General features: G+C 43.8%; 1 protein-coding gene across 3 annotated transcripts; it reads right to left on the bottom strand.

The window, feature by feature from the left end:
• Window positions 1–32799: 32799 nt before the first annotated feature.
• On the bottom strand, window positions 32800–58530 carry CDC42EP3 (CDC42 effector protein 3). 3 transcript variants are annotated; one of them, XM_060168845.1, is made up of 2 exons: window positions 58338–58530; window positions 32800–37202 (listed from the first exon to the last, which is right to left on the bottom strand). In XM_060168845.1, the coding sequence occupies exon 2, from the start codon at window positions 36964–36966 to the stop codon at window positions 36202–36204; it is 765 nt and encodes a 254-aa protein (XP_060024828.1). In that variant the 5' UTR covers window positions 36967–37202; window positions 58338–58530; the 3' UTR covers window positions 32800–36201. The 3 variants fall into 3 exon arrangements, with proteins under 3 accessions (XP_060024828.1, XP_060024826.1, XP_060024827.1); XM_060168843.1 differs by lacking the exon at window positions 58338–58530 and adding an exon at window positions 57634–57938; XM_060168844.1 differs by lacking the exon at window positions 58338–58530 and adding an exon at window positions 57672–57938.
• Window positions 58531–72089: the final 13559 nt, after the last annotated feature.

Raw genomic sequence — 72089 nt, 5'->3', positions numbered from 1 at the left:
CTGCTGAAAGAACCCATTATGGCACCCCTCCCTTTTACAAACTGGATTTTCCTCAGAGCCTCTTTACTTTTCATGAATTTCAGAGACATTCCCTATAAGTAATGCGCTCTCTTTCTCCATCACACAGTACTACTTCACAGAACCTAACCTCCATTTATAGCAGGGATATCACTTCCCTGGTCTCTTCAAGCAGAGAGGCCCAGCTCTAGTCTGTTTCAGGGTAAGACTTCTGTAGGGCAGCAGGTGCACACGGACTGGATCCTCCTTCTTTCCTGTGGGAGGAGCTTGGCTGTTCTACCACTTCTGCCCCCTCATGCTCCTCTCCACAGGAGGCAGGGGGACTTATTTGATTGGAGAACTTGGGAGCAACCCCTGAGAATGAGGGGCTCAGCTGCCTCCAATCCCCTTTAGCTTTGGGACCTGCCAGCCTCAGAGACCATGCTTCTCTGCCCCTCGGCTCCTCTGTGCTGGGGTTTACTAGGGCAGACTCCTTCATGGGACACTTGAGGGCTGTCCAGTGCTGCCATGGGTACGTTTAATTTGGGGGTGCAGTGCTGGCATGTTCATTTGGTCCTTGTATCTAAGCCACAGTCTCCAACAGCTTTATCAGTAATAAAAGTGATGTCTCCATCTGCCTGACTGCTGTGTTTATCTCTTTCTATTGGTTCTGAATATGAGCAGGTAAGGGAGGGATGTTTGTATTAAATCTCTAAAATTCCAATAATTACTTTTGAAGGAAGGCTTTAGAAAAGCTTGACGCCTTCTCATCTCAGGTGCTAGGGGTGGTTAGCAATGCAGGGGCGTCAGCTGTGCTGGCAGACAGTCACTAAGCAGGAGATCCTGGGGCAATGAGGGAACAGAGGTGAAGCAGGTGAAGAACTGGTCACCCCAGCAACCACAGAAGTCATGGCACCTTGCCAACCTGATCTTCCCCCTTGGGCTGGCTTTCCATTCCTCTCTCCTGCCAGGCTGACTGTGGGAGATGCTAACCAAAGATTGCCTATACCAATGAATGTCTAACCAATGTATCGAATTAAGCGGCATTTGATCTGGAAGGGGAAGAGGAGGATTGGGAAAGTTCTTGCTTGGTGGCCCTCATGTGATCTGGTGCTGTCTCCTCTGGTAGTGGCTTCTCAAGAGATTCTGCTGCAGGGCCCCACTAACTACAGCTTCTAATCTTTTGGGTCACCATTCCCCTTCCAGAAAGTACTCCTGGTGAGATCATTTTTAAAAATGATCCAAGTCAACATTTCTACCGTAAGTTGCACAACTGGGAGTCATACCTGTAGCCTGGCTTTTAACCCAAAGGAGCTTCAGCTAACATCCTCTTATAACCGGTAGCAGAGTGTTGGTGGCCAGGGTGTGAATGCTGGGAGGACAGCCAGAAGGGACTTTTCCCGGGGAGTTGCTTCCAGGGGCTTGGATGAGGACATGGGTGGAAATGTGGGCCTTACCCTCTTTCAGCCTGCAGTGACCTCTCTTTCCTGCTTCTGTTGCCTTGCCATTGGCTGCCCAGTCTTTTTCTTCACATAGGCCTTTACCCTGTCCTTTGCATGGTGACATCATCTGGCCCCTCTCATAGAGTCTTGGCTTCTTGGTGACATTAGCGTTTTTGTAATTTTTTTTTTTTTTTCTTTTTGGCCCAGCTACATCTACCCCTTTCAGGTGCTATACTGAGAGTGTTTGGACCACTTTGTGAAATAAATTAAGCAGATGTTCCCTGGGCAATCTCTGCATTCAGGGAAGTTCAATGGGACGTCAGGAAGTTTGAGCTGATCTGCAGACATAAGAAGGGATCTGCTGGGACCAGTGAGCAAGGGCAGGAGCACAGATGTCACCAATCAGATAGGAGGAGGGAGGAGTTGCCCCAGAGAAACACAGGATGGGCCAAGAGCCCAGCAACCTGCCCAGTTGTCATAAGATGAGAGGGAATTACACAGAGGGAGGACTCAGCCACCAGTACATTCTAAACCATTTAAGGATTCCAAGCAAGACAATAAGTGCAGTGGATGTCAATTCAGTAATCCCTTCCAGTCCCAGGATTCTGGGAAAACCCTTCACCAATACCCTCTAAAAAGTTTCCAAATCACTCAGAAAATAGTATGTTTTTTGCCTGAAAAACATTCAGTCTTTCCTTATCAACAAGCTTGTGCTGCCAGCAAAGGTAATTCTCTGCTTTCCTCTGAAGATGTGCAGGGTTATGGGGTGTTTGAGGTTTATGACTATCCCTACTCAAGCCTGATTTCTTTTAAAATAACATCTTTTAGGTGCCTTCTAATATGCACTGACTGCATTTGCTAGCAGCCTCCTTTAATGCAGAGGCTCAATTCCTTCACTAGGTGGTTCCAGGAATGCTTGGATTTTTGTAAAATTCTGGCCTTTGGTTAAGGCTGAACCCGGGCTGACTGCCTGAGTGATGCGTGGGGAGTTAAATCTCTACGAACCTGGTCTTGGTATGTTTGCTCTGATGAACTCTTCTCATTTCTGGTAAAATGGCAGTGCGTGTTCTTTCTCTCCTGGGCTGGATTCCTGGAGCTAAATCAGGTTTGCTGAGGTTAGCATTGCATCTTCTTCCCCGTATAAAAGAAAAACAAGGACAGGTGGTTGCATAAAAGGGCCCAGTGAGTAAATTTAAAGCATCTGTGAAAACTCAAAGTCAGTATTTTCTTTAAAGGAAAAGAGAATGTACACAATTGTAGGTCATTTGACTCAGTTGCCATAGCAGAGATGACATAGATAGCATCAATGACAGGCTTCTTTAGTGGCTCAGTGTGTCCTTAGGGTGCCCTCTGCCAACTTATTATTAACAAGATATCCCAGCATTTCAAACAAAATTTCTGTGCTTCTGTTTCTGCCTCAAGGAAAACAATGATAACATCACTTACACTTTTTAAAGGCTAGCTGTGCGCTTGGCACTGAACTAAATGTTTTATATGAATCATCTTTTTAATCCTCACAATAATCCTATGAGGTAACTACTATTATATGCATGCTTAGATTATCAAAATGAGACTTAGGAGAATTAATTTGCCCACAGTTATGGTTAGTAATTGACTCAACCTATGTGTGTTCTGACAGCCTTCATCAGCTGAGTGGAACTCATCTTCTAAATTTGTTTTCTTTTTCCTTCCCAGGTGTTTCAGTTATTTATCAGCCACAACTTATTATTTCTCACACAGCTATGGGCTGCCCTTCTGCTCTCCGTGGTGTTGGCCCCATTTGATGAGAGCTCAGCTGGGGCACCTCAGTTCTCCTCCACATGGCTTCTCTCTGCATGTGAAGAGTAGTACATGTGAAGCCATGGCCTCTTTAGGTGGCCTCTTTCCAGCAGGATAGTCTAGACTTTCTCACAACACGGCAACTGGGATCCAACAGGGAGTGTTTGGACAATAACAAACCTCATAGGGTAGGTGCCCATGAAGCCTGTGTTGTGTCACACTTGCTAAAGCCTCATTGGCCAAGTCAAGTCATATGATCAACATCAGCTTCAGTAGGGGAGAGGGGACTTTACAAGGGGGTGAATACCAGGAGGTGTCCTTCGATGGGGAGGCCACAATGTAACAGCCTACTACACCAGTAATAATAGTAATAGTAATGATATCTGTCATTTATTGAGCACGTACCATGTCCATGTGATCTCCCTTTCATCGTCATAGTAACATAACTTATCAGCTTGGTATCTTTACCATTTTACAAGAGGGGAAACTGAGACTCAGAGACTCTAAGAAACCTGGTAAGACGACAAGAGTGAATTCAAACACTGGTCATTCTATTTCCAAGGTCCCAGTATAATAAATAGAAGTGTGGTATGCAGAAAAATAATTTTTTTTAAAAAAAGGAAAAGAGTCTATTTTTAATGTAACAATGGATCTTGGAATTTGGAAGGAAAAAAGAAACGTTCTAGTCAGTGGGCTTCCATGCAGGATATTATAGTGTTTGGGGCCTTCCTGTCCCAAGACTAACTTTCTTCATTTGCAGTCTTTCTAATTCTGGCATTTTGAATGGAGAACATAGTAAACAAGATTGAGTATAATTAGGCTAATCAAAATGCAAAAAGAATATAATGCAACTTTTCTTTTAATCAGCTCTTGTTTTAATCCTTGGCAAAAAGAGCCAGTCTCTACCCTGGCTATGTTTTCAAAAGCTCTCCCCCGAACCATTTGGGAGGCAGAGAGCAGGAGAAAGAAGGGGAGTGGAGGGAGCTAGACCCTGTAATAATGCAGATTTCAAAACATAGCTTAGATTTTTGGAAAATCCCTTCATGAGCATGAAAAGTGCAACAACTTTCAGATGCTTTTGCCAGCTGAAAACCACCATGACACTTGAGCACGGTTTGCAAATGTTCCCTCCTTCCCCACCAGCACCCAGGTCTGTGTTCCAGGCGATGAACACAGTGTTTGGCCTGTCTCAGGACTGAGAGTGTATGAAGCATGGGCATTGTTGGGTGAGCCTGGTTGGGAGAGCAGTTCTTAAAAGCAAGGGAATCGTGGAAAGATTAATGGAAACTTATATTAAAATATGATACGTCCAAAAATAATTTCTTGCAAGCAGTAAGAATTAAAGCATTGTGAAACAAACAGAGCTTTCACTATTAACCTTAGGAAAGAAAAAAAAAAACGGTGGCTGGCTCAGTGGAAAATATCGGCTGTGATTTTTTTTTTTTTCTTTTGGCCTTTTTCATGGTAGATGGCACTAATTGATAGAAGGGCTTGGTTGTTTGAGGGGAGGGGTGCCCAGAGAGGAAGGGATAAAATCAGACCATGTGATTTTTGGTATATCATGGAGGGGGGCGGTCCCTATTTTATTTTCAGTGTTCTGTTCCATTACTTCACTATTATTTTGGTCTTAGAGGTAATTTTAATTTTAAGTAGATTGCTTGGTTTTTCTGAATGTAGACACTTGGAGGAAAAGCTGACTAACAGGTCTACAAAATCACTGGGGTGGGTGTTGACAGATCTGACTGACATTTGCTTGGCATTTCCCTGTGTCCTTTTTCCCCACCCTGCACCCTAGCGGCAGTAGTTTAATGGCACAAAGATCCCGGAAAATAGCATTTCTTAACCAATTTCTTTCAAAGTGAAGTCCATAGAGAAAGGAGTCATTTTATCTGAGCAAATAACAAATTCTTACAGAAGCTTGTAATCACTGTCAACTCTCCCTCCCACCCCCCAAAAATAGACCTTGTGGTGTGAAATGAGGACAGCAAGTGATTCATATGTAAGTGAGTTTATAATTCATTTTAGAAATAAAGCTGAGCCTATAAAGTACAGTCCAGGAAAAATAAGGAAGAATGAATAGCTTTAAGGGTACATCAGACTACTTGGGCCAAAATAAAAATATTTGGTATAACTTAAAATAAGTCTGTATTTATTTTTTGAAAGGTAATGTGCAATTAAAGTTTCCTCTGTCTGTTGAATAGTCACTTAAAAAGGTTTGTAACATTCATAAAGTGACTTCTAGTTTATGAAGGGATTGTACGCTTTGATCTTATCAACAGTTCTGTGAAGAAGGCTTCTCATGTAAAGTTGACAGACGACAAAACAGAGGCTGAAAGATTTTGTCACTTTCCAAAGGTTGCATGGGTTGTAAGTGATAGAACGAGGACTTGAACTTGGGTGTTACGGCTCTACAGCTCATTAGCTTTCCATTAGATGGTACAGCACATCCCTCTCTAGGGCTTTATAACAGTGGTGGCCATGGTCCTCTTCACCTCGGATCTGGGTGGTGGAAAGAGTTTTTATTTAGAATTAGGAGAGGTAACTTGATTAGAGTCTCACTTGATATTACTTAGCTGAGTGACTTGTTGCCCATCACTAACACTGCAGGGCTCAATTTTATCATGTGTAAATGAGGGGAGATATTTACCCACAGGATTGTGAGAACAAAGATCATGCACAAATGTAAAAGTTCTTTGAAGATGGTAAAGTGTTCTACAAAGGTATATTATTATTATTTATTAAGTATAGACTATATACCCAGCAATAGGGCAGGAGCTATGATAAATTCAGAAGACTTTTTAATAGTCTGTCCTAACAACCTCTCCTTACTTCTTTCCCATCCATTCTAGAAGCTCCATGCCCTAATCACATTGAACTTTTAAATTTTTCTATGCATAACTTGCCTTTTCCTATCTCTGTGCCTTTGCATATGCTAGTCTTCCTGCTGGAATGCACTTTCCCTATGAATTCTCATGCATCCTGCAGAGACCTTTTTCAACTCACCTGGGTAGAGTTAATTTTTCCTCTTCTGGGCTCCTATACACTGTGTTCACATCTCTATTATATCACTTCCCACAGTGTATTCTAATTCATCTGTTTATATATCTGCTTTTGCCCCTTCCTAAGCCACGAGATTCTCAAGGGCAGGTGCTGCCATCTATATTAAGTGTACCTGGTACAGGGAGACATCCAAAGTCTTGATTAGAGGTGAAGTGATTAGAGGTGTAAGAATTACTGCCCTGACTCACAAATACATTACAACCTAATTGAGGGGCAAGACAGAGACACGTGGAACGCTAGCAAAGTACACAGGACAATAGATTATATGATATGGTACGTACAGCCCCTTGGCAGTGTGTAAATTCATATGAACAGGAGATCATTGAAAGCTTAAGTAACCAGGGAAAGATCAGTAAGTTGTGTGGTATTAGTTAATGATAGGAATAAGGCGAGGGCAGGGGGCCGGGGGAGGCAAGCAATTAAATTCACTAGAATTCCTTTACGGAGGAAATCCCATTGGTTTGGAAGCCCCACTGTAGTACACAGAGTACTGCTAAGTAGTCAAGATCTCTGCTTGAGGGCAGAACTGTTCTCCAAGAGGAAGAGGATTTATCTGAAGTCCCAAGGCAATGAAGGATGAGTAAGGGGAGAATGGAGGTGGATTGAGGAAGATGCCTGAAGACCACAAGCCCAACAGATCTCAGTGAAAGTTGCCTAAATCCTGAAGAGCTTGAACTGAAGAGATTTTTTTTTTTTAATGGAAGCAATGGATGGACTTGAACCAGAGTCATTTCATGTGAATCTTAGAGCAGGGAGGCAAAGAGGAAAGCAAGGTGCACGTGCTCCGAGAAAACCTGAGAAGGGCTTCTGAAGGTCCAAAGACATCAATTTGGGGTTTGGGCTAGGTTTAACCAAATCTCCAAGAAATGGAGCTGGGGCGCTGAGGGATGGGGAAGCTGACATCTGGATGACAATATCCAAATGGAGTGTTCCTCCAAAGCAAATCATTGGCCATGATTTTTCAGGAATCATTCATGGTAAAGTACAGTGATACTTCAGTACTCTTTACAGACATTCCTGTAGCCACGGACCTTTTGACCCGTAGTCCATAAATGTCAGTCTGCTGATCATGATGAGGCTACAGGAAGAGTGTTCACCTGCTTCTGGCTAAGTGAGGAAAAGCAGAAATGGGGTGAGTTGTTTATAACACTAAATTCATTTAATTTAAAGGACTATCTTTATCTTAAAATCATGTTTTTGTATATCTTTTTGTTTAAAATGACCTTTCTTTTATGAATTGATGGTTTCTTTTTGATGTCCTTACATGGCAAAATTAAATTGTCCATCTCCTAAATTTCTTGGAAATTTCATTGGTCCATAAACGCCCAGATTCTAGGAACCACCTCTCTTATGTGTGATTAAATATGATTTCAATTACCTAGTTTGTCCTGAATGAAATGGAAGGAAGGAGATTTATTTTCAGGGGCTCAATCCACTGTTGCTGGTCTTGGTTGGCATTGTTTAAGGCAATGCCTTTTGGGTCACATCATTCACAGCCTCTTCAAATTAAAATATGTAAGTGGAGGAATTGCCATAGTCTCCCCGCCCCCCAACACTACCCCCTCCCCCGCCTGCATATGAACAGGGTTTGGTTCTGTAATCAAAATTGACAAAGTAAGTCTTGTGCCTAGTAAAAACAATACCTTGCATTGTATTATCACAAGGCAGTGTTTATGTAATGATTAAATATTTTCACATATAATTATGAAATGCACAATTTTTATTATGCTGCACAGTAATTGACCACAAATGGCACATATTTCACATAAATCGCTGCAATTCCTGTGACTTTTCGTATCAGGACCAGCTTCATGGGCATGCAAACTGTGTAGTCCCACAGGGCCCCTTGCTCCAGAGAGCCTGTGCTTGGTTTAATGCTCTGCTGTCACTGTCCTGAAATTGTTAATAATTTCTGAGCAAGGGGCCCCACATTTTCCCTTTACGCTCAGCCTGTAAATTATATAGTGAGTCCTTTTTTATATCCATCCACTCTTGTAAGGAATCAGGTCAGGCTGGGAGATAGGGACTGGGCAGAGAGAAGGAGAGAGACCACACTCTGGATGTCTTTAGCCAACTCAGGAGTCCTTGCCTCCAATCCAGCCTGGAGGGCTTCTCCTATTACTTATAAGCTCCTGGCCCTTTTCTTTCCCTGGAGGAAGGAGGAGGAGTTAGCTTTTCAGAAAATAAATGTTTTAAGTTAGCTTATTATAAAGGGAGGAGGCTGGGGATGCGTGTGAAGAGGAGGGACCACTGATAGAGAGGATGGAGAAACAGGAAAGATGTATTTGGAGGTCTGAAAACATGAGGTGATGCCAGAAGTCAGTGGCAGCCCCTGAGCCCTTGGACACAGGGTTCAGGGGGGGCCTGGGGAAGGAAGTGCTCCAAAGGAAATCTTTCTCAATACTTACCTCCGTCTGGTACTGGCCTCTGCCTTAACCTAGAGGCCAGGCTCAGCTGGCTTTAAGTCTTATTGAGACTACCTGGTGGAAGGATGGGCAGAAGATTCTGGGCTGTCTGATTTTTTTGCAGAAAGAATAGGTCCCAAATATCTCCCCATGGCCTAAAATCCCATCTGACAGAGACCATTTAGGTTAATGTGGAGCAGTTAACCTGCAAGGATTAAAGGATGGGCTGGGGAGTTCCTCTTCAGTCCTTCTTTAAGCGTAACCCTTGAGCTGGTGGTGCCTACAGCAGGAGGTGGGCTCTGCTGAGAGAGGAACAGAGAGAATAACTCTCAGTGGTCAAGTAGCCAAGGAGGGGTCTTCAGTAAAACAGAAGTACTTAGTGGGGTAAATTGTTGCTGTGAATATGCGATGCAACCTATGTAGCTCTCTCCGACTCTTCTGTAACATCTTCAGCAAAGATGATATTGCTCCTTATGGTTTTGTGTGAGTGGATTTCTTTGGGAACTCAAAAAAGGTACCCATTTCTGAATCCAAGTTGATTCAATCTGAAAATAAAAATTGTTCATATGCACTCAGGAACCAGAGGCAGAGGGACAGTGGGCAGTTGGCCTCTGGGTGGCGTGGCCTCAGTGAGAATTTCAATTCTGCCGTGGTTTTCCTGATGAGGTTGTGAGAATGAGTGTCTGTGGCCCCAGACCATGGTGGGGATGGTGGGCACTCTTGTGAGCAGAGTGAAGCCTGTGTAAGCTGTGAACCTGTCAGCTTTGGGATTTGTCATCCTTGCTTGGGCTCTTTATAAAACGCTTGCCCTTGTTAGGTCGGTGTTTTGCTTAACTCTTATAGTAGACTTCAGACATCATGGGAAATAATAGTACTTTTGTCATTAGCTCTGTTGCTTTTAAAATTCTGTTTCAAGTTTCTTAATCTTTTTCTCCTTTGCTCTCTCTCTCTCTCTCTCTCTTCCTCCTTTCTTTTTATTCCTCCACATTCTTCATAAGTACACTTAAAGCTTTACCAGTGCTAGGAGGTTAACTTAAGACAGAGGGTGTATTGCCAGCTACAGGCCAGAACACTGGGCAGCCATGTGGGAAGAAATATTTTGGCAGCAATAGAGCTTAGGAAGCCAATATTTTTAACCATAAGTTACAATAAATATTTACAAATTCAGTCTCATGTGGATGTTCAGACTTTGAGTGAAAAGCAGTCTCATGCACTGATATTTACTTTGAATATATTCCCCTCTTTTTAGTAACCATGACTAATTCCCCTTTTCACAGAGAGTAGAGAGCAAGTTGGCTCTCAGTCTAAACACACACAAACACATACATACACACACACACACACACACACACACACACACACACACACACACACACACACACACACACACCGGTTTACTAGGCACATTCTGGCAGTAGGCATACAGTTAGAATGAAGGAATAAGAAACGAAAGGCAACTCCTAAAATCATAGTACCAATTAATAACTGAACTAAGCATTGTTGCTAAAGAGGCTCAATCACAAGTCCCCTGATTCTTACTCTGGCTTTCCATAGGAAGGCAAAGAATCTGCAAACGCTGAGTGTGATGCAGCAAATGAACTGAATCTAGTAGAGACATTTATTGAGTATTGTTGATGCTGTGAGAGATGTGAGGATAATATGACAAGATCCTTGCCTTCAAGGAACTTATATTTATAAAGAAGATACAAAACAATGCAAAGTTAAGTGATCATAAAAGATGTGAATGACACTTGAAGATATCAGTAGAAGAGAGGCAGAGGTGATGAATATATAAATGGAATGTGTGGAGTTGTCTCAGAGAGGTAAGAGATTATTTGGGGCTGGCAGGAAAGGAAAATCTCTCTAGAGGAGGTAGATTTGAGTTGAGTATTGAAAAGGGGCATTCCAGGCAGCAGAAGCCACGAGCAGAGTCACAGTGGTGGTGAAAGTTTCGTGTGCACAAGAGTGACATGAGAAAGCCAATTTAGCCGTAAAGAAGTTTCGGGATGATAAATAATTGTAGATAGCCAGCGTGTTGGACTACAGAGGGCCTGAGCGTTGGGGATAGGAGAGTCACCACGCACCATGAAAGACTTGCTCTGATGTGGCAACCATCTCTGAATCTTGGCCTTCTTTCCCTTTCTGGTTTAACCTTGATGCCAAGGGTCCATTCTTATTGGATAGGCCTGACCTTTCTGCCTCCAGGGGTCCAAGTCTGACACAAATATAGACATGGCAGGTGAGTTTCAAGGCCATGTAGGAACTCAAATCTCATTACTATTCCAGCTTGTTCAGGGCCAGTTTAGAAAATGGAGTGGTGAAGTCTTCTTGCCTCTGAATGTGTGGAAATTCCTTCTATGTGCACTGTAAAAACAGAGAGGGCTTCTCCTATTTTTTATTCTCCTATTATTATCTCCAGTACCACCCCGAGGACCCACTCACTTGGCCCCCAACCCAAGGACTCAAGAAATGGATGTAAAATTGAGAATTTCTTCAAACGACTAGTATTGCATCAAAATTCATTCTTTTTATTTATTTATTTTTTTGTCCATGCCGTGCAGCTTGTGGGATCTTAGTTCCCTGTCCAGTGATTGAATCTGGGCCACCAGAGTGAAAGCGCTGAGTCCTAACCACTGGACTGCTGGGAATTCCCTCAAGATTCATTTCAATCCCTGAGCAAGGCTTTATGAATACAGACCTGATAATGCATTATTATAAGAAAATGAAAAGCACAGACTTTGTGGTGGTGCCTTCAGAGCTGAGTAATTCTGGAGAGTAATTATGAAGCAGGAGAATGATTATACAAACTGCAGACTAAACATTTAAGTCCTGTGTAAGGGCCAGCTGACAAGTGAAGGTAATTAATAGGCAGTTACAATGTGGAAGATTCCAGAAAATAGAGTTTTGTCATCTGCAATTCAGTTTCTGACAGAAGAATAGTAGCAGGATGAATGTAGTTGGATCAAGTAATCTTGAGAGGAAGGGCATTTTCAAATCATTTTTGGAAAGAATCCCTGGTGATGTTTGGTTCCCTCTGTCCCTTTATGAAAGAGCGTTCTTATGTATTACGGTTGGCAAGCATGTGGGTAAAAGAAATGTCACAAGCAGCTGCTACAGCTGTGCAAGCAAGCCGCTGGGAGGATCAGACTCTTGTTAGCCTTTATGAAGTTAGGTGTCTGGTCTCTGTTTCTTTGCCTTCCAAAGGCACTTCCTGGCAGAGAGTTACAAACAGTGAGTGCCTCATCGAAAACCCCAGGTTGGCAGCATCTGCTCTAGCGGTTGGCAGACTGCAGCTGGCCCTGAGCGTGGCTTGCTAATTTTCTGGGTCAGGTGTGGCTGTGGTAGTGATGGGCCTCAGCCAAATGGGACCCTCTAATCACTGCTCCCTTCTCCTGCCCCAGATGCAAGGACTTAAGAAGGCTGACAGGGATTATTCTTGCCTTCCTTTGGGACACAGGGGAAAAGAAGGGGAGCATAATGGGCTTTCTGGAAAGCCAGGAGCCCAGTTTCCAGAGCTAACTTTCAGACAACCATGAGACTGACCTTTGATGACCTCCATCATCTTCTATATTTTTTTGGTACGCTTTCCTCCACACCACTCTTATCCTCACTGCTGACAGATCCCTTTGTCCTACTCTCTAAATGTCCAATTTAATCTTCCTTTGGAATACCACCAAAGTCTTCTTTGCTTTTACTGTATACCCCACCTTCCAAAATGATCCTTTTCCCCACTTTTTCAGAATGTCCATTCCCTCAGGACTAACCCTAGAAGACTTGCAAACTGATTAATTCACACAAGTATGTAACTGTTTTGTGCCCTTGGAGGGTTATAAAATTAAGGTGGTTATTCATTGTAGAAGGCCTTTAAAAATCGAGTGATCAAGAATATTTTATATCCTGTTCATCCCCATGCAGCAGATAATCATACTATCTCAGTTTTACAGATTGGGGCTCAATAAACGTAAGCAACCTACTTAAATAAATAGTCGAGGCAGGGCTTGAACCCACATCTCTGGCTCCAAGAGGGCTTGTTCATCCCTCACACTCTGCTGCCTGAACAACAGGTGAAAATATTTTTAGATAGTTGATTCTTCTCAACTTTTAGGATAACGAATAGGTTAATCTCTAAAAGTTAGCAATCTGGTAAGGGGGTGCAATGAACTGAGCTGTGTCTCTACCAGATAAATTCATATGTTGAAGCTCTAACCCCAGTGGGAAAGTATTTGGAGATGAGGTCTTTTGGGGAGATAATTACATATAAATGAAGTCACGAAGGTGGGGTCCTTATGATGGGATTAGTGCCTTTACAGGAAGAGACGTCAGACAGCTTGCTTTCTCTCTCAGCCATGTGAGGACACAGCAAGAAGGCAAGCCAGCAAGTGTTCTCACCAAAACCTGACTGTGCTGGCATCCTGATCTCAGACTTCCAACCTCCAGAACTGTGAGAAAATAAATTCCTGTTGTTTAAGCCACCCAGTCTGCGGTATTTTGTTATGGCAGCCCAAGCTGACTAATACAGGAGAATGCAAAGAGGACTAGGTCCATTGTGCCAATGTGTAGCCATATCTTTTTACTTACCAAATGCTCACCTGATGAATCCCAAGAAACCAGGAAAGAACTATGGAAAAAGCAAAACAAAACAAAACCCCCCCCCAAACCCCCCAGGAAATTCTGCTGGTGCATATTCTTACTAGGTTTTCTTAAAACTATGTTTTGCTATGAAACCCTGAGTACAAGCCACTTGCTACAAAATAATCCATAATTTCTCTTAACCTAGTGATATCAGCTTGGAGTTTTCCTTTTTTCCCCCCTTCCTAATTGGGTACAATGTTCCCAATTGTATTAGTTATTTAAAAAAAAATAAAGAAAGAAAAGGAAAACCCCCCACAAAAGCCATGCACAGTCATTTAAAATAATTCTCTTCTTGACCTAGTTGTTTCCATCTGGTGTTCTGGATGAAAGAAGTGCCCTCAAATGAGCTTTATTCTCTGCAAGTTACTTTCTCTGATGCCAAAGCCACACATCTGGTGCGTGGCAGACAGGAAAGTTTGCCCCAGGATAAGTCAAGTGGGGATGATTCATATAACCCAAGGGTGATGTCATAGTCCAAGGTCAACTGAAACTTGCTTAGGCAAAGGAGGAATTCATTGTATCACATAATCGAACCATGAGAGAACAGGGATGTGGCTGGACTTTGGGGGTAAAGGGGATGAGGACTCAAGCATCATAAGCCTCCATCCCTCCATCCCTGGCCTCTTCTGTTCTCTCCTTTTTGCTTCCATTCTGCCTGACAATGTCTTCCTGACGGCTGGAAATAAGACCAGCAGAAGCAACCAACCCACGCAGGTCATAGCTTAGGTCCAGTGTTCACACCCAAAACTGGTTGACATTGATGGTAGCTATTTTAAACCACATGAATAGAATGAAGGAAGGGATTATCTCCCAAAGATAAGAAATGCTATTCGTAAAAGAAGTGCAGAAATGAGCTGTGTAGATTCCAAATAAATGATACTATAAATGGTTATGGGAATCACACATAAATGATGGTAAAGCAGGTTATTTATGCATTACATGTATTCTTGAAATATAGTTTTCCAAAATATTTTGATTTGTAGCATCTAAAATTCCCACTGTTTTATATTACTGAAATAGAAATAGGAATGAACAGAAAATTTTTATTTTAAATACATAATAAAGCTACACTTAAAGAATTTTGACTCACACATTTTAAAGACTGACAGTTTTCACATGGCAAATAACTCTATAAAAGAACTTTTGAAAAATGATAGTAATGAGGAAGAACTCAAGTAATGAAATATTTATTCACCTATCATTTTTCCTTAAGTATATACAATGTAACTGTAAAATAAGGAAACAAACAAACAAAAAGTGACAGGCACACTAGAACCTTAAGCCAATAAGTTTAAAATGTAGTCATTTTGTTGGTATAATAACAACTAATATTTACTGAATGTTTATTAAGTGTTGGTAACTATTAAAAAACTTTTATTGGCATTATCTGAATTAATGCTCAAAACAGGTAGTTGCTAAACTAATGCCTGTGGCCAAATCCAACCTACCATCTGTTTTTGTAGAGAGTTTTATTGGAACACAGCAGCACCCATTCATTTATGCATTGTCTATGGCTACTTTCACACTATAGAACTGAGTAGTTGCAGCAGACTGTATGGGCTGCCTGAAGAATCTATCAACTGATCTTTTATAGAAAAAGTTGGTGGATTCTTGAAAAACAATCCTAAAAAGTATTCAATACTATTATCCCCACTTGATGCCAAGGTCACATACTGGTATTGTCAGAGTGGTGACTCAGCCTCAGTTCTGTCTGAATATAAAGTCTATAATCTTTTTAGATATTTTCACAGCAGAGAACACAGGTCCTAGAGTCAGACTGTTTGGGTTCAAATCATACTCCACCACTTAGTAGCTGCATGTTGGACATTTTGCTTAATGTCCCTGTGTCTCAGATTTCTCCACAGCTCTTCCAGCTGGTAACAGATGTTGCTGGTCATCCTTGACATCAGCAGAGCCCTTGGACCCCAGTGTCTCTCTGCTTTGAAATAATCTCCTCAACATTTTCAAAGTTCCCCTCAGATACCCGGGAACAACTTGTGTAGCAGTGTTATCTGGGCAGGGTGCTGGGACCAATATCCTTCTGGACCCTGGTCCCTATTTTTCCCCTTTGGGGTGTTTCTTGATCTCTCCACCCACCATGTTGTGTCGACCAGATGCCCCAAAGAACTCCAGGCCTCATATCTATGGGATCATTTTTGGGCCCCTGTCCTGGCCCTGATTTTAGGAGGGTGACCTGAAAAGCAATTGCTCCTCAGGATAGCTCTGTCTTCTCTAGTAAGATTTTGTGGGACTGAGACACCATACAAGTGCAGACACACTGATTTTTTTTTTTAAAGATTTATTTATTATTTATTTTATTTATTTTTGGCTGCATCGGGTCTTAGTTGGCTCACCCAGGATCTTTGTCGAGGCACGCGGGATCTTTCGTTGTAGTGCCCGGGCTCTTTGTTGTGGTGTGGGGACTTCTCTCTAGTTGTGGCATGCAGGTTTTTTCTCTTCTCTAGTTGTGGTGCGTGGGCTCTTTAGTTGTGGCGCACAGTTCCAGAGTGCATGGGCTCTGTAGTTTGCGGCATGTAGCCTCTCTAGTTGAGGCACGTGGGATCTTAGTTCCCTGATCGAACTGATGTACCCTGCATTGTAAAGCAGATTCTTTACCACTGGACCACCAGGAAGTCCTGACACACTGATTTTGATGACTCCCACGTAGGAGACACAAGTTCATGGCTCTGGGGTATCCATGGCCCACTGCCAACCCTTGGGCTGCCACGTGTTGGGTTCATTTATCAGCTCTCACCCCTCCATGTTCCGATATATGGCAATCTCTGGTCTCTGTCCCCCCCGCCGCCCCCCCCACCATCCCCCCAGGGCAGCAATGGTGGAATCATACTTCCTTTACTTTCTGCACCTCCAATCACTGGCACCAGGATGGCCAAACCCCCTCCCTGCCCAGTCCTCCAGAGGTCTTTGACATTCTCTTCAGAGAGCTTTCGAGCTGTTGGCCTGCAATTCCTGTAGACCCTTCTGACTGATGCCCTCATTAGGCTTCAAGTATTTGTTAACATTTGAACTCCATGTTTAAGCCGTGTTGGTGAAAGATGGACATTCCTTGCACAAATAGGAACACTCATCTTTGTCTGCTCCCAGCGTCTTCCCCTCTCTTCCCACTGATGGTGGTCTGTGGAAGGCAGAGGTGCTATCAACATTGGAAGAAATTACATTCTAGGAATTCAGTGATTCCCCAAAGGAGTTCAAGAGAAGATATGGTTCAAAAATGTGCTCTTCTACGTTTATTCTAGAAAATTTAAAACAGTGAATTTAACATGATCAGAAAGCAAATTAACATTCACATTTTCCTTTATATTCTGGGTAAGGCTTGCCTTTGTGGTCACCATCCACAAAGCCAGTAACAGCCCTTGAGAGAGTCATTGGAAGTTGGGATACATGGGTGGCAGGATAGGTGACATAATCAGCATTAAATACGTAAATAGTATCAGGGAAATGCAGAGGCAAGCAGATCTATGTTGTCTCAGTCCAAACATGTTCTGAAGAGCCATGCTGTTGTGAGTAATAACAGCATTGTTAGCCTCTTCTCCCCGGGGAAAGGTGAAATTAGCACATCTAACAATAAAGAACACAAAGAGATAGTTCTGGCACTTGTACAGGAAGCGATGGTGCCTAGACACCATGAATAATCTTCACTCACGCTACTTGGACAGTAAGCAAATGTGAAACCTCTTCTCTACCCAATGTTCTGTATTTCCATAAATAAATCATTATGCTCATGCAGGACCATGAATTTTGTAAAACATTTAAAAAATCAAATTGCAGGAACCCTGCAAAAAATACTTGCTAGGACACACACCCTAGGGACAGTCTGCCTGGTGGTCACCTTATTTTTATTCCTATTGAGGCACTCTTGCTTTTATTTGTAATTTCTCCTATCTTTTTTTTAAAAACATCTTTATTGGAGTATAATTGTTTTACAATGGTGTGTTAGTTTCTGCTGTATAACAAAGTGAGTCAGCTATACATATACATACATCCCCATATCTCCCCCTCTTGCGACTCCCTCCCACCCTCCCTATCCCACCCGTCTAGGTGAACACAAAGCACCGAGCTGATCTCCAGAGCTGATCTCCCTGTGCTATGCGGCTGCTTCCGACTACTTATCTGTTTTACATTTGGTAGTGTATATATGTCCATGCCACTCTCTCACTTCATCCCAGCTTACCCTTCCCCCTCCCAATGTCCTCAAGTCCATTCTCTATGTCCCATGTCCTCAAGTCCATTCTCTATGTCTTTGTCTTTATTTCTGTTCTGCCCCTAGGTTCTTCAGAACTTTTTCCTTTTTTAGGTTGCATATATATGTTAGCATATGGTATTTGTTTTTCTCTTTCTGACTTACTTCACTCTGTATGATAGTCTCTAGGTCCATCCACCTTGCTACAAATAACTCAATTTCATTTCTTTTTATGGCTGAGTAATATTCCATTGTATATATGTGCCACATTTTCTTTATCCATTCATCTGTCCACGGAACCTAAGTTGCTTCCATGTCCTGGCTCTTGTAAGTAGAGCTGCAATGAATATCGTGTTACATGACTCTTTCTGAATTATGGTTTTCTCAGGATGTATGCCCAGTAGTGGGATTGCTGGGTCATATGGTAGTTCTATTTTTAGTTTTCTAAGGAACCTCCTTAGTGGCGGTATCAATGTACATTCCCACCAACAGTGCAAGAGGGTTCCCTTTTCTCCACACCCTCTCCAGCATTTATTGTTCGTAGATTTTTTTTTGAGTTGTAATTTTTTTTTTAACATCTTTATTGGAGTATAATTGCTTTACAATGGTGTGTTAGCTTCTGCTTTATTATTGTTTGTAGATTTTTTGATGATGGCCATTCTGACTGGTGTGAGATGATATCTCATTGTAGTTTTGATTTGCATTTCTCTAATGATTAACGATGTTGAGTATTCTTTCATGTGTTTGTTGGCAGTCTGTATATCTTCTTTGGAGAAATGTCTATTTAGGTCTTCTGTCCATTTTGGGATTGGGTTGTTTGTTTTTTTGTTATTGAGCTGCATGAGCTGCTTCTAAATTTTGGAGATTAATCCTTTGTCAGTTGCTTCATTTGCAAATATTTTCTCCCGTTCTGAGGGTTGTCTTTTGGTCTTGTTTATGGTTTCCTTTGCTGTGCAAAAACTTTGAAGTTTCATTAGGTCCCATTTGTTTATTTTTGTTTTTATTTCCATTACTCTAGGAGGTGGGTCAGAAAGGATCTTGCTGTGATGTATGTCATAGAGTGTTCTGCCTATGTTTTCCTCTAAGAGTCTGATAGTTTAGGTCTTTAATCCATTTTGAGCTTATTTTTGTGTATGGTGTTAGGGAGTGATCTAATCTCATACTTTTACATGTACCTGTCCAGTTCTCCCAGCACCACTTATTGAAGAGGCTGTCCTTTCTCCACTGTACATTGCTGCCTCCTTTATCAAAGATAAGGTGTCCATATGTGTGTGGGTTTATCTCTGGGCTTTGTATCCTGTTCCATTGATCTTTCTGTTTTTGTGCCAGTACCATACTGTCTTGATTACTGTAGCTTTGTAGTATAGTCTGAAGTCAGGGAACCTGATTCCTCCAGCTCCGTTTTTCGTTCTCAAGATTGCTTTGGCTATTCGGGGTCTTTTGTGTTTCCATACAAAATGTGAAATTTTTTGTTCTAGTTCTGTGAAAAATTCCAGTTGTTTGATAGGGATTGCATTGAATCTGTAGATTGCTTTGGGTAGTAGAGTCATTTTCACAATGTTGATTCTTCCAATCCAAGAACATGGTATACCTCTCCATCTATTTGTATCATCTTTAATTTCTTTCATCAGTGTCTTATAAATTTCTGCCTACAGGTCTTTTGTTTCCTTAGGTAGGTTTATTCCTAGATATTTTATTCTTTTTGCTGCAATGGTAAATGGGAGTGTTTTCTTGATTTCACTTTCAGAGTTTTCATCATTAGTGTATAAGAATGTCAGAGATTTCTGTGCATTAATTTTGTATCCTGGTACTTTACCAAATTCATTGATTAGCTCTAGTAGTTTTCTGGTAGCATCTTTAGGATTCTCTATGTATAGTATCATGTCATCTGCAAACAGTGACAGCTTTACTTCTTCTTTTCTGATTTGGATTCCTTTTATTTCCTTTTCTTCTCTGATTGCTGTGGCTAAAACTTCCAAAACTATGTTGAATAAGAGTGGTGAGAGAGGGCAACCTTGTCTTGTGCCTGATCTTAGTGGAAATGCTTTCAGTTTTTCACCATTGAGGATGATGTGGCTGTGGGCTTGTCATATATGGCCTTTATTATGTTGAGGAAAGTTCCCTCTATGCCTACTTTCTGCAGGGTTTTTATCATAAATGGGTGTTGAATTTTGTCAAAAGCTTTCTCTGCATCTATTGAGATGATCATATGGTTTTTCTCCTTCAATTTGTTAATATGGTTTATCACATTGATAGATTTGCGTATATTGAAGAATCCTTGCATTCCTGGAATAAACCCCACTTGATCATGGTGTATGATTCTTTTAATGTGCTGTTGGATTCTGTTTGCTAGTATTTTGTTGAAGATTTTTGCATCTATGTTCATCAGTGATATTGGCCTGTAGTTTTCTTTCTTTGTGACATCCTTGTCTGGTTTTGGTATCAAGGTGATGGTGACCTCGTAGAAGGAATTTGGGAGTGTTCCTCCCTCTGCTATATTTTGGAAGAGTTTGAGAAGGATAGGTGTTAGCTCTTCTCTAAATGTTTGATAGAATTTGCCTGTGAAGCCATCTGGTCCTGGGCTTTTGTTTGTTGGAAGATTTTTAATCAGAGTTTCAATTTCAGTGCTTGTGATTGGTCTGTTCATATTTTCTATTTCTTCCTGATTCAGTCTTGGCAGGTTGTGCATTTCTAAGAATTTGTCCATTTCTTCCAGGTTGTCATTTTATTGGCATAGAGTTGCTTGTAGTAATCTCATGATCTTTTGTATTTCTGCAGTGTCAGTTGTTACTTCTCCTTTTTCATTTCTAATTCTATTGATTTGAGTCTTGTCCCTTTTTTTCTTGATGAGTCTGGCTAATGGTTTATCTATTTTGTTTATCTTCTCAAAGAACCAGCTTTTAGTTTTATTGATCTTTGCTATTGTTTCCCTCATTTATTTTTCATTTATTTCTGATCTGATCTTTATGACTTCTTTTCTTCTGCTAACTTTGGGGTTTTTTTGTTCTTTCTCTAATTGCTTTAGGTGTCAGGTTAGGCTGTTTATTTGAGATTTTTCTTGTTTCTTGAGGTGGGATTGTATTGCTATATACATCCCTCTTAGAACTGCTTTTGCTGCATCCCATAGGTTTGGGTCATCGTGTCTTCATTGTCGTTTTTTTCTAGGTACTTTTTGGTTTCCTCCTTGATTTCTTTTTTTTTTTTTTCAGTACGTGGGCCTCTCACTGCTGTGGCCTTTCCCGTTGCGGAGTACAGGCTCCGGACGCGCAGACTCAGTAGTCATGGCTCATGGGCCCAGCTGCTCCACGGCACGTGGGATCTTTCTGGACCAGTTCACAAACCCGTGTCCCCTGCATTGGCAGGCGGACTCTCAACCACTGTGCCACCAGGGAAGCCCTCCTCCTTGATTTCTTCAGTGATCTCTTGGTTATTTAGTAGTGTATTGTTTAGCCTCCATGAGTTTGTATTTTTTTACAGGTTTTTCCCTGTAATTGATATCTAGTCTCATAGCATTGTGGTTGGAAAAGATTCTTGATACAACTTCAATTTTCTTAAATTTACCAAGGCTTGATTTGTGACACAAGATATCATCTATCCTGCAGAATATTCCATGAGCCCTTGAGAAGAAAGTGTGTTCTGTTGTGTTTGGATGCAATGTCCTATAAATATCAGTTAAGTCCATCTTGTTTAATGTATCATTTCTGTGGTAGTTATTTCCACTATTTTATCTTCCAGGTCACTTATCTGTTCTTCTGCCTTAGTTATTCTGCTATTGATTCCATCTAGAGAATTTTTATTTTCATTTATTGTTTTGTTCATCATTGCTTTTTGCTCTTTAATTCTTCTAGCTCCTCTTAAAGCGTTTCTCCATTCTATTTCCAAGATTTTGAATCATCTTTATTATCATTTCTCTGAATTCTTTTTCAGGTAGACTGCCTATTTCCTCTTCATTTGTTTGGTCTGGTGGGTTTTCACCTTGCTTTGTCATCTTCCATGTATTTCTCTGTCTTCTCATTTTGGTTGACTTACTGTGTTTGGGGTCTCTGTTTCACAGGCTGCAAGTTCATAGTTCCCATTCTTTTTGGTCTCTGCCCCCAGTGGCTAAGGTTGTTTCAGTGGGTTGTGTAGGCTTCTTGGTGAAGGGGACTTGTGGGTGTGTTCTGGTGGTTGGGGCTGGATCTTGTCTCTCTGGTGGGCAGGACCATGTCTGGTGGTGTGTTTTTGGGTGTCTGTGAACTTTTTATGATTTTAGGCAGCCTCTCTGCTAATGGGTGTGTTTGTGTTCCTCTCTTGCTAGTTGTTTGGCATAGGGTGTCCAGCACTGTAGCTTGCTGGTGGTTGAGTGGAGCTGTGTCTTAGTGTTGAGATGGAGATCTCTGGGAGAGCTTTCACTGTTTTATATTACGTGGGGCCGGGAGCTCTCTGGTGGACCAATGTCCTGAACTCTGGTTTCCCACCTCAGAGGCTCAGGCCTGATACCCGGCCAGAGCACCAAGATCCTGTCAGCCACACGGCTCTGAAGAAAAGGGAGAGAAAGAAAGAGAGAGAGAGAGAGAGAGGGAGAGAGGGAGAGAGGGAGAGAGGGAGGGAGGAAGAAAGAAAGAAAGAAAGAAAGGAAAAACAGAGAGAGAGGGAGAGAGGGAGAGAGGGAGGGAGGAAGAAAGAAAGAAAGAAAGAAAGGAAAAACAGAGAGAGAGGGAGAGAGAGAGAGGAATGAAGGAAGGAAGGATAAAATAAAGTTATTAAAATAGGAAAATATTATTAAAAATAAAAAAATTAAAAAGTAATAAAAAAAAGAAAGAAAGAAAGAAGAGAGCAACCAAACCAAGAAACAAATTCTCCAGTGATAACAAATGCTAAAAACTGTACTAAAAGAACCCCCCAAAACAAAAACGGACAGTCAGAACCCTAGGACAAATGGCAAAAGCAAAGTTATACAGGCAAACTCACACAAAGAAGCATACATGTACACACTCACAAAAGGAGAAAAAGGGAAAAGATATATATATATATATATATATATATATATATATATAAAAATTAAAAAAGGAAGAGAGCAACCAAATCAATAAACAAATCTACCAATGGTAATAAGATTTAAATACTAAACTAAGGTAAACATAAAACCAGAAACAAATTAGATGCAGAAAGCAGACCCCAAGTCTACAGTTGCAACCAAAGTCCACTGCCTCAATTTTGGAATGATTCGTTGTCTATTCAGGTCTTCCACCATTGCAGGGTACATCAAGTTGATTGTGGCAATCTAATCCGCTGCTCCTGAGGCTGCACGGAGTTATTTCCCTTTCTCTTCTTTGTTCACACAGCTCCTGGGCTTCAGCTTTGGATTTGGCCCCGCCTCTGCCTGTAGGTCACCTGAGGGCATCTGTTCCCCACCCAGACAAGGCGGGGTGAAAGGAGTGGCTGATTAGGGGGCTCTGGCTCACTCAGGCCAGGGGGAGGGATGGGTATGGAATGCGGGGCAAGCCTGTGGCGGCAGAGTCCAGCGTGACATTGCAACAGCCTGAGGTGCGCCGTGTGTTCTCCTGGGGAAGTTGTCCCTGGATCACAGGACCTTGGCAGTGGCGGGCTGCACAGGCTCCCGGGAGGGAGGTGTGGATAGTGACCTGTGCTTGCACACAGGCTTCTTGGTGGCGGCAGCAGCAGCCTTAGTGTTTCATGCGCGTGTCTGGGGTCCGTGTTGATAGCCGTGGCTCACGCCTGTCTCTGGAGCTCATTTAGGTGGTGCTCTGAATCCCCTCTCCTCACGCACCCTGAAACAATGGCCTTTTGCTTCTTAGGCAGGTCCAGAGTTTTTCCCGGACTCCCTCCTGGCTAGCTGTGGCTCACTAGCCCCCGTCAGGCTGTGTTCGCACAGCCAACCCCAGTCCTCTCTCTGGTATCTGACCTCTGAAGCCAGAGCCTCAGCTCCCAGCCCCCTCCCGCCCTGGCAGGTGAACACACAAGCCTCTCGAGCTGGTGAGTGCTGGTCGGCACCGATCCTCTGTGCGGGAATCTCTCCGCTTTGCACTCTACGCCCCTATTGCTGCGCTCTCCTCCGTGGCTCCAAAGCTTTCCTGCCACCACCCCTGTCTCCGCCAGTGAAGGGGCTTCCTAGTGTGTGGAAACTTTTCCTCCTTCACAGCTCCCTCCCAGTGGTGCAGGTCCCATCCCTATTCTTTTGTCTCTGTTTTTCCTTTTTTCTTTTGTCCTACCCAGGTACGTGGGGAGTTTCTTGCCTTTTGGGAAGTCTGAGGTCTTCTGCCAGCATTCAGTAGGTGTTCTGTAGGAGTTGTTCCACATGTAGATGAAGTTTTGATGTATTTGTGGGGAGGAAGGGGATCTCCACATCTCACTCCTCTGCCATCTTGAAGGCACCCCTCTCCTATCTCTTTTAAGGGTTGTGCTTTCCTGTATGTTTTCTTCTTATTTAGGTTGCTCTTTCTTGTCTCCTTTTCAAAAATCAACTTACGCTTCATAGTACTGTGTACCCCCCAACTTCTTTTCAAGCAGATAAATATTGCCACCCTTTCTCTTTGATCATCTGCCTGTCTTAGTCTGTCATTCTCTTTCTTTCTGTGTCTCACACACACACACACACACACACACACACACACTCTCTCTCTCTTTCTCTTTTTCTCCACATATATACCACACGACAAATACGCACATACAACTGATGAACATATTGTTTTAATGTATAGGCAGTATGTTTACATAGAATTTATCCCTTGCTTTAGGAACTTCGAAACTCACGAAACAAAGAGCCCCATATTTGATACAGGAAAGAGAGTCCAGGATTACTTACCCTCATTCTCAGATCTGGCATCCGGACAATCAGGTCATCGTATGCTGAGAATGCCAAGATGCCCAGGACGGCACAAGTGGGAATTCTTTTAGATGCCCTGTTGTGTACTCCTGTCTGTGGTTAGAACTTAGCTCTTTCAATCATTACTTGCCTGTGGATCAAGTGTCCTGTGACTTGTGACAGCTGTGGTGTTGGATGAGATGAGGCATTATGTGTAATAATTCAATGGCTGTGTGTCTACATTTTCAATATAGAAAGCTACTAAACTAAAGTCACCTTTTCTATCATTTAAAAATATTTGGATAGCCTAAGATTCACATTTTGCTTTCTACCAGGAGACAATATAGTCAATTTTTACATGTTGTTCTTCTTGGTTATTATGAATAATTGATGTCTTTATTCCTGACACTATTTGGCTGTTCTAGAAATAACCAGTGCCACCAGTTAGGACACAGAATCAGTTACTGCTGACTTCCTGTCCTTTCTGTGTTCCTGTCCTGCATGTGTTCATGCAGCAGCAGGGTAGGGCATTTGAAATGCATTTGCTTGAGCACATTTAGATAATGTATGGTAAAGGTGACAGGATTCTTTTTGTGTGTGTGCCAATTTATACATTAGCGTCTCTTAAGTGTCAGCTTAAAAATTTCATAAAGCAGTAACACTGATTCAAAATGTTTGTTTAGGGGCTTCGCAGTGGTTGAGAGTCCGCCTGCTGATGCAGGGAACACGGGTTTGTGCCCCGGTCCGGGAAGATCCCACATGCCGCAGAGCGGGTAGGCCCGTGAGCCATGGCCGCTGAGCCTGTGCGTCCGGAGCCTGTGCTCCGCAACGGGAGAGGCCACAACAGTGAGAGGCCTGTGTACCACAAAAAAAAAAAAAAAAAAAAAAGTTTGTTTAGGCTTGTTCAGGACTCTGAGTGCTTACAGCTCCAAATCACATTCTTGTCCTTCTTTAAACCGACAACATTTAAAAGTTTGCTGTAATAGCTCTATCTTATTGTAGTAAACAATAATAAATTTCTTTAGGGCTATATTCTTCTATAAGGCAAATAATGAAAATGTGTAAATATGTAAAAGAATCCAGATCCATGGAAACATTTGCAAGTATACATATTTTAAAAATGTTTCAATCGTATTAGTTTCTACATCCTTTGAACATGTTGGAGACATGCATTGTACCTTGTTTTCTTTTCCTCCAAAATGCTTTTTCAGAATTTATGGCATTTTTATCATCCAGCTGAGGCTCCTGAGAAGTCTTAATTTCTTGTGGAATTTATATCTTACGGACTGATAAAAAGAATTCTTCTGGTGAGCTTTAATTTTACTGTCTACTCTTAATGCATTTATTCATTCTTTCATCTAATAGGATTGAAGCCTTTTAAAAAATCCACCACCAACAAAATGAAACAAAATACATTGGCAGTGGTCATACTGAAGACAGGGAAATCGTTAGGAATCTGTTTCTGTAATAGAAGCGAGGAATGACGAGGATCTGAAAGTTAGCGGCAGTAGGAATGGAGAAAAGAGGTTGGATATGAGGAATATTAAGGGGGTAGAAGCAAAGGTTTGTGGGGTCGGGGAACAGAGTCAATTCCCAGGTTTTCATCTCCGGCAGCTGGCTGTGGTGTCATTCACTAGGAGAGGAGAAGGAGGATGGAAGCGTATTTATTGGTGATGGTGAGCTCTGTTTGGAATATGGCGAATTGGAGGTTCCTGCAGGACAAACAAGTAGAGAGGTGCAGTCCTTGGTTACACATTCAGGTATGACGCCCAGGAGTTGAGTTTGGGCAGGAAACACAGATCTGGGAGTCATCAGTAAGTAGCTGGTAGTTAAAGCTATGCAACCAAACTGAGGGACAAAGAGAAGGACAGGAATGACCCCGCGTGCTCAGTAGTGATGGGGCACATAGAAGAAGAGAAACCAGGAGGGATCCAGAGTGGGGTGGTCAGAGGGGGAGGAGGGTGTGAGAGAACAAGCAGTGTCCAGTGGAGTCAAAGCCTGCAGAAAAGGAAGGGAGGTGGCATAGGAGATGTCTGTGACTTTAGGAACAGAGTTTATTGGTGACTCTGTTGAGGGCAGGTGGTGGAAGCCAGCGGCTCAGTGAATGTGAGGTGGGGGTCTGGGGACCCGGCTTCCAACTAACCTCTGAAGGTCATGAGATGGGTCAACAGGTTTGAGATGGGCTGTTTAGTTTCCAGTGGGAGAGACTTGAGTACATTCTCTGCCCCATGTTCTCTAAGAGTCTATGATGCTGATAGACCGTTTTGGCCACGGTTGCTCAGAAGCAGTCTCAGTTCTGCTCCTCTTGTCGGGTGGAAGGCTTTGCTGTTTAGGTCTCTTTCCCATCTCACCAGATGGCTCCCGGCCCTCCCAGCCTCCCTGTCTTGGATGTGCTTCCTGTCCACTGTCACAGGCAAGGGGCTCACTGTGCCCCTGCTGCTGCTGCCCCTGCCACCTGGCAGTCAGGCCTCACCTGTGCCACATTCAGTATCCCCTCTAGAACCATATTTTCTCCTCACCCACTTGTGCCCACGTGGGTCTCAGGACTCTGAGTCCCAGGAAGAGCCCAGCATGGTCCCATAAGTAGCCAGGTGGCCAGTATGACGACAGGTACTCTGGGGTGGGACTTCCCACAACCCAACTGCTGGGTGTCAGGTGCATTACAAGGGCGCTGAGGCATTGACTATGTAGCATCTGGGGCAGGTGTGGGGAGGTGCTGCCTCAGCCTAGCAGCCCTCTCATTTCCCCAGGGTGTCCCTCAAACCTCTCCATTTCCTTTGTGAGCTGGGCTGTGGGAAGCGCTGCCCTGCAGGGCTCCACCTTCAGCACACTGGTTGTCTTTTTGCCAGTCGGCTTCCTGAAGGGTATTTACAACACCTGTCACGACACTCGGGTCTCAGTGATGCCTCTGGCTTCTTTGATTTGCCCTCGCATACTGGGAAGGCCTATTTAACCTCGCCTGGCTTTTGTGTGGGAAGGAACCCTTCTGAGGAAACAGCTACTGAAGAATATCTTCCTAGCCATAACTCAGAGCCCCTCTGCTGTCTTCTCTGCTTCCCTTTTGTTGTTATCTGGATGACAGGGATAATCTGGCCCCTGCCCACATCAAATGCTATCTGGGGCTGGGAACAAGCCTCAAAACATGTTTTAAATCCTTTCTTTCCCTTCATCTCCCCCAAGTCTGCCCACTGTGCACACACTTGACTTGTTTTACACCAGCAGCAATCAATTGTGAGTGACAGTGACCCTCCTGAAGGTAGCTGACTCCGCCCCCACGGGCCAAGACATCACACCTGTGTCTGATTAGACTTCGCATTACCCCGTGTAAACATGCGGTGCGTGAAAGCAGCCTTCTCTTGTGCACTTGCAGGGGAAGCTTTCCAGAACTCTTAATGCGGGGCTCGACTTTGCTCCTGCTGATCTCCTGCCTGGGATGTTTCCTCCTTCCTTGCCACCACTGACTCAGTATAAATCTTGTCTACAGGGGAGACAGACATCCAGGGAGGGGAGGTCATCCTGGCTTTATTTCCTTGAAGAACCTAACTGTTAAAGGGAGTCTTCTTTGTTAACTGCTTGAGCTGCCATTACAAAGTACCACACACTGTATGGCTTAAACCACAGAGATTTATTTTCTCACAGTTGTGAGGGTGCCAGTGAGGCTGGTTTTTCCTGAGGCCTCTCTCCTTGGCTTGCAGATGCCACCTTCTTGCTGTGTCCCCACATGGCCTTTTCCGTGCGTGGAGTGACACAGGTATGGGGAGGGAGGGAGAGAGTTTTCTTTCCCCTCTTATAAGTCCACAAATCCTACTGGATTAAGGTCTACTTTACGACCTCCTTTAACCTTAATTACCTCTTTAAATGTTGCCATCTTCAAATACAGTCACATTGGGGATTAGGGCTTCAGCATACGAATCTTAGGGGAACACAATTCAGTTCATAACATTCTATCTTTAACACACTCTGTTTTTCTGCATTCTCTCTAGTACTTGGATATTGCATTAATTTCCTATGACTGCTTTAACAAATTACTACAAACTTGGTGCTTAAAACAACAGTAATTTATTCTCTCACAGATCAAGAGGCCAGAAGTCCAGAATCAGTATCACTGGGTTGAAATCAAGCTGTCAGCGGGACCTCACACCCTCTGAAAGCTCTCAACTCTAAGGCAGAATCTGTTCCTTGTCTCTTCCAGCTTTTGGTGCCTAATAGCATTCCTTGACTTGTGCCCGCATCACACCAGTCTCTGCCCCTGTAGTCGCTTTGTTTCCTCCTCTTCTGTGTATCAGATTTTCCTTTTCCTTTCTCTTATGAGGACAACTGAGATTGCATTTAGGGACAACCTGGATAATCAAGGATAACACCCCATCTCAAGATCATTAATTTACTCATATCTGTAAAGATCCTTATTCCAAATAAGGTAACATTTTCAGGTTCCAGGGACTAGGACCTGATATCTTTGGGGGCCATTATTCAGCCTACCACAGGTATATTGTTCATATACTATCATTTCATATTTTGGTAGTGGAGTCAACCTGTGTAGGGAAGTCTTGTTGGAAGGGCAGGAGACTTAGGGATGTCTTTCTTGGGCATGTCCAAGCAGTCTCACACCCCCAAACCATCCTCCAGGCAGCTGGTTCTGTCCTTTCCCATGGCCTTCTCCTAGGACCTGAAGGGTGGTCTGGAGGCTGGGAAGCTGAGGAGTCTCCCTGGAGAGAAAATGCTTGGATGATTAGGGGTGGGAAGAAAGAAGAGCATCTTCTATGCATTCCTACTTCATGGCTGGTTAGAGGGGTGGGCACCTCACTCCTGGAAGCCATTTCATTTGCAATACTTTTACTTCTAGTTAGAGCAGTCTCCAGGCTGGGGTCTTGGGTAGTAAGACCCTGCTTCCCCTCCTCTTACACAACAGGGTCTGCCCCTCTTCTGTGTTCTCCTGTCATGACATATTTTTTTCCTCTGGATTACTTAAAGCACCTGATCAATTTTCAATGTGCTTATGAAGTCCAGAGAGGCAACTGTTTTGAAAATTAGCAATTTTAATCAACAGTGAAAGCACAACTTTGCTTTTTTTTTTTAAAAAAAAGGAGGAGGGTTACTGCAGAGTGAATTTTCAAAAACAGTGCTTTATTTGGTCACAGGACCCATGGTCCACTACGAGGATGGGAGAACTTTATTGGATGCTAATCTAACATCTAAGATTGTATTCATCTGCTCTTCTTTCTTGCCATTTATGGTGAAAAATCTGAAGCCAGAGCAGCACAAATGTTTTGTCTCTAGTTCCATCCCAATTTCATTTTCTTGCAATGAGAGGAGGGATTAGAAGATAATTAGCAATGTTCTTCCCTGATATGTCCGAACGTTACTGCTTACTCTGAAAAATTCAATATGTAATGTGAATGTTGTTTCAGGCTTTTCAAAGTTTCATGTGTTTCTGGGGGCATTGCTAATGGTTTACCTTAGAATGCAGGAAAACTGTTATAAAGGAGACTTCAGAATAAAAGCATAATACCCTCTAGGAAACCATGTCACTAAAATGCCATTGCTAAGGGGTGGCAAGGGAGAGGCAGAGGGAAGCTTAGACAGTGATTTAGAAATATCAACATTTGGCGTTAAGGCATTAATGCCTCTATGCCTGGTGGCCTGTAGGGCGAATGGAACCATGTCAATCACTGAGAGCTTTATATTAATGTTCTCTTGCACTATCTAATTTACATTGATTCAAAATTAGATTTAATTACAATGTTTGCATTTACTCCTCCGGCACCAAGGACATCAGCCAACTATAACCTATATTATCACCTCCAGTGAAGGCCGCATTGGTGACAGGTAAATCTTTTAGAAAAACCTGTTTCCTCACCCCCTCTTTTTTGGGGTCCTGGGCAAAATAATGCATTACATGACCTCACTCTTCATGCTTTTCCTGGTCTTGCTTAACTCTCCTTTGTCTCCCTTGCCCCAGTCCAGTTGCTAGAGGCTTGTGCTCCTAGAATAGACATCTGATAAGTGAGTTCATATCCTGTTGTTGATGGCTTTAGGATGCCGATAGCCCTGGGAGTGTTTTAAGGGGACTCCATGCCAAGCATAATGCTTTATCCAAAGGAACCAATCTCCAATGGTAGATATTCTGGCTCTGGGGCAGCTACATAGAGGAGAAATTTTTTTGAGCAGTTTTGTCTTTCCAGGGTCACTCAGATTCTGCCCATTTCGCTTACAAACAAGGCTGCTCATGGGTATGGGGACAACATCCTTTGGAGATTTTAATACACATTTCTGGTGACTCCTATTAAAGATGGAATTTTCCATGGAAGCAGTACCTCAAGGGTCTCTGTTCAAGACCCAAATGTAATGGAAGGATCTTTCCACTTCTCACTGTGGGCATTTGTGGTGTAAATGCTGGGGACTTCCCGCTGTGCTGAGATGACCATTTTTCTGATGTATCTCGTAGGGTTAAGGGCTTGTGCTAGGAGAGAATTTGGTCTTTCCTGAGGGGTACATGGCCCAGAAGTCACCCCTGGGAAGATGCACGTTCTGAGACAGGAAACCAGGGTTTGGAAGTCTGGACTTCCGTCTCTCTGGGCTTCAGTTTTGTGAATTTGGACTTCAAGGAGCTGGAGAGCACTTCAGGGGCTGTTTGCTTCTACTCCATTTAGTTGGTTTTTCTACTCAGCCCAACTCTTCAGTGACATTTGGACTTTCCTTGCTGTTTTCCAAGGCACTTTCTCCCCTAATCTTGGGGCTGCTCAGTCAGAAATTACAACCCAGCCTGCAAAAAGATGAGTTGAGAGGGAGAGTGAGGAAACTCCCCAGAGGAACTGCTGGTGGGATAGCTGCCCAAGTGTGTTCAGTCCAGGGGCCGGAATATGAACTTGTTTCACCTGGTGCTGTTTCAGGAGAAACTTTGCCCCCTCACTTTTTTTTTTTTTTTTTGTCTACGGCATGAAGGATCCTAGTTCCCCAACCAGGGATCAAACCTGTGCCCCCTGCAGTGAAAGCGTGGAGTCTTAACCACTGGACTGCCAGGGAAGTCCTACCCCTCTCACTTCTTTCATCATAAATGACTTTCCCTGACATCCAACAGCCTCAGTGTCTGCCTTCAGGTTATAGTGCAGGCACTGACTGGCGTGAGCTTTCACAAGTTGGTGGCTTACTGGATACAAATTTCTAACCCTGGGAACCACCTGTTCAGCAGTCTTAGATTCCAGTCTTTTCTTAGTCCATGGGGAGAGACTTCTCAGGCGTGGACCCAATCCTTTCAAGCACGGAACTGAGCATTTTCTGTTTCAGTCCCTGTTTCTGAACCATTTTGAGTAGAAACCCTGCTAGGATGTAGTGTAGTCTTTTGTTTGCTCAAAACCTTCTTCATCTTGAGGGTGCCCCTCCCCCTAAAAAAGAAAAAAATCTCACCAGTCCCTCGAGGCCCCATTTGAGGTCCTGCTCTTCCTTGGAGCCATCCCAGGTCCTTCCTTGGAGCTTCCTTGGAGCCATCCCAGGTCCTTCCATGGAGCCATCCCAGGTCCTTCCTCCCCAGAACTCAAAGTTCTGTTTTCCCAGTGATTTGGCAACAAATCACACACATGCCTGATGACTTACTCCAATAATCATTTAATGGTGAGCATGATACCCACTTCACGTATTCAGCCTCATTAATTTTGATGTCTGGTAGACATCTCTGTCTTCACGATGAGTCTCTGAAAATATTAACTCTATTCTGCCTAGTGGCTTTGATTTGGGCAGGTTTCTAAAATCTATCACCTGTGGCAATCTGCTTCCCATGAAGGAAATTTGGCTGACCTTCAAAGGATGAAGATTATTGACCTCCCTTAGAAGCCAATGGAAGTGAATTCACTGTCAGAGTTTTTAAAGTAAAAATGGAAGATAATTAAATGCAGCACAGTAGTTGTAAAACAGATCTCATTGTGTTGTATATCACTTCATAAAATAAGCATATTTCCCATTCTTCAACATGACTTTCTTTGCACCATTTACCACAGAATAATGATTCCCTGACAACTCAAGTAAGAAATTTTTAGGCCTACTTTTTAATAAGCACTTGCTCTAAGGTGAAAATTAAACATTCTCAGACAGAAGCCTGGCTGGATGAAATGGTGTGCCATCAAAATAAAGCATGTGACGTTCCAGGTATCGTCAGGTGAAACAAACGTGTCTTAAAAATCTACAAGGGAGACCATCTTCTTTAGAAAATAAATGTATTGCTTAGCCAGAACCAACACATTGAATATGTGTGAGTATAGTTTTGAGTATTTATGACGTTCTTGAGTCCCATACAGTCAAACAAACCAGAAGCCTACCCGTCTGGGTCAATGGTAGCTTATCACTTGGCATCTGTAAACTTCTTTTATTTTGCTGGATCTGACCCCAAAGTATGGGTGGAGACACAGGGCAGCACCCAATAACCCTATTTATATGGCTTACTGACTTGTGTAAGAAAGAGTTCATTCATTCATATTGTCTGGTAGACTCATTCTAAAGTCTGAGAATTCTCTTTATTAGACCTGCTAAATTTGGGAGTAGGTTGGGAACATAATTTCCAAAGGAGAAACTCTTATTGGAGAGAAACCATCATGTTGACTTGTTCTATTGTGTTGACATATTTCACAGTAAAATTGAGTCTCATCAGGCTCCACATTAAGAGGATCAGAACCATCGCCTAATGTATAACTTTCTTTCCTCTGTTTTACAATATTTATCAAGTTAATTCATGGACTCATGAACTTCCTCCATGCCATGACTTCAAGTGTTTTTGTGGGGACACTTGAGAAAAAATGGTAACTTTCAGTGACATAAAAAAGGAATAGACTGTGACTCTGGAAACCTGAGTTCTCTTATGTTCAGCCAGTTTAGTCATTTGTTTGTGACTCTGAGTCACTGAAATGTGACAACTAATGGCGTTACACTTATGAAGAGCTGAGTACCTTGATATTTTGATCTTTTTCAGTAGGTGATTTTAGGTGGAAATTATCTATCTTATCCTTTGTTAGGCCTCACTGCAAAGGGAAAAGACTACCCACAAGAACCTTGACTGCTACACCAAGGGTCTCTACTTATATAAATTGCATGGTCTCTTTTCTGGTTGTTGGGTCACAGGTGGCTTGCATTCTGAATTTGCAAGTAAAGTGCATCTCGGTAAATTAGGTTAAAAGTGGCAGAACGGTCACAGGCTGAGAACATCAATTCAGCTCTCAGCAGGTGCAAGCTGGAAGAGCCTTTTTGCAGGAGAAAGCTTCCACCAGCTCTGCACCTGCTCCCTAGAGAAGGAACCAAGTATTAGAAGGGCTGCCACAGGAGAAATGACTCAACAATATCGTTCATAAGCCGGATGTGGCTGTGTCCTTTCTAACAGGGGCATGTTTGTTGCCATCTCAATGATATCTAACCTAATGGGAGGGACTGTTTGTTAAAGGGCTCAGAGGAAGTCTAATGGGTAATACCTAAAAGGATGCATTATTGCTTAGATTCTATCAAACAAACCTGATACTGGCAGAGCTGTTCTCCCTATTCACAGAGGGAGCAGAGGAAATGCACAGATGTTCCTCATCATTTCACCTAACAGTTTAATCTTTTCCTTGAGGTCATGCTGCAGATGAAGAGTAAAATGATAATATGATCAACAAAAGTTAAGATGGGGAATGTGTTGAAAGAGTCTGATTTAAAATGATGAGATACATCAGACTCTTCTTCATTCTCAAGATTTAGAAGAGGCTGTTTGGAACTGTGAACTGTAAGTGGGTGTCTCGCAGAAAAAGAACACTGGAAAATTGTGGGACAGAAATACAACCGGGGAATTAAGGCAGGAACTCAGTGCTCTAAGGGAGCTTGTTGCCTCTTTCTACTTCAAGTCATCCTAACTGCGTTTCATCCACAGCTCAGATTATTTCAGCTAACCAGATGATGGAATTGCAGCATCTCCAGACATGGTGAGAATATCACTGAAACGTTTGGATGAGGCAGTCATTTCAGGGATACATTCTTTTTTTTAATATAAATTAATACATTTATTTTTGGCTGCGTTGGGTCTTCATTGCTGCGCACGGGCTTTCTCTAGTTGCGGCAAGCGGGGGCTACTCTTTGTTGTGGTGCATGGGCTTCTCATTGCGGTGGCTTCTCGTTGCAGAGCACGGGCTCTAGGCACATGGGCTTCAGTAGTTGTGGCTCACGGGCTCTAGAGCGCAGGCTCAGTAGTTGTGGCGCACAGGCTTAGTTGCTCCGCAGCATGTGGGATGTTCCTGGACCAGGACTCGAACCCATGTCCCCTGCATTGGCAGGTGGATTCTTAACCACTGCACCACCAGGGAAGTCCCAGGGATATATTTCAAGGAGAAATGAAAGTTTTTGCGTGCAAGTGTTTGTCTTTGAGGGGGAAGGGGTGTTGACAACAGGATCAGAATTGGTGTGTACATTTCCTGTTCCTGTTTCCTTAACCAACATCCTCAGGGCATCTCTGTCTTCTTGGGGGCAAGGTGCTCTGCTGCCCTCTTTTTTGGCCTCCTTAATCTTGTCTGTATGGCACCTGCTGCATGGAAGCATCTATCCTGTAGGGACGGGGCTGGGGTTGCACGAGTTTGCCGTGTTAAAGTAAGGGAGGAGATTCACAGAAATGAGTTTTTGAGAAGTTGGCATCAGTGCTGACTTAAAAAAAAAAAATTCTCGTCTCACATGTTCATTTTTCCTAAAATTGAGGGGCCTTATTTTTAGAATCTCAAACCTTTGGGCAATAATCAAAATTACTGAGTGGGTGGAAATCACCTCTTACCTTATTTTAAAGGCTCATGTACACTTTACAGAAGCAATTTTTCTAGCCCTGGACTTGAAGAAAATATAATTACTGTCTTATGTTTTTGTTTATTACTATAACCAAGCAAGTTGATTTTAACATTTACTCTTTATTGTGTTGTATGAAGTACCTATGTAATGCAAGTATGTACTGTACTAAAATACCCATATTTCCAAATAACATTATGTGGTGTAGCCCACAGTCTCTGCAGAAGCATTGTGAGTAACCTGTGCCTTTACACTTTACAATCCATTGTTGGCTGATGTGAAAAGTATGATAACAGATGAAGAAAAAAAAAATAAAGCTAAGTATGAATACATTTTTCCAAACATACACATACACAGCTTAGAATGGAATCCCAATGGAAAGTCAAATGACCATATTTGATGTAGTACCTATAAGATGTAGACTCTGCAATAAAGAGCCAAAGGCACATAAAAATATATTTTAACTTTAAAAATAACTTAGTTACAGTAATACTTTGCTTGTGTCTTACCAACATGTAGCTGACAGTCAAAATTTCGCCATATAGATATAATATATAGAGATATATAAGAGCTACAAGCAAATCCCCAAAACCCATAAAGTTGTTCAAATGTGAAAACAGAGAAAAGTTTTAACACTGAAGAATTTGCTATGGTGAGCCCAAACGATATAATATAGAAAAGAGTCTAGAAAAAAGGCGTGGGTGTTAAATAAATTTTGACTTCCTCTCGCTCAGAAAATGCCAGAGTACTGTAAAGGTCCTTCATGTGACTGCAACAGCCCTTCATAAGTAGTGCCAGCCCTGGCCAAGCCAGATTTCTTATGTGTCTGAAAACAAAAAATGTGAGCTGTACATCAGCAATGCCCGCCGAAAATGGGTTCTGACTCACTTCCTCTCTTTGCCAGGACAGGTTTGTTTTTTTTCACTGTTTTTGCAAACAGGGTATACCAGGTAAAAAAATATTTTGTAGGAAAGTTATTTTAGAAAACCCATCACATGACAGCAAGTATAGCCAGCTAAGCTCTTCTCTTTGTGGTTGGTTTTGTTTTGTTCTGTTTTTTGATACCTTTTACCCCAAATGAAAAGAGCCGGCGGTGTCCTGTTACTTATTTTTATCCATGACATTCAGCACCTCATCTAGAAATGAGGGCCCAAGATCGAGCTGCAGGGAGAGGAGGGAACCCGTGAGATCAGAGAGGGACTCCTCTGATTTAGTCTTTTCCTTGACGAGCTCGCACGGGGCGGAATGGTCAAACATGTCCTCGGCCGCCCAGTCGGGATACTGTTCGGAGAGGCTGGAGGAGTGGCTGCCCCTGCCCTGGCTGGACTGGGATGCGGACCCGCTGGACCCCCACGAGACGTCCCCCTGGTGGACCGTCCCGTTCTCCAACAGGCTGCTTTCCTCCGGAGCCTTCTCCTCCATGACCGGCTCACAGCTAAGCCGGGGCAGCTTTCCCGGCCCTAAGGACTCCTGTTTGGAACTGAATGTCACCGGTGACAACAAGGGCAACATGAGTGCCTGGGACCCTCCGATGGTTGGGAGGGAGATGGCATTTTTGAGCACCGGAGAGGGCGTTTCTGTGAACATGGAGTCGGAGGTGCTGTTGGCCCGGAAGAACTCGTTATGCCCAGGGAACTGGCCCATGCGCGCTTTCTCCTGGTTTCCAGGTAGAAGCTCATAGTTGCCTTGAAGAAAGGAAATGTCTCCAAAGACATCGTGCTGGCCCTCTTTGCCAATGTGAATGGTGTGGCGGAAGTCTCCAAGGGGAGGGCTGATCATATCTGGAGACAAGATGTCCCTCAGTTTAAATTTCTTTCCTTTCTTGTTATTGGCAGCTTTCAGGTAAATTGGGGTCTTGGCTGGCATTTTGGAGTTTGAGGATGTTGATTTTGCAAAAGGGGAAAAGGGCGACTTTCTTCACAGATGTTATATGTTTCCCAATATCCTTTTTGATAGGAACTGTCACATCATTTTTCTCAAGTAGCTCAGAAGTGGCTCTGAAATGAGATGGAGGTCTAAGAGGCCTTCCTGGACTTACAGCCAAGCAGGGCTTTCTGGAGAGCCGGTTACATCCGCCAGTCCCTTCCACAGCATGGAGAAACCTGGAAGAGAAACCAAAGCAGGTTATAATTAGCTGACCCTTCAGGGATCACTTGGGCTTGACTTTTTCACTTTTTCAAGAGCCTGTAAATAATGGCAGGACCAGTTCCCATCTGAAGCCAAACTTTATTTTGTTTCTCTCCATTAAGCAGGATAAAAACTTTGATCTTAACAAGGGTCCACTAATCTTAGTCTTACTTCAGGGGAAAAAAGAAAAAAGGGAGATAAAGAGAGATTAAAAAACCCAAACATATGACATCAGCACTTTTTAAACATGGTCATGGACACAATTTTCTGGATACGTCTGAGATTTTAGTCCTTTTCCTCTGTTATAAGAACTGCTCTCTGCACATGAGCAGAGTGATTTCAGCTCCTTAGACACAACTGACTTTGTTTTAAAATATATTTTCTCTCTTGCATTGGCGTTCACACTAGCAAGACGAAGAATATTTTGTTGTTGATTGACTTCTTTATATAAATAAAAATGCAATACAATGAAGTCCTATAAGGAAAGGAACTGGAAATATCATTTACTAAGTGACAGTGAAGCTAGTATCCAACAAAATCTCAGTGAAAATGCATTCTTACAGTTGAGAAAACTGAGATTTGGAAGTCAAAAAAAAGGAACACCCTTTCTCAGTAACATAAAGCCATTATGGAAGTTGGAGCTGCAATCAAGTTGTGGCAGAGAGAACGGGGCTGTCAAAAATTTCAGGATTTTAACCTAAATGGGAAAAGAATTTGAAGAAGAATAGATACATATATATGTATAACTGAATCACTTTGCTGTACACCTGAAACTAACACAACATTGTTTATCAACTATACTCCAATATAAAATAAAATAAAAAGATTGTGAAAAGCAAAAAATAAATTCAGGATTTGGCGACATTCTGAAATGGAAGGAAAAGAACAAAACTGCTTCTTTTTCAAAGAGAAAAGTGTGATCATACATAATAGGTTGGGTCTTCACTTGAGAATACTTTAGAAACATTTGCTGATAAGCTTGTATCCTTTCCCTGTGGTAGGCAGGGTTCCAAGTAAGTGGCCGCCTAGTGTTAATGCCTTTGTGGGTAGAACCTGCGAGTTGCTTCTAAACAAGGTGATGAGATGTCACAGCCCTGATGAGGTTACATTATAAAAGATTCCGTCTTAGCAGACTGGAGGGAGGCTCCCTTTACTGGTTTTGAAAAAGTAAGCCACTGAGAGAGGGCATATGGAAATGAATTCTGCCAGCAACCTGGGGGAACCTGGAAGTGGATCTTTTCCCAGTTGAGCCTCCGATGAGACCATAACTCCAACCCTTAGTTTACAGCCTGATGAGACTATGCATCTAAGCCCTGCCTGGACCTCTGACCTGCAGACACTGTGAGACAGAACACAGGTAGGGCTGTAAGCCACTATGTTTGTAATTTGTTACCCACGTAGAAAGCTAACACACTCTCCCTGCACATGCTATATGACACAATTAGAAGTGATGGGCTACAAGAAGGTTTGGGGCTCTCGTTTTACAGATGAGAACCTCTTCATCTCTTGAAAATAATCCTCCAACTCTTCAGTCACATCAGCTGACATGGAGAAGCTAAACCCTTCGCCACTGTGGGAATTCCTAAAATGGCTCTGCTGTGACCTCTCCCATTGGGCTCTCCTCCCCCTGGCCGCAGAGCAAATAAAAAAAAGGAGGGCTGGGTTAGATGGTGGCTTGAGAGCCACATTTGCTTTGTAGCAGCTGGAGGCCGTCTATATCTGTCCCATATTTTTTTCCTTTCAGCAACAGTTTTAAATTCATTTGCCTGTGGCAGATGGTGAGGACTCTGCTCCAGCCAGGTAACAAGTAGCTCTGTTTGGGAAGTGGCAGGCACCCAGGCCTAAGGAGGCAGAGAAGGATGAGCTGGAGAGACCACCCCTACCCTGGCTCTGGGAATGGGGAGGAGGCCAAGGTGGCATGAGGGTTTGCACCCAGTGCAGGCTACCCTGGAAGTTGCCAGATAAGACCACACACTCCCCGGAGGTGCCTGGTGGGTTGGCCTTCCCACTTCAGATTAGGAAGGCACAGAGATACCATGTTACTAAAAGAGATGCTTGATACCAAGTGAGTAGATGGGGAACCCTAGCATGGGAAGACATGCTTGTGAGTCTGACATTCTCATAGTTTTAACTCTAATTTGGGTCTTGTAATAGTAACAGAAGTGGAAGCCCTGGGTCTTCGTGCTAAAACATCAATGTCCTTCCCCTCTAAGTGCACAACAGCCCAGGGCCCCTGCCACCCAGGGTGCCTGGTGTCGCCTCCCTGCCCCTCTAGGCACAGTATGATGACCACCTGCAGAAGCAGCTAGGGCGCTGGGCCTGCAGAAGGTGGGGGGCAGCCCCGAAGAACAGCTGCCCACTGGAGCTGTGTCCTCAGTGCACAAGGCCAGGAGGGCAGCTGCCATGGAAAGATACAGTGTGTCCACTGCAACTCCAAGGCATGTGAGGGCTGCATGTGGTCAGCTGGTGGAGCCAGGGTTATGCAAGGCCAGAACCAAGGCATGGCATTCATTTCAGATTCTTTAGAAAAACAAAAATAGCACGAAGATGCAGCTAGAGTGCTTCTCTGCTCCTCTGACTGGATCACTCACATTCACCTTTTACCTGTACAGCAACTGGGGATATTGGGGAGCAAAAGTGAGGAGAAAAGGTAGAGGGTATGCCTGCTACACTTGGAAGGCCCAGTCCTCAGTCCCTGCCTGGCCACAGCCATGGCCATGGGCCCTGCAGGCCCCTCAGCAGAGGCTTGCTCGACCTGGTAGAAGCTGGGTTTTATGTCAGTGGAGTGGATGCAAAGGTGGGAGACAAGCAACAAAAAAACAAAGAAAAAAGTAAGAAAAGGGTTGGTGAGCAGAGGCTAGATAAGCTGCAGGCAGTAGATTATCAGGAGTGGGAAAAGAAAGGAGATACCTTAAAAGGCATTTTTCTTTCTTTCTACAAATATTTACATAGTATTTACTGCATGACAGGGATGGAGGCTTCTAGGACTTTGGAAACAGTAATTTGTATTGAATTTCTATTGTGTGCCAGGGCTGGGAGCCCTCCAATTCATTGGAAGTTAAGGGAATTTGGTGCAAAAATGTCAGTTTTACAACTTTAGACAAGTTGATGTTTGTGACATGGTGCTGGGAAAATATCTGAGAGCTCTGACCCATCCATCTATCTTATCTGTTATCTTTCCTCCTCCAGCTCAGGGGCAACCATGCTTGATCCTGGGAGAGACAATCCAATACCCTGACTGCTTCCTCCCCTCCTTTCTGCTTTCCGAATGTTCTGGGCTCCTTGGCTTATCAGTCAGTGGACAGCCATGCCCCAGGCTGACTGCTCAACAACTTCTATGCTGTTGCTAAAGCAGGAAACTGTAGGGTGGTTTCTTCACTGGGAACAAAGTGCCTGGTCCTGGAGAGGGTATGTGTGCATCTCATGGGAACCACCAACGTGTCATATGACAAGAAATGTTTATTGAGAACACCTCTATGTGCTAGGCACTGTTCCAACCTTTGGTGTGTTCTAGCTCACTCACAAGAACACATGTTAACACCCCCATTTTACTGACGAAGCATCGAGGCACAGGCTTTGCCAAGGCCGCACAGCTACTAGGCACTAAGCCAAGTGGCTGGGCATGGGCTCCAGACATGGGGGTCTTGCCATTTAAGGAGCACACTCCCTGGGAAGTCAGTCAGCTCCCAAATGATGAAGGGGGTTCCTTCCAAAGCCTCTTTAAGATACAAATATGTGATAACACGATGGGCTGATAAGAGTGGGGAAGCATGCACAGGTCTAACCTCAGTGGAATGCAGTATCTATGAAAACTACAAATCACATTCCTTAGGCCCCGGAATTCCACTTACAGAGATTTATCCAATTTACGTATACGGGAAATAAGGAAATAATACATATACAGTGTTGTCGGTCCAGCATAGTTTATAACAGCCAAGAGTTGGAAACAACTGAGAATTCCCTGGTAGTCCAGTGGTTAGGACATGGAGCTTTCACTGCTAGGGGCCCGGGTTCAATCCCTGGTCGGGGAACTAAGATTCCACAAGCTATGCGGTGCGGCCAAAAAAAAAAAAAAAATTGGAAACAACCTAACTGTCCACCTTTAGAGGACTGTTTATACAAATTAAGGTGCATCTGTACAAATGAATATTACACAGGCCTAGAAAAGGAGGAAGCAGCTCTTTATATGCTGATATAGAAAGAACTTCAAAGACCTATATCTTCAAAGGAAAAAAAAGAGAGGTGCAAAAGTGTGTAGATAACATCTGTACTGGCTTGTATGTAGATAAGCTTTCTCTGGAAGCATACACAGGAAATAATGGTGAGGTGCCCACCACCTCACCATCCCTACTACCACCAGGAAGTAGATGGAAGGGGCTAAGGGTGGAAGAGAAACTTTTCACTGTACATCCTTTCATGATTTTGGATTTCTGAACTACGTGCATGAATTAGCTATTTAAAAAAAATAAGTACGAGGGTTGTTTCGGGCTCAGATTGCACTTTCCTGCAGAGACAATTTTATACGTAGGTCCTAAAAAGTCTACCGAACCCATAAGTCACTGATCATAATGCAAAAAATATTATGGGAAAGTGAGTTCAAAAGCCAAAATCTTAAGGCAGAAGGCCTCACGAGAGGGCTGAGCCTCATCTCACCTGAGCTTGTCAAAGGGACAGATCATTCCTTTCTGTGGTGATCAGGCCTTCACCAAAGAGGCTCCACTAGTCTGTATTTGTAGGATGGAAAAGATCTCAGAAGAGGTTTTTCGTCAGAAGGAAATGAGAAGAGGGAAGAGCCCCAGGATGCTGGGGAAGGTGTGGGTGGCAGGGTACCCATGTGGAGGGAAGCACAGGCAGGTGGAGGTACTGGGGCTCAGGGGTATAGCTCCTTCTCTGAGAGGTGGTGGTGATGCAGATGAGCAGCATTTTATGATGGAATGGTCCTAAAGGCCACAACACGAAATCCCGTCCCTCCTCACCATTTTCTGAAAAGGAGACTTGGGCTCCTGGAGGCTGCTGGTGGCTGACCCACGTAGTAGCAGACAGAGCAAGGGATGAATCAGAGGGAGAGCCTGAGTCAGGTGGACACCCAGGAGGAGGAAGCGGGAGAAGAAGACAGGAAGAGCTAAACCAAAAGGGCTTACAGGCCTGACCAGAACTGGAGAGCCAGCCCTCCTGGGTGTTCCAAGATCCAAATGAAGAGCATTTCCAGCCTTTGCGTATCGGTCAGGACTCTACCACCATCAACAATTCTCCACACTTGGGACTCTCCTGCTCTCCAGCTTTCCTACATTGCCATCATTCCTCCACTCCCACCGTCTTGGAAAGAGGAAGGAAGAAAGGGAGGAAGGGATGAAGGACTGGAGGGAGAAAGGAAAGAAAGAAAGAAAAAGAGAGAGAAAAAGAAACCATCCTATGTGTAGACCTTTCTCAAAACGCTGCCCTTGACCCTGAAATCTGAACTCTCCAAGATTGCTGATTCCGTTCTCCGGAAGTTCTTAGATCACTGTTTGCTCCTCTTCCCCTGCTTAGATGACATTTGAGGTAATATTCATCTTGGAAATTATAGATTCCTCTGAAAACAAAGGTTCCAGCTCCTGGGCACTGGAGAGGAGAGATTGGCCAACAAAAGGGTTCAACTCCCCAGTCAGTCGCCTGTCACCGTCTATCAAGGTTAGAGAGGATGTCCGGCAGATGTGTGGGCGAGAAGTCCAGCTGCAAAGGCACAGACCCCCACTCACAGGAACTTGTGAGAAGCTCAAGGGTTCCAAGACACAAAAGGACTCAGGAGGAAGTTGAAAGCATGGTTTTGATAAGAAAGGCAGTGTCAGGTGGTCATTCCTGTACCAGGCCAGACAATTCCAGTTTCTTACATGTGACTGATTTAAGCATAAGTGACAGTGCTAACAAGAGAAATCAACACAGAAATAATAATTCAATGAAGAAAAAAACTGAAGTGGCCACCCTTCCCTTCATTTCCTTATCATCCTTTTGGTAAAGAGAATGATGCTGAAAAGACCAAAACAGGGCAGCAGCCAGGAGGTGGGGGAGAAAAGCAAAGGGTTATGAAAAAGTCACACACTCAAAAATCAGTCCCTGGATGACCAGAGTTGACAGTACTGGCAACTCACAGGGCTCTGAAAAGAACAAAGGGGTTGAGATTTTTAAAAATTCCATTTATTTTAAGAAAGGAATGTTTGGTTTGTCTACTAATTGTTTTTAGATTAATTCTTAGGGGACAGAGAGGATAAAAAGGTTCTTGCATCCTGCACAATAGGTTGCAATGTTAATCTAAAACACACATGCATAAAAACAGGGCAGGTGGGGGGGAGGCATGTGTGTGTGTGGCTGTCCTGGGGGACCTGTGGGCCTTTTCCTTTCTTCAGCTTGCAGGAAGTGAGTCTGCACTGGACTTCCCCTTTCTTGCTTAGTTGTCACGTCCTTCCAAGACCCCCTAACTTCCTATCACTTTTCGCTTTGTCTCAGTGTTGAATCAGCATGCCCTTCTTCCTAGCACCCAGATGCAGCACCGCTGCACCATCTGGGCCCCAAGCAAAAATACTTGGTTATTCCTCCTTTGTGCCTGAGGCAACAGTCCCAGGGAAGGATGGTGGCATGGCCAAGAACCCGCCACCCCTTACACCCACAACCATCTCTGGGGTATTGCTCTCCGTTGCCAACATAGGGAAGTCAATTCCACTGCGATGAGCCCTGGAAAAGTGTATTTCACCCTGGGCTTCACACTTTAAAGGGATAAAGGTGACCTGGAACATGTTCCTACAGGTTCCCAGGAGTCCAATAGGGAGACAAAGGGACTCCGTCAGGACACGTGAGAAGGTGAGGCGGAGCAGCTTAAAGAAAACTCAAATACTGAGGGAAAATGAATCTTCAGGGATCTGAAGGATTCACTGAACTGTAGTGGAAAAGGGATTAACTTGTTCAGTATGAGAGGCCCTAGGGCTACAAAAGCAGAAGCTACAGGGAAACAGCTTTTGGATCCTCTAAGGGAGAACCCAGGGTTCTGGCAAGATGGAATGGGTTGCTGTGGGAACGGGGCAGTGTACCGGGCATGCATGGAGGATGTCACCGGGCAGCAGCCTTGCCCCTGAGCATCTGAGATGTGCACAGTGGGTGGGGTCTCGTCCCTATTCATTTTGAGTGTCCCACAGGGGAAAACTATCACTGCTCATTTCCTTATGGCTCCACATCACACTCACCCATTAAAAAACACAGACTTTTCCTAGAAGACTTTCCATTTGAAGACAGCAGTTATTACTAATATAGGGATGACCAGACAACCTTCTGTATCAGAAATACTAAAATATTATGACGATGAGGGCACTCATGCCAATCCTTTTGCAAACCTCTGTAGGAGTGTGTCTCTGGATCAAAGTATTTTAAAATTCAAAGAGAAAAAAAAATCATACTACTAGAGATCCAACATTGAACTTACATGAAAATCTAAGACAGAAATAAATGTAACCAGAGAATACCCTGGTAAATGGCATCCTGAAGGGATGCTTTTCATATTTTTAGTCTGTTTTACTCCACCCACGAGAAGATAAAAAGATGCCTTTTCTATTTTTAGATTCTTATCCTCTCCCCATATTATCTGAACTGAGGACATAGCTATATGCTGCAAGGCTATAAAACGCCATTAGCTTAGTTCCCAGCCGCCTGGCTGTCATGCAAATGAACTTATAGCCAGACTGAGCGGACTATTTTATAGACCCACTCAAAGTCTATGCTACATCTCAACCCGCAATTATTTATAAAGGGACTTCTCGTTTATGATTCAGCTACAGCTTGTATTTATTTTTCTTTTACAACCCTGATTATATAGAGACCCACAAATACCATATGGGAGACTCACTGCTAATGTGCATACACTTCTCACATTTATAGGATCTAATTGTACTGTTTGAAAGGGTTTTTAGAAGCAAAATTGGAAGACAGAGCATCCACCTCAAAGTACCAACCCTGCACTTTTGAAGAGAGGCCATTTCAACCTTTCTCCCTATTAAAATGAGTTATTGAGGAGGACTCAAGACGGATGTGGAGCCCTGGCAGTTATAACGAGGCAGGAGAAGGGCCTGGCTCATTTACCATGACGAGTTTTACAAGGGACTCAGCCTCAGGGCTGGGCAGAAGGACCAAGGCAGAGGCACTAGCTGGTGGATATGAATCAAATAAGACCATTCCTGTGAACTGCTCCCATGCTTCTAGAACTAATGGATCTGACCTGGTTTGTGAAGCTGCAAGGACAATATCAATAAAGGATGAGAATCTCACCCTGAAGTTGTCAGCAACATTCAGCCGGGAATTGGCTCAAATCTGAAAACTCAGCTCAAATCAAATAACTTGTAAAGTTGCTTAGCTGCTCACCAAAAAAATAAAAAGAAAAAAAAACCCTAATATTTAAGTCAGTAACTATTCTATGAAAACTCCAACTATGGCAATAGGAATATCAAGTGATCCAAACAGGTTTGACAGGTGTCCAGAAATTCAGACTATGGTCACTTGACTCATACTACATATGGTATGGTGTTCTTCGTCCTTTGTCTTCAGAGCACATGTAATTTAGGTCTCTTGACTACTCTTCCTTCCCTAACAGGATGAAGGGACAGATAGGGATTTCCATGCCATCCTCCCATCCTGCTAGGGCCCTTGACAATCGTCCACACTCGTTGCAGGGGCTCCTCTGCATCACACCAACACTGGGTATGTTTGGAACCTGGCAGTGGCCAGTGCATTCTCTACCTACTTCCACGGCAAACCCCACTGTGTTATAAACATGGAGGAGCCAGGATTTCAGCTATGGCTGGACTCCACAGTCTGTGCTTTTAACCACTGCTGATTTGATAACTAACGTGACTGCCGTGGAAGTGGGTTGAGAATGGGAGTGTCTATTCCAGGCTATCTGTCCTGAAGTCTGATAGCACCAAGAGGAAATGATACACTATGATCTCAACATCAGTGAGAGGCAGAGATGATAACCTGACCTTGTCATTAACTAAGAATGAATAAAATGGTCCCAGATACCAGCCTTTCCAACTCACTAGGAATTTTCAGTATTTTTGCCCTTGTCAAAGAATCTCAAAAGGGATTTGACTTCATGTGAAATAAAAGCCATGAGATTAAAATTTTGAGGTAATAAAAGCCCCTGAGTCTCAAGGAGAAAAAAAAAATATCCTGTTCTTAGAAAAAAGCGTTAAGTGCTGGTAATTATTTTCCCAGAGGAAACACGTGCATCGTGGCCATGCATCGGGGCGCCTTGTACACCCACAGGGCTTTCGCCGGGACAATGGCTCCGTTCCCTTGCTATTGACACGTGACTTCCCTCCTGACTTTCTGAAACTAAGAAACCTGTGTTCCTTACGTGAATTGTCCTCCCACCTCTTTACCATCAACCATTATTCATAACATCCTCCAAGACCTGCTTCAGTCACTTCCTTCCTGGAGAAATTCTTAAACTCACCTCACGCAATCCAGGCTCATTACTGCCTTGCTTGGAGGTTTTCTTAGGGCTCCTAAAGAGCTTATATTTGTTTTCTTTCCTGTTCTCTTGTGATTTTGGGTCTGATATCTTCTGGTAGGTAGTAAGCTCAATAAGAATAAGGTAGGCAAAGGTGCTATAAAAAAGGAGCCGCTGTTGTTAACAGTCTCTTCTTTATGCTGGATCACTTACAGAGCCTCCTCTTGGGCTGCAAACACAAGAGGCCCTTAAATTTTATTGAATAAGCCCTTTTAGTTTTCCCTATGCCCATCCCTTAGATCAAGGGTCTGCAAATTATGGTAGGTGGGTCAAATCCAACCCTGTGTCTGTTTTTGTAAATAAAGTTTTATTGGAACACACCAGTGCTTATTTTTTAATGTACTACCTTCAGCTCAGTAGTTCTCAACTGAGGGTGATTCTGTCCCATCCCCCCTACCCCCACCCCCGCAGGTGACATTTGGCAATGTCTAGACATATTTTTGATTCTCATGACTGGGGGTGGTGGCATCTACTGGCATCTAGTAGACAGAGGTCAGAGGCACGGCTAAATGAACATTCTATGACGCACAGGACACTGCCCCCACAACAAAGAATTTTCCGGCCCCCGTTCCCTGTAGTGCTGAGGGCTGGAAACTGGTAGAGCTGCTTTCAAATGACAAGGTCAGAGTTGAGTCGCTGTGATAGGCTGTATGTGGCCATCGAAACCTAAAACACTAAACTGACGCTTTATGGGAAAAGTTTGAACCTCTGCCTTAGACGTTGGCATTTTCACGGGGTTGAATGGTGGTTGTCCATGGCCCAGCCCTTAACAATCTTCCAGCAATCACACCCCTGTCCTTGGCCTCAACTACCTCTAATGCTAACTTCCAAATCTGTGTCTTCAGCCTATACATACCTTAGTCTAGACCAGTGCTACTCAAAGTGGATCTATGGACTAGGCCAGTCCATGATGAGATAAGGAAAGAAATTGAAAGTAAGCTTCTAGAAACTTTATGACATAATCAAGCATGCGGATCTGTGGATTTTTCTTATTGGTCAGACTCTTGGCAAGTTTGGGAGCTGTGTATGATCAGGTCTGAGTGGAAACTGGGTGTGGTCCAAGCAGCTACTCATTGTGCCAGGTATCCTATACAATCCATTGGAAATTGAAACAAAGAAACAAAACACTAAAAAACACTGGTCCTTCACAGAAAGAAGCACTGGACTTTTCTCCCCTAGTCTTTCATACCTTTCTCTGTTGCTTCCTTCAGGTACTTCCCGTTCAGCTTACCCCTGATGGAATTTGCCATCTTTCCTCCTCTTGCCAGCCCTCAGCATAGGCCTCCTGTACTTTTCCCTCTCAGTAAATGGCAGGAAGTCACCCAAATCCAAAACCCAGCTGTCACCCCCGACTCCTCGCCCTGCCTCATTCTCCACATCAAGTCCTATTACTTGTCTCCTCTTGTCCATCCTACTGCCTCATGCCTCAGCCTCACTTGTAGCTTTCACGATCTCTTGCACAAGGGCATTTGCCTTCCCACCTGTCTCCTTGCCTTCAACCTCATCTTCCACTTTATGTTTGTCTCTATCAGAATGCACCATCTAGAATGCTCCCTTAACCTTGAGTGGCAGGCCCACCCTTACAGCCTGGAGATAAGATAGCCTGTGAGGCCCACTTTAGCAATCAGGGTCTCGCCCAACCCTGCAGCTACATGTCCAGCCAGTCCTCAAGGCCTATACTACCTTTTTATACCTCAAACCCACCAACTCTCACACTATACTGCAATTACTAATGTCTACTCCACTAGGCTGCCTTCTCTTGGGAACAGACTATATTTAATTCATGGCTGGTACTGAACAAATGTTTGTTAAATGAACAAATGAGAAAGTTTGAGATTGCCTTGACATCTTTCCTCTTCAACCCTGCCTGCCCTGCTGAAGATGCAATCTGAGTCTTTCTGTGACTCCTACAGGAAAATAAATTTAAAACATCATCTAGCAAGGAGCTGTCATCTATTTTCTTGTGGCAAAGGGTTTCTTTCTTTTCCTTTCTCTATCCATGCAGGGTTAGAATTTAACAGCTTATCAATGTGAGCCACAGTAATTCTACAGACTCATACAGATCGTTGAGATTAAGGCAAAAAATATTTGTTGACATGCTATTTCAAAGGGAAAAGACTTCCATCCATGACTGCCATGTGCAAATAGAGTCTTAGAGAGACAGGCAAGACTCTAGAAAGATCTGACAATACATTTCCCGGAATGCAGACTTACAAGTTACATTTAAGCCAATCTTAAAGAATGAGGCCCAGGAGAAACAATGAGCTTGCTCGCCTGACCTCTCCTTTCAAAAGGAAATGGATTAAGGGGAAACTTGGATTATTTAGCCCAAGATATACAAGGGAACCTGCAAGAAACTGTATAATGAACATTCTACAGAAAAAGATTGTTTTAATATCAGTGTATAACTAGCACAGATCAAGTACTTAAAAAAAAAACCCACCTATTAAATGAATGAACACATGGGCAAGCAAAACAGTAGACAGAGCTCTCACTGCTATTCTAGGCCTTAGGGGAGGAAAGAACTGGGTGAAACGTTGAGCCAGCCCTATAGGATTCTTTTACAACTCCAGACCATATGGGGGCCAGTTACCTCCTGTGTAAATGGGATAATCACCCCAAACCCGTCTATCTCTCAGGTGATTATAAGAGCTGAGTGTGAAAATCTTCATAGAGTGCTATGCAAGCACAAAGCATCTTTATCCCAAATGAAAAAGCAGAACATCTACTGAAATACAGTGCTAAGGAGGGGAACCATTCTAATTACCAAAATAACCATATCCATTTTCTCCTTAAAATGTCTCTGGCAGTCACCAATATATGATTGCAGATGGGGCTAAAATGATTTGTGTCTGCCCTGTGAACAACTGGAATTCTTACCTCCAGCTTAATTAGAGAATAATTCTGTCAGCAGGACACGGAGCTAACTTCTTTACATGTACATGTATCCTTTATCTCCAAGGGTAATTCCTCCAGCCTTGAGAACAAATGGGACTCCTTTGAGTCAGGAAAATTACAGCCAATGATTGGTCAGATGAAGAAAAATTTAAAGGCATACAGTTATTTTCTTTAAATAGTTGGTGAGCTGTCAGGTGAGAGGGAATCAGTACCATTTGAAGAAAAGAATTAGGTGTGTGATTAAGGTTCAAGGAGAGGGCAGGTGGGGCTGGATGGGAAGAAGTCTAACCAACTTGAGTTAATCAGCTTAAAGAATGGGAAAGGCCCATCAAAGGAAGTTTTCCAGCTGAGCCTGAGACTGTGGTAGGAATTCCAGAGGGGAGGGAGAGCATTCCTGCACTGGGAGAGGAGTTTGGGGAGATACCCGCTAGTCTGTGTTCCTCATTTCAAGTAGCAGCCCCCGGTATGTGCACATAAGCTTCATGTGCACACAGACAGGTAATAGAATCATAGATTTGTGTTTGAGATTTATTTATACTTAATAAAGAAAACGGATGTTAGAGTTCTAGCTTCTAGGGAATTTTAAGAAAAAAAACAATGCTTTTTAGTGAAGTTAAGACTATCCTTAGAATAAAAATACTTTTTACTAGTTTATAAAATTTTCATTATCTTTTCTCATTTTCCTGATATTAAGGGTACAAAGCAATGCCAATGACTTTCTCTGAGAGCCTCAGCTTGCTCATCTGTAGAGTGGAGATAGTAACGGTGTCTTCTTAGCAGGAGACGACACATACAAAGTAGAAATAGTTGCTAGTGTACAGCAAATTCAGGTTTGCTTTTGGAACTTTTATTTCCCCCCAATGTTTCTGATCTGCTGTTGGCTGAGTCTGCAGATGCAGAACCCACGGATACAGACAGCCAACTGTATAATTCCTCATTCTACGAAAAAAATGGAATTGGGAAAAAGTCACTGTTTTACTCCCCATACTGCCCCTGAGATATGTCCGGCAGTGGCACTACCTGCCCTGTCAGGTGAGCCCACAGCTTAAGGGCTTAAGAGGAATACAGAACAAAATCCACCCACGAGCGTAAACTTCTACTAAAACTTATGTAAGGCCAAAAATCAACATTAGTTTGGAAAACATTTCACTCTGAAGTCATCTGAGAGCAGGAAACGAGTTTCCAGTTCGGTGCAATGCCGTGCACAGTGGGACATGTGGCTTGAGCTGATTCATTCAGCGAGCAGCAGGCTTTGGAGAGAGCCTTCCATATGACTTCATCCAGTCCCTGGCTAGTCATTCACCTTCCACAATGTCCATTCAACAACGAACATCTAATAAGGACCTACTGAGTGCCAGGCACTATTCTAGGAACCGAGGCTACAGCAATGATGTGCTCACAGAGCCTACGTCCCAGCATGGAGACAGATGATCAGTGAGCACACCAATGATGAGTGGCTCATGCAGGCATGGCTGAGAGGTCTAGGTGAGCATTAGGAAACAACAACGCTCATCCTTCCAGCACCGGGACTGCCCAGTCTGTGCTGTAAGCGGACACACGGTACCGAGCCACCACAGTCACACCTGGGCAGGAGAAAGCTTCAATGGAGGTTGGAACAGCCCGGCCGAGAAGACTTTGAGGAAGTTCTGGTGGTGGCCTGATTTTCAGAGTACCTTGGATGATCATTATCACCAAAACCAAAGGATTGGAGGAACCTCCTTTTGAATTTGAACATTTGGTAGCCTGGGAAGGAATAATTTTACTATGGTCAGACTTAAGCTTGGGTAACTGAAAAGGATTTCTGGCTTAACAATGCTAAGAGAAGATAACACAGGTAGGACTAGATTGTCCATTTTTTCATTAAGTCCTATTGTAAAAAAGATGAATGCCAAGCTAAACTAGGTTCAGTCCCTACTCTCAAAAGAGCCAGTAGTCTAGGCAGCCACAAGGGTCAACAAATGATCATTTAAACACAATCAGTGTTAAAATAGGAGAAGGTACAAGACACTATGGAAAATGCCTCAGATACAAGGAAAAACCAAACACAAAAAAACAGAATCACAGCTGTTTAGAGCCAGGAGAGAGCTTGGAGAACTTCTACCAGCTTCCTCTGCACCCCCATCCTTCCCCTTGCACATCTTCCCAGACAGAACTTACCCAGAGATGGGCAAGGATTCACCTTGTGACATAGCTGGCCAGTCAAGGGCTTACCCCCGTCTCCTGCTGTGTTAAAAATCAATGTTACGTGTCTGAACTGCTCCTTGGCCAAAAAAAAAAAGTTAAAAAAATAAATAAAAAGGGAAAGAATTCACATATATTCTGAAATGGCAAAGCCACATTTTACCTAAAAATGACTTTGCTTGTTTAAAAAGTTGTGTGTAGCCTAAATGATTATAATGGATTTGAACAGAACGGGTCTTTTTCAACTAAACACACAGTCATCTATCATTGGCATGATGCGTCTACAAATATGACCTTCAGGTTGTCACCAGAACATGACGGATTCCCAAATGTGTAAGCTGTCTAAATAGAGGCCTGACTTTGAAGTTCTCTGCCCTCCACGTTGGCTTGGGCTGCCCTGCATGGATTTGCACTAGGTGTGTTTTTTAACACAGGGTTTTACATATTAGTATAGTAGTAAGACTGCTATGCTAATAGGTGTCACTGATCCTGGCTCACTGGATTCTAGAGCTAGAGATGATCGGAAATCATCTAGAACCAAAACCTTCATCTTAGAGATGAGAATAAGACCCCAAGAGGTCACAACCTGGGTCAGAGCTAAGACCAGAACCTATGTTTTCTGATCTCCAGTCCCTCTGTGATTGTCTCCACTTAATTCTGCATGAGTTTTATCAAATAGAATGGCGGGGTGTTTGCTAGCATCTTCTAGTGCGTTTCTGTGTCTCTGGCCCTGTACACCCTGCGGTTCTCTAAAAGGTTCTTGAGTTCCTTCAGCTCTGTAGGGCAGGCTACAGCGGGTGGTGTCTGCCTCTGGCTTGATGGTTCCCAAAGTGTTTCTTGCTAGACTAGTCCTGGCAGCTGCTCTGTGGGCAAAATGATTTGATAGACACTATCTCCGTGTGGAGATTCACTGTACCAGCGACATTCAATGCTCTGAAAAGTCCTGCAGGGAGGGACCTTCATCAGACTGGTTTCCCAAAGAATCCTCTTCTGATGCTATTCCTGTCTCAGAGTTCACATGAGGTGGTGCTGTATTAGCTAACTGCAGGTGTGTGATCTCTGTAACACTCTAACAAAGAATCAAAGGCTAGAAGATTAATGATGACTTTCTCAAATATGCAAATAAAACCCAAACCACTGAAAATCCAGGTTTTAAAAAATTTAAAATTTGAGGTTCAAGCATTCTATTAATTCATGACTTGATCAAGAAAATACTAATTTGAACTCATCAGCCCTTAAACTCATCAGTTTTCTTGGCTATTCAGACATAGCAAACTTTCTAATATCAATATGATTTGTATTATAAAACTGTATGCTTTAATTTAAAAGACTGCTCTTCCACCAGAGGTACTGTCAAACTCAGTCATCACTATGAGACTGGGTGAACCCGGGCACTCAAGAAGTACAATAAGGCCAAGGAAGGCATCTTTTTCTAAAGGAAAGAACATACCTGACTTGCTGTAGAACTATTTGGCTACTGATATTATTTATTCCGGTTTGTAGGATGCTGTTTTGGTTTGTAACCTTGAAAGGATGGGGGCAGGAAAAGGGGAAATTCCAAATGGAGATGAAGAGTCCTAACGCTGTTGCCTTCGGTTTTGAGACAACTTGGGTTATTTCAAGCCAAGACATCCTTTCCAGAACCCCTGCTTCAATCTGAGCAGCCTCCCACAGCTCATCACAAACCCACAGTATCAAAGGCAGTGGAGGCCAGGCAGGCCCCTTGGGTTATCCAGGGCACCCCTCTAGGTTTCAAAGGCCTCCTTGCTCTTTCACACCAGAAGGTTATCTGGCAGGGTCTGGGGCATGTACAGAACTTAGAACTGTAATGAGGCCTGACTTCTGCCAAGGACAGAACCTTCCTGCACACCTTGCTCGTGGTTCCTGCATCTTGCTTTAGCTCCTCTTGGGGCAACATCACGAGTGCCAGGGACTGCAGGGCCAGGCACCATGGATGTGGTCACCAGTCTCAAGGAGGTGACTATCCAGATCGGTTACTGGACCCTGCAACCCCCTGACCTCTAGAACTTCAAAGTAAGGATGTGTTCCACACACTAAACTCCACTTCATGTTTGGGTCCTGATATTCCTAGTAAATCTGTTTGTTTATGGTATAAATTAAACTGCTCGAGTTACCGCTAGCAGTTTGATGCTGGATCCACTGCAGATGACTACTGGCCATACTTGTGAGTTGAACTATCTTCAATAAATAAAATAATTCACATGGTATTCCCAAAGGCTGGCAATTACTGTCATCTTCCTTTGGGCGGTGGTACTGTGAGATACAGTGTACTGCGAAATGAGTTCTCTGTCAGAGGCCAAAAACCCTTAAAAGAGTCTGATTTAATAGCTTCCCTGGCCTTCCTCCCTGTTGGTGAGGGTGGGGTATTTATTTAGCATAAGGTCAAACAGACTTGAGTTCAAACCTGATTCTGCTACTTACTTAGCTGTGTGACCATGGCCAAGTTACTAAACCTTTCTGAGCCTGTGTTCTCATCTGGAAAATAAGAACAATACTATCTACTTCAGAGAGCAGTTGTGAATATTAAATGAGACAACAAGTATTAAGCACCTAAGGAAACAACAAAAGCAATAATGAAAGCATCAACTTTTTATTGGGTCTACTCTGGACCTGGCCTGTTCTGAGTGTGTTCTTTTTTAACTCATTTAATCCTCAGAGTAATATTATCCTCATTTTGTAACTGATAAACTGAGGTACACAGGCTAAGTAATTTGCACCAAGTCACACAAGTATTGAGTGCCAGGGCCAAGATATGAACCCAGACAGCCTGCCTCAGAGGCTCTTAACTTCAGGGTTTTTCCCCATCTCCTTAAGCAGAAGATGCTGATCTTTGTGGAAAATTAGCCAATCATTCATGCACATACTGGGTTGCTAAATTGCATATGCATGTTTAGGTATGTTCCTTACTGTGTAATTTGGGGCAAATTATGTAAGAGGTCTTTCCACACCTGTAAAATGGGGATATTAACAGTGCCTTCTTCATAGAGTGATTATTAGAAATAAATGAGTTATTCAAGGTAAAGGGCTAAGAACAGGGCTTGGCACTTAGGGCAGGCTCCATGTAGGAAGTACCTTTGACATACAAATTCACGGAACAGTGGGATGTATTAGGAGAGTTCTTTGGCTTCGGTGCTTGGTAAAGATTTTGTGGCTGGCTTAATCTAGTAGTTTCAAATGACTATACTGTCCTTGCTCTCTGGCAAACATAACTGCATTTAAAAAACAGATTTAGGGGCTTCCCTGGTGGCGCAGTGGTTGAGAGTCCACCTGCCGATGCAGGGGACACGGGTTTGTGCCCCGGTCCGGAAGATCCCACATGCCACGGAGCGGCTGGGCCCGTGGGCCACGGCCACTGAGCCTGCGCGTCCGGAGCCTGTGCTCCGCAACGGGAGAGGCCACAATAGTGAAAGGCCCGCGTACCGCAAAAAAAAAAAATTAAGTTTTTATTCCATCAGTGAATAAACAGGTACACAGGATTCTAGTTAGAAAGAAATTAGGCCCAGCTTAAATAAAATCAGACTGAAAGCAAGAATTTTCATAATTAAAAAAAAAATCAGAGCAGTCTTCCTAGAGGTTTTTCAGGTTATGAATTGGAAGTCCACTCTCTGGATAAATATTATGGCTACTGGGCAAAGAGCTTATGAAAAATTTATGGCCTGGTAAAAGTCTTTTGGTGATGTAGGTTAAAACAACTTTATCCCCAATGCTGTTGAACACCACGAATTTTAGAAGGGAAAAAGGGCAGCTTTTGTGAACATGTTGGACATAAAACACCACTTTAAAGGAAAAGTTGGACAGCAGGTAGGACAAACCAGCTCATGTGAACAGTTCTGCAATGATTTTTATGGCATTGTATTTATTCATATTGCACCACGTTTAAATTTACAATAAAAAGCAAAAAAATGTGCAACACTTATTACTCTGGCTGTCTTTACATGTTCCATTGAGATACAAAACAGAATTTCACTGCTCAGATCTTAAGGGAAGGGGGAGCTCATCTTATTTCATGTCTGTAGCTGCTGCCACAGTCATAGCACCATGTTCCAATCATGGAATTCATAATGTAAATCTCTTGCAGATGATAACCACTGGAAAACAGGAACTGCCATGGATCCAGAAAGGCTTCCAAATTTCTCCTCTAATGTTCTTATCTGTGAGCCCAGAGGCTGGTACTGAGTGTTTTATTCAATGAGTGATGCCTGTTGGGAAACCTACATTCTTTAAGAGACTTAATGAAGAACTCTCAACCATTCCTTGGTTCTTTGACTATTAGTCTTTATCATTAATTTCACATGTGACAATGCCAAACATTTCACAACTGCCCTAACTTATCTCTGAGTGTTTCAACCTAATCTGAAAACATACCTGTGTAGCTTATTCTTAACTGTCAGAAGAGCTCATAACAGATCTTAGCTGGTATCAAAAAGAGAATCTCTGGAACTGTCCAGAAAAGAAGCTGCATTTCCTTGGTCGTTAGATGAAAGATCTTTTCGAAGTTAGGTTATAGGAGTCTTTTAAATTGCCTTAGGGATACCCCTGGGGCATCATCAGGGCTTCTAGGTGAGCCTTTTGTCTCCCCGTGCTTCCCTGGGAAGTCCCCAAGAAAGGCTTTCCTATTCAAATCTGCTGCTCTCCTGATTTGTGTTCTTTTTTAAAGGCAGCGCCCCCAAGAAACTCTAGGATACTACTGTGAAGCCTAAGAGCTGGGGGGTGGGGAGGAAACCTTTGTCTCCCTAAGACACTCATAAATTCCCTCCCCTTACCCAGCACCTCCCACCCCACCACCTAGCACGCATCAGCGGCGACTCCCCCAAATACACCAGGTCTGGAAAGATTCATGTTGCAATACCCTTCTGACATTCCTATTCCCGCCCTCATTTTAATTCACTCACTTTTTTTTTTTTAAACAAAATGTAATTACTTGACTGTCAGCTTGGGCTGCACTCTGGGGCTTTTACTCCTTTCAACACAGCTGCGCTCCCGGCTTTGATGCTGCTGTCCACGCAGCTTGTCCCAGCCACAGCCTGGCTCTCGGTAATGTAACATTCAAGTGCATATTTATTTTTAAACTGACCTCTCAGACTGTACAGTATAAAGGAGGTCCTGCCAAAAAATATGCTACTTTCTATTTATAAGATGAAACACATGCCTCCCGAAGTCGAGAGGGGGATGGAGTATAATAATCCATAACGAAAAAATGGCCAGATCCATTCGTCCTTACATGTCCGATACTTGTCAAGATACTTAGTTTCAAGGAGAAAGGGGAAAAAAATATTGAAAACACTTCAGTTGTTCAGAAACCACCGTACCAAAAAAAAAAAAAAAATCGACTGCCAGATCTGCAGGTTGGAGCCCCAGGCACAATGCCCCTCGTCAAGTGAGGAGAGGGCACCCAGCGGGTATTGCCACCTCAGATCTGCACCGTGCACCCTGTGCAGCCCTGATGCCAATCCTCGGTGGGAGGGGAGCGGTAGCAATGTGCGGCTTGTTCTCAGATGGAAAAATGCAGTACGCGCCCAGAATGGCTGTCAATAGCTCGGAGGGTGCAGTGTAGCCGCGCAGCCTCACCCTGAAAAGTGGTGGGCACAAACGGTGGAGCTCTGCGATCTGGTCGTGCCGCTCGCACCCCTCCCAGTTTGCTTTATGTCCCCTTTGATCCGTTGGACACCAGCTGGAAGGGGATGCCCTAGGTATCCCTGCTCCCTGTGCATTTCCAAGCCTAGCCCCCCGCGCACGCCGGAAGCGGCCACGGCCGCCGGTTTGGACATACTCACACGCGCAGAGAAGAAGCCGTGGGCAGGCAGCAACTCACCAGCGGCGCCAAGGATCCCAGCCGCTGACCCCGGGGCCGGGCGCCGCAGTTCCCGAAGGCGCACGCAGTCCCTGCCCGCCACGCGCAGATCCAGCCGGGTCGGCCGGAGCGGCGCCTGCTCACAGCATTATGTGCTCGGAGACGGCGTGAAGGCGCCCAAGGCCGGAGTCTCCGAACTCTCCCCCAGCTCGGGCCCCACCGCTGCCCTCCCCGCCCTCTCGGACCGCGGCCGGGAGAGAAGGTGCAAACTAGACTGAGCGCTCCGCAGCCGTACTCCCGTACTGAACCTGCGAAGGGCGGGGCGGGGCGGCGCGGGGCGGGGCCGGCGGCTCGCGGGGCGGGTCAGGGCGGGGCGGAGGGCGGGGGCCGCAGGCAGGCCCTTCTAGCCGCTGTACCTGAGCCCCGGCCCGGAGCGGGCGGACCGGGTTCACCCGCGGCCCGGCCTCCGGGCCCCCAAAGGACAATGGATTTTCATCGTTACCGCCCCAGCGCCACCCCCAGGGATGCGGCTTCCCTGCGAGAAGCTGCGTTCGGCTCCCTCGGCACAAAGAAAGGTCTCGGGACGCTCGGTTCGAAGAGGGACCCAGGGTGCTAGCTCCAGGGTGCCCGAGGACAAAGGGACTCCGCCCGCACCCCGGACACCTGTACAAAACCTTGTGCGCCCACCTCTCTTCGTCCCAACGATCAGATCTAGCCCGGCAAGGCTCCGGCGCGGCGGCCGGGGGGCCCTCGGGCAAGAGAAGCCACCTGACCGCGCCGCCCCGGCCCGGCCTCGGGCCCCCGGGCCACTCGAAGCCCCGGTTTGGGGGGGAGGGTCGTGTTCTGACAGTTTCCAGCTTGATCCCCTTGGAGCTGCCGCCAAAACCCGGAGAGTGGATTTGGCGCACTGGAGACGCCAGGGGCTGCTGGCTGAGCAGGGGCAAGCGAACAGCCGACGCTGCAGGTTTTTCCAGTCCAGGGGGAGGCGTTTCCTCTCCCGCGGGGTCCCTAAAAGAGATCTGCCTAAAGCTGGGGCAAGCGGGTGGCGGCCGCCCCCGGACGAGCGACGGGGCGCAAGTGGCGCAGTGGCTGGCCCTGGACCGTAAAATTCAGCCCTGGGCGGCACCTGCGCCCGCTGCGCGCCCAGCCCCTTCGCCCGGAGGCCGAACGTGGAGCCGGTTAATTAATTTTCTTAATCCGTCTCCGTCTCTTCCTCCTCGAGTCTTCGGCCTGGGGAATGAGTAGGCGACAGGAAACGGCGGTGTTTTCCGGTCGTTAAGGTCCCAGCCCGCACGTTCGGCCTGGGGAGGGGACTGGAACCCTGGAGAGTCGGGCTCTCAGGGCCCGACCCCAGCCCCGGGACTCTCAGGTTGAACGGAAATCCTGGCACAAAGAGCGATCCTCCAGGGGACCTTGACTTTCCAGAGCGGTATCAGCTTCAGGTCATCACAGCGACGCCCCTGGGTCTGTCTGCAACCTTGAAGGATGCATATTAAGCCTATGTTGTAAACCTTGTCTGATGTTAAGGTGAAGTGAAAAGGAAACGGACACAACTGTTCTGGAAAGCAAAATACTTGGGTGGAGTGTTAAAAGCCTCAAAGAAAATAATAGTTGGCAGGTCAAATGGCGATGAAGTTGGAAGTCAAATACAAAATTCAGCTGAAGTGATGTTAGAAATATGACAAGCAAAACAGTCCATGAAGATAAGAGACCCAGCATCGTTTCTTTTCTTCAAATGACAGCTACTCCGAAGTTTCCTTTGGCAGATACCTGAATTTTACTCCAGATTCCTAAGAGTTTTACTAGGGGTTCATATTTCAAAATATATGTTCCATTTGGCACTAATGTATATATTTTATGTATGAATTTATTGAAAAATATTAAATGTTACTGGCCTACTTAGATAAAGTTATTTTATAAATATTTATGCATAGCTTTCATTGCACATAGTATTTTTATAAGTACAAATAATATGTATATATATTTATTAAATACCACATGAAAAATTCCTTTCGCACACACATTCTTTTTTTTTTTTTTCCTGGTACGCGGGCCTCTCACTGTTGTGGCCTCTCCCGTTGCGGAGCACAGGCTCCAGACACGCAGGATCAGCGGCCATGGCTCACAGGCCCGGTCGCTTCGTGACATGTGGGATCTTCCCGGACTGGGACACGAACCCGTGTCCCCTGCATCGGCAGGCGGACTCTCAACCACTGTGCCACCAGGCAAGCCCCGCACACACATTCTTTACACGTGTGTCTTGCATGTAAAAAATTTTTTTTCATTTGCTGTGTCATTAGATGCTGTTAAAAACACTTTATTTCCACATGACTAAGTAACTTGTTTTACAGCTTATGCAAATATAGAGTGGAAAGTTTTTTGAGGTAGCAATTTTATTCCCAAACCCCATTTTCACTTTTCTACACCGTTCCTTAACTTCTAGAGACCTTCCCTCTCTGCCCTTTCTTTATGAGACTTCACTTCTGGGCTCTAAACAGTTTATCTGGAACCTACGCCTTCAAGGGCCTAGTGGTGGTGATTTGATTTATCCTGGCTTCTTTGATGTTCCACATTATTTATTTGCACTGGACATCTTGGTACTGAACATTTCCAGTGAGGGAGAATGCCCTTATATAGTGGATTATCCTTCCAAACGAGGCATTTCCTGTACCATGATGTCTTTTGGGTTTGGTGGATTTTTATTTCAATATGGAAGAGAGAGAAAAACTTTGCTTTAGGAAGATTTTAGGAGTTCTGAGATTCTGCTCCGGGTTACAGAAAAGTTCAGCACCTTGAAAAACAGGTGGTTACCTTAGAAAACTAAGTGAGACTAAGAAAGTGAACACAGAGAAGCTATTTTAATTAGTTTCAATTAGTGTACTTATATCTGTAGAGCAAGCATCTGTCAGGTCCAACGATGGGCTATTTTTCTAGTCCCTGCTGTGGGAGAAGAGCCAAGAAGTATTAGCAGAAACCTGCAATCTACTTAGGAGGTAGGGAGCAACAAGCCAGTGTATGCAGACAAGTGCAGAATAAAATATTCTAGCCTTTTGCCATTAAGTATGGTCCTGGGACCAGCAGCACCAAACCTCACTCCAGAGCTACTGAACTGGAATCTTCATTTTAATGAAATGTAGATGGTTCATGTGCACATTTGATGTGTGAGAAGCACTGGTCAAAAGGAGTGGATCTCAATCTTTTAAGTCACAGACTCATTTTAAAATCTCATGGGACTTATGAACACTCTTGTGAAAACACGCATGGAGGATTACACAAACTCTTTCGCATTCAATTTCAGGGTTCCCCTGAACACCAATTTATTGATGGCGAGGAAGTCCTAAGTAAAACCTCCGGTCACAGTGTCAGAAGAGCTGCTGAGTGTCATCCAGAAGAGTTAGGGAAGGATTCTTACAGGAGGCAGAGCTTAAATTAAGTTTTGAAATATGGGAGAGACTGAACAGGGAGAGGAGTCAAGAAGGGTGTTTCAAGGGGGAGAAATGCATGGGTAAATTGGTCCGGAAGAGAAAACAACAGATACCAATTTTTATACGGAGTAAGATGAAGCTTAATGAGGAGATTGTAGATTGATAGCACAGTCTCCTTGCAATTCATTATCACTGTTTGGACCTCCAAAAAATGAAACTGGACTGTGGGTTCAGTGGTTCTTCCACTTTGGGGGCAACCAGGAACCCTCTGACATATGGTTCTATGAAAGACCTCATTTCCAATGACCAGCTCTCCCTCTCACTCACTCTGCCCTGGCCACATGGCCTCCAGGCTTTTCCAGGAACTCCAGGAGTGCCTGGGGCACTCCGTATGCCTGGGTACTTCTTCCCCCAAAACCAAAAGGATCCCTTAAGGTCTTTATTCAAATGAGACTTCAGAGGAGAGGCTATTCCTCTGGAATAGCAGCACCACCCACATTCCCTTTCCCTGCTTAAAGCAGGAAGAATTTCTTCATTACCTGACATTATGTTATATTTACTTATAGATTCATTTATGGTCTGCTTCTTCTAATTTGTGGACTTTCTTTGCTGTTGTATCTTGCATACCCAAAGTGGGGGCTGGCACATAGTAGGTACTCAATAAATACATATTGAATAAGTGACCCTTGACTACAACCAGTGATGAATGTAAAAGCCATGTTCACAAACTCCATAGCTCCAGAAATAGTAACATATTAAACATTCCTGAAATATACATATGCTGAGACTGAATTTTCAACCACTTTTCTTCAGTCTAGCTGAACAAGAAATACTAAACACATGGAACATTTTAAGTCCTGAAATTCAAACATTTAAAAGTAAGGTTTACAAAAAATGTCTTGTAGTCCATGTACAATGCATAACTATTTCTCTTGTAGCAAAGCTGAAACACACTGGTGTGTACTCAGCTGGGGTTTTCCTCCAAAATGCCACATTCAGACTGAATTCTTGTGTGTATGTTCTCGATTATCCCCCCCCGCCCCGCCAAGTTAGATTTAAGGAAAAATGTAAGAGAAACTGGAAGTTTAGAACATTTTGAACAAGAATGTCCTTATAGCTGGAGGATTCCCCTCCTTGCTACCCAAATAGAATTGCACCAGTCCTGGGAATAAAGTTAACCTGTGCTAATGAATTTGGCTGAACAGTTGCCAAAAGCTGAGGAATTTTCTAACCAGTGATTTCCCTGTAAATAAAGAACGTCAGGTCACATCTCGGTTAGGAGATTTCACTTTCGCCTAATCAAATGCAGCAGGAAATAGTATATATGAGATGGTGTGAGCATGCAGACTACAGGCCTAGCATACAGTTCTGAGCAGGTTAGACAGTGAACCACCAAATCCTAGGAGGACTCTTGGCATTTGAATTGGCTTTTGAACTCAGGCAGCACCAATTTTACTTGGGGGTAAGGCCTTCAAATATAGCTGCATACTTGGACTTGATTTTTGACTGGAAACCAGTGACTAATAAAAAACATTACCTAATATCAATATTTAAATAGCCTTCCAGGCTTAAAAACCCTTTGACATTCATCTCATTCTTCCTCATCTTAGGTTGTTTGTCCATGTTGGGTAGGTGAGGCCCTTAGGATTGATTTACAGTTTGTCTCTTTCCAGAAGGGATTTAAGGCAACTTAAAAGCCTTTTGTGTATAGTGAGGAGTCATTCCTATTATATTCTTTGTGATGTGCTCTTTCTCCAGAGAGCTGTATGTCTCCCTCCTTAGATTCTTTCAAGTCTTTGCTTAAATGTTAGCTCCCCAGAGGCTTTGAACACGTCCTATACGTCAGCCTTTCACCTCCACACGTTCTGCATCTGCAGATTCAACTAACTATGGATTGAAAATATTCCCCCCCCAAAAAAATTCCAGAAAGTTCCAAAAACCAAAACTTGAATTTGCCACACACTGGCAACTATTTACATAGCATTTATATTGTATTAGGTATAACAAGTAATCCAGAGATGATTTAAAGTATACAGGAGGATGTATGTAGGTTATATGCAAATACTATGCTATTTTATATAAGGAACTTGAGCGTCCTGGGATTTTGTTATCTTTAGGTCATCCTGGAACCAATACCTAGGACTGACTGTATAAAATTTCACTCATGGTCCTTCTTATCTCTTTACCCCCCTTTATTCATAGCACTTATCATTCAACAGATTGTATATTTATTTGTTTATTTTCTCCTCTACCCCACATCACTAGAATGTAAGCTCTATGAGGGCAAAAACTTTGTTTTATTCACAGCTGCATCCCAACAACTTGATCAGTGCTTGGCACATAGTAGGGACTTAATGAATATTTGTCAAGTGAGTAAATGAACATGTTCTCAGAGCTTAGTACAGATACCTGGCACATGATAACTATTTTTGAATCAAAGAATGCTTTATTGAATGAACTAGAGCAAGGTGTGTGATTCATTCAAGGTCATTCAGACAGTGAAAACTTGGTTTGTATAGATTTCAGTCCCTGCTAATTCTTTCTCTGATGCGTCTTCATTTGTATACCCGGTATCAAATCCAGACTGTTGCATTGTCAAAGTTTCTTTATTCATCCAATTTGGTACCTGCCAAAAAGAACATTATAGAACTATGACAGGGATTATAAGATGAGCAGGAAGTAAAATTTTGTCTGTTAATGTTCTGGGCTAGTGAGAAACAAATTGAAAAAAGAGAGGGGAAGAGAGAGGTCTGCAATGACACCCCCATTTCTCCTGCTCTCCTACATGCATTTATGCACTTACATGGAAGGACAGGTACCCATATACCTCCCCCCAACACAGGCACCAAACATACTCCTACCCTGCAGGTACCTAATGCCTTCAGCATCTCTGCCTTTCTTGTGTCACCTTTCTTGTTTTACCCAGTGTCAGAAGTTCCTGTGCACAAAGGACAGACCATCTTCTGATGGGCTTATTGCAGGTCGCTTAATTTGGACTGGCGCACAGAAAACCAGGAAATGTGCAGTGGGGGACGCCCAGGACAGCCTTTACATTCACTTCACAGAGAACATTTTATAGGGATGTTTGAAAACCACATCTGACAATAATCTCCTGCTAGGGTCCCAAGGTCAGCGAGGCTCAGGCTCAGGCCCCTTTGCTGCAGCTCACTCTGCTGATGGACCAGACTCATCAGCACGCCTCTCCCACCTGGCATTGTGGATGCTCTGAAGCCCACTTGCTAGCCTTTGTCCTCAGCGCTGTAGAAACAATGGTTGTGGTAGTTTCCTCAAGGAGGATAAGAGATAGGTAGACGTGTGCCCTTGAGAGTGCTTTGAGCTGCCTGACTGCTGACTGAACTGGAGAAGGAGAGGAGGGGAGCCATTTCACACATTCAACATGAATTTATTGGGGGCCCACACGGTGCCAAGGAATTGGGCCAGTAATGTTGGCACTGCTCTTGCGCTGACCTATGTTTCTGTCATCTTTCCAAACCTACTTGACTCAATATGAAAGCTGTGTTCCAGAGGCCTTCATCTTAACCTTCCAGGGACATCTAGATGCTCCTGGCTGTGGTCCAGTCACTTGTCTGAGCAGAAGGACATGTTATGCAAATTAGGCACCCACACAAGAATCAGCACATGGTAACCCTATGTTTTGTACCTAAGCCCAGAAATGCTGTGAGATTTATCAAGTGAACACTGAATGCTGAGCTTTTTCAAAGGTAGCTGTCTCCTTTGTGGCCCTATATTAAAATCTCTGTTCTTAGAGTGGTCTAAGACTCCTTTTTGGTTTGTAAAGTCCTATCTTTAAATTGTTTCTAATTGTGGATCTGTCTAGAAAGCAAAGATAAGAATTGTGCGCATTCATTCCATTATGCTGTAACTCTCAGGACCTGCTGCATAAATCTGCTTGATAGTGAATGCGACCTAACATTCTTATTGTTATGCAACATATACATGTTGAACACCAGAGTATAAGGCGCTGTGACAGGTACTCTAAAGGATGCAAAGAAGAATTATGCTGCCTACACTTGGGCAGTTTATAATTTGTTGAGGTGATAAAACAAGCATACAAGTAACTATAATCCAAGACACTACGTGATAAATGTCATCAGCTCCATGATATTTTACAAATGCCAAATAGGGACACATGTTCTGACATGTTATCTGACAATGGGACAACATGTATCTAAATTGAGACCATCTGGATTATCTAGGATGGATACTGCTATTTCACTGTACATTAGTGGTTTTAAAGGTTTTTCCTTTTTAAATGGAATTGTAAGAAGGACCTTGGTATATGTTATAGGCAAAAGTGCAGCTGTTCTGGTTGACCTGTAGTGGGGAGCCCTTCCCCTCCTAGCCCTCTACCCTTTCACTAAGGAGTTTCCTGAAACTTCCTTCTGACTCTCATGGGCTCCAAGAAACACAGTTGAAACTATGGCAAGATGATGAGTAAGTGGAGAGATTGCTTCCAGTTGGAGTGATCAGGGTGGCCTGATGGAGGAGGTGGCATTTGAAGTTAGTCTTAGTATAGGGTGATCGTTGGACTTTGCATTGTACAGGGCTGAAGCATGTGGTCTAAGTGTACCTACACTAGGCACAGATCTTCACAACCTGGTAAATGGCCTCCATAGAGGGTGTCAGGGAGGATCCAGCACTTGGTGCCCTCCCAGTCACGTGGACTTCTCCCCCCACATTGCTGAATTTCGTGGTGGTGAAGGATCTGAGGTTCATCTCTGGCCTCCTCTGACCTTCTCTCCCTTGCCCCTCCTCCTCCTCCTCTCTGTCCCACTATAAGGAACTTTCTGCTGTCCCTGTGTCTGCTCAAAGGCCCAGCTTCTCTGGATATTTGTCCTTTGCCAGCAGCTACACTTACAGTGGATTCTAACATTTATTTCTTTAGCATTAGACCCCAGAAGCAGACACCCAGGTCATGGCAACAATGAGTGAACACTACTATCCTCAGAGAATGCTGTGCTTTCTTCCAAGGAGGCCAGGCTTGGGAGGGAGGACCCACTCAGGAGCCATAGAACCAGTGAACTAGAACTCTGGTCCTTTAGCATAGCTAATTCTGGCTAATCAAGGTTTTACAGCACCTTGGAGTATAGTTAACATTGATTGGGAAGTGGGCTGCCTACTCTGAGGTTCATGCTGTCTTGCAATACCCAAATGTTAGGATTTTATTTTATTTATTTATTTTTTGCGGTACTTGGGCCTCTCACTGTTGTGGCCTCTCCCATTGCGGAGCACAGGCTCCGGACGTGCAGGCTCAGCGGCCATGGCTCACGCACCCAGCCTCTCCGCGAAATGTGGGATATTCCCGAACCGGGGCACGAACCCATGTCCCCTGCATCGGCAGGCGGACTCTCAACCACTGCGCCACCAGGGCAGTCCAAATATTAGGATTTTAGATGGAGGAATGAGCAAATCTCAGACACTATTCTCTTCCTTAATTGCTTTGTTATCCCTTGTCAGGCTAAAGACCTAGTTAGCTATAAAAGAAAACAGAGTTTCCACAGAAAGATGAAAGTCATACCCAGACTTACAGATGTGTGAGGGCTGTGCAGAAAATTCAATTTGATTAAAAAATATATTTGTTGAGGTTTTTTCTTTATTGTTTAAAGCAGTCTTAGGTTCACAGCAAAATCACGCAGAAAGTGCATAGAGTTTCCATATACCTTCTGCTCCCACACTCATACAGCCTCCCCTCGTATCAACATCCTGCAGCAGAGTGGTACATTTATTACAGTCAATGAACCTGAATTGACACATCTTTATCAGCAGTCCACAGTTTGTGTTAGAGTTCACTCTTGGTGTTGTACATTCTGTGGGTATGGACAAATATACAATGACCTGAATCCACTATTATAGTATCATACAGAATAGTTTTACTGCCTTAAAAATCAGCTGTACTTCACCTATTCATCCATCCCTTCCCCCTTATTCCTGGCAACAACTGATCTTTTTACTCTCTCCATAGTTTTGCCTTTTCCAGAATGTTATATAGTTGGAATTGTACAGTATGTAGCCTTTTCAGATTAGCTTCTTTCACTTAGTAATATACATTTAAGTTTTCTCCATGTCTTTTCATGGCTTGATAGCTCATGTCCTTTTAGCACTAAATAACATTCCATTGTCTGGATGTACCACAGTTTATCAGTTCTCCTACTGAATATTTGTTGAGTTTTTACTCTGAATAAAGCACTAACCTATATGCAATTGGGGGATATAATAACATAAGACATGGTTTATAAAACAAGACATTGTTCTGTTGTTCAAGGAGCTTACACTCCACTAGGGACTTTTGTTAAGGGGTGGACTGGAGCAAAGTTGTTACAAGGAAGGAGAGGTTCCAACTGGTTAAATTCCAGGCTTCGTGAAAACACATGAGGAGGGATGAGAAGAATGGGTAGGATTCCAGCGTTGTTATGGGCTGAGTCGTGTCACCTCAAAATCCATACCTTGAAGTCCTAATCCCCAACACCTCAGAATGTGTCAGTACTTGGAGCTGGGCTCTTTAAAGAGGTAATTAAGGCTAAATGAGGTCTTATGTGTGGACCCTAAGCCAATATGACTGGTGTACTTATCAGAAAAGGAAAAGACATCAGGGATCACGCACAGAGTAAAGGCCCTCTGATGACACAGCAGGAAAGCAGCCATCTGCAAAACAAGGAGAGAGGCCTTAGAAGAAAGCAGCCCCGCCTGCATCTTGATCTTGGACTTCCAGCCTCTAAAATGGGAGAAAACAGGTGCATGTTGTTTAAGCCACCCAGATTTTTTTATAGCAGCCCTAACAAGCTAATACATACGTGAAGATGGGAAGGTGGGTAATTCGACAGTGAGAATGGCATGAGGAACGTGCAGAGGCTGGGAAACACGGCTGAGCTCAAGAACACGACAGAGCCGAGGTTGGCTGGTTGTTGGGGCCGTGTTACCAGGCTGTGGTTGGCCTTGGGGTAGCCAGCAGAGGGGAGTTCATGAAGGTGCTGTGGTGGGATGGGTCCCGGGATTTCCCTTGTGAGTTCAGCCACCATGGCAGCAGTGCCTTGGTCTTAGTTGGTGTTTGTATTCTACAAATGTCTTTAAAATGCATTGGCTCGCTTCTATGTTACCCTTGGCGCCAGCACACAATGGTTTTAATAGGCTGAGTCTGCAACACTAAAAAACATGTTTTGACAGAGAAACACTAGCTAAGAAGATGCTGTGGTGTTTCTTGTCACCGGGCGAGCACCAGGCCTCTCCTGGCTTTCCTTCTCAATCTCAAAGCAAACAGTTCTCCAAAATGGTGCTGCAGACATGTCTGATTGATTAAAAGAACATCGGAGCTTAATGGGACCTTAGAATTCACTAATTCTGCCCCCGCCCTATTTTACAGCAGAGGAAATGGAAGCCTAGAAAAAGTTAGTGACGTTCTCAAGATCATCCAGTTAGTTAGTGGCAAAGGCTTTTAAGTCTAGAAAGTTGTTGTTATTGTTACTTTTTGCTAAATAATTTTGATTTTATTTGGAAAAAGAGGCTCATCCCTGCAAGGATTAGGATGGGAAAGTGCTATGAATAATGTCTCTGGAGGGACCAATGGCATCAAGGTGAAAATTGTGTACTCTGGAGTCAGACACCAGGGTTCAAACCCCAGCTCTCCATTGGCTAGTTGTGTGACCTTGGGGTTCCTGCTTAAGCTCTCTAAGACTTAGTGCTTTATCTGTAAGAATGGTGTTGTTGAGGGGAGGTTATCATAGAACTCATCTTGAGAGAGGGTATCAAGATTAAGTGAAATAGGGACTTCCCTGGCAGTCCGGTGGTTAAAACTCCAAGCTCCCAATGCAGGGGGCATGGGTTTGATCCTTGGTCAGGGAACTAAGATCCCACATGCCACATGGTGCGGCCGCCCATAAAGAAAAACAAGCAAAAAAAATACAATAGGAAGATTAAGTGAAACAGTTCTTATGAATGTGACTGGCACATTATCAAACCTCAAAAAAAAGTATAAACCTCAAAAAGAAAAAAACCTCAAAGTGTTTTTCATACCCCACAAGGATAGTCTTGTTTGCCTCTGTGTCCCTAGGACCTGGAACAAGCCCTGTCACAGAGCCCATGTGCAACAAATGTGTGTTGAATGAATAAAGCATCAGAAGTGGCCCAGGAGGAAGAGTAGCACATACAGCTGGGAAAAGAAAAAGGAAAACAGATGATAAAAAATGGATAAGGGAGATCTGCAAATACTGAGATTCTTAGGCAAGTGGAAAGATTTGAGAAATATTCAATGGGAGTAAATGGGAAAGAAGAATCTCTCACCTCCAGGGGGTTGCATGGGACCATACAACAGGTGCACTTGACATGCCTTGCAAAGCATGAAGTACAAAACAGGTGTGCAGGAGCCATCAATACCAGAAGCAGCCTCATCTTACTAGGATTTGAAGGAGAGGTTACCCCAAGCATCTTGAGAGGCATACACTGTTTAGACCTCAGGAAGCAGGGAGGTCAAGGGGGAAGAGACTGAGGACAGTCTCAGGCGGCACCAGTAAAAATAGACCCAACAATAAAGACTTTGCAAGGTGGAGTGTATTAAGCATATCTTTTTATTCTGATGCTTTGACATCTTGGGGCCATGCAGATACTGGAAGGGACTGCCCCTCTCAGGGTTAGCTAATTCCCAGAGACAGCAAACAGCTTGCATGGGAACATATCTTTTTTTCTTTTCTTTTTTTTTTTGGATCTTAGTTCCCCAGGGATCGAACCCGTGTCCCCTGCAGTGGAAGCGCAGAGTCCTAACCACTGGACCGCCAGGGAAGTCCTGGGAACATGTCTTTTATATGCACACCAACCAATCCAAAGGCCATACCCCAGCTACCCCCTTTAGATCAGGCTCCCAAAGGGCTCTCAATGGGAGCCCACCATCCCCCTGCCCCAAGAAGCTGAAGACCAGATACCAGACAACGAGACCTCCCACCCCCAACCCAGAGCCCACTGAAATGACTCAAACTAGCCCACCCTAAACCTGCGTACCCTGCCTTGCCTTGCCTTTCCTGTGGAAGTCATGATACAGTCTTTCACTCATGTTCTTCCCCCTTGTTCCTCTTCCTTCTGTTAGGCCCTGGTGCTTCCCCATGTTGTCTGCATGGTGTGCCATGGCTCCTGTGTCTAGGGATCTATGACTATAAAAACCTTCAGGACAGTTTTTTTCATGTCTGCGTGTCTTACCACACCTGACTAAAACACACCCCAGGTACCCTTACAAAAAGGAGCCATCCGTGTTTCTAGGATTGTCCTCTCTACCCAGATGACAGCCCTCTCTACCCTTACTGAGCGTGTTTTTTTGTTTTTTTTGCGGTACGCAGGCCTCTCACTACTGTGGCCTCTCCCGTTGCAGAGCACGGGCTCCGGACGGCGCAGGCTCAGCGGCCATGGCTCACGGGCCCAGCCGCTCCGCGGCATGTGGGATCCTCCCGGACCGGGGCACGAACCCGTGTCCTCTGCATCGGCAGGCGGACTCTCAACCACTGCGCTACCAGGGAAGCCCCTGAGCATATTTTTCACTTTGGTTTGGAGTTGATATTCTCCTGTGTTCTGAGAAGTTACTTTCTGCATCTCTCTCTCTCACTGTCTCTGTTTCTGTCTCTGTCAGTCTTTCTGTCTCTCTCATTTACTTATTAGCCCACACATCTTTTTTTGCTCTCTTGTTTGAGGTTGGAGGACAGAGGAGCTAAAGCTGAATGGAGGAAACAAGTTGATGGTTTCTACACCCATTTCTTTTTTTTTAAATTATTTCTACTGGATTTATTATTTTTTCTTTTAAATATTTATGTATTTATTTGGTTGCACCGGGTCTTAGTTGCAGCTTGTGGGCTCCTTAGTTGTGGCATGCGAACTCTTAGTTGCAGCCTGCAGGTGGGCTCTAGTTCCCTGACCAGGATCAAACCTGGGCACCCTGCATTGGGAGCATGGAGTCTTATCCACTGCTCCACCAAGGAAGTCCCCTCTACAGCCATTTCTAACATGACCCCAAAGAAGTACACCTCTTCTCCTGTAGCCTGAGCTATTTCAAAACTGCTCTCAATGCTAGTGACTCAGATTTCTTGTTTAGTTTTTAACTTTTATTCCCCACTCCTGACAAGTTTTAATATTTTTAAAAAGTAGCCAATCACTTATTAGAATGGCTAAAGTTTAGAAAACTGACAATATCACTTGCTGGCAAGGATGTGGAGCAACAGGAACTCTCATTCATTGCTGGTATGAATTAAAAATGGTAACAGCCACTTTGGAAAACAGTTTGGCAGTTTCTCACAAAGTTAAACATAGTCTTTCCATAGGACCTAGCAATCACACTCCTACATATTTACCCAACTGAGTTGAAAACTTATGTCCACACGCAAACCAGCATGGGAGTATTTATAGCAGCTTTATCCATAAATGCCTAAAACTAGGAGCAACCTTCAGTAGATGAATGGCTAAACGAATGATGGTATAGTCATACAACTGAAAGAGTAATCAAACCACACAAAGATACGGAAGAATCTTAAATGCATGTTGCTAAGTGAAAGAGGCTAGTCTTCAAAGGCTACACACTATATAATTCCACTTATATGACATCTTGGAACAGGTGAAACTCTTCTAGAGATGGTGGATAGATTAGTGGTTGCCAGGCACTTGGAGTGAGAGAAGAGTTGAATAGGTAAGCCACTGGGGATTTTTTTAGCATGGTGAAACTATTTTTATGATGCTGTAAAAATGGTAGGTGCATGAAACTATGCACTTGTCAAAACCCATAGAACTTTACAGCACAAAGGGTGAACCTTAATTGTGCAAATTAAAAAAACCATTTAGGAGGTTGTAGGATCCCAGGATGGAATACAAAATATGAGAAAAGAATCTAACTGTATTATAAATGCATGAACAATTTCACTGAAGGGGGTGGGGGAAAAATGCTGACCTAAGTACATTTTGAAATAAGTGGAGTCTGTAAAGTTAAAGGCAAAAGGAATTACACAGAAGCACTCTAGTTTATAAAGTCATT

This window comes from Lagenorhynchus albirostris, chromosome 13 (genome assembly GCF_949774975.1).
Source record: "Lagenorhynchus albirostris chromosome 13, mLagAlb1.1, whole genome shotgun sequence".
NCBI lineage: Eukaryota > Metazoa > Chordata > Mammalia > Artiodactyla > Delphinidae > Lagenorhynchus > Lagenorhynchus albirostris.
This window is presented reverse-complemented; position numbering and strand designations above follow the sequence as displayed.

Excerpts from the sequence above, each read along its gene's own strand:
- CDC42EP3 (XM_060168845.1), bottom strand. The coding sequence starts at position 36,966 with ATGCCAGCCAAGACCCCAATTTACCTGAAAGCTGCCAATAACAAGAAA.